Source organism: Ruditapes philippinarum, unplaced genomic scaffold (genome assembly GCF_026571515.1).
Source record: "Ruditapes philippinarum isolate M1 unplaced genomic scaffold, ASM2657151v2 ctg4143_1_1_1_1, whole genome shotgun sequence".
NCBI lineage: Eukaryota > Metazoa > Mollusca > Bivalvia > Venerida > Veneridae > Ruditapes > Ruditapes philippinarum.
Window position 1 is genome coordinate 549 of NW_026856164.1, and position 72,089 is coordinate 72,637.

At 31.0% G+C, this 72,089-nt stretch overlaps 1 protein-coding gene across 1 annotated transcript; it reads right to left on the reverse strand.

Annotated features, from left to right (window-relative positions):
- Positions 1-7,162: 7,162 nt before the first annotated feature.
- Positions 7,163-35,302, reverse strand: LOC132745639 (uncharacterized). The gene is made up of 6 exons (XM_060734587.1): positions 35,173-35,302; positions 23,594-24,168; positions 22,994-23,152; positions 22,315-22,530; positions 15,515-15,581; positions 7,163-13,821 (listed from the first exon to the last, which is right to left on the reverse strand). Exons 2-6 carry the CDS (start codon positions 24,158-24,160, stop codon positions 11,105-11,107), a joined length of 3,726 nt encoding a protein of 1,241 aa, XP_060590570.1. The 5' UTR covers positions 24,161-24,168; positions 35,173-35,302; the 3' UTR covers positions 7,163-11,104.
- Positions 35,303-72,089: the final 36,787 nt, after the last annotated feature.

Sequence of the window (72,089 nt, forward strand, 5' to 3'; positions counted from 1 at the left end):
TGATTCATAAATACACAAAAATACTGGTTTACGCTGAATGCATGTTTCATTCACATAATTTTAAAAGAATGTCGAATCACTCTGAAAGGAAGAAATATAGTTTATTTTACAATGAATATATAGTTGAGATATACATTTTAGGTTTTTATCAGAACCTAAGTTATGTTTTAATTTCACTTTCAAATTGAGTAAAAGGACGACCTGGTAGCGTTTGCGTGCTCTTCCGGCGCGGCCTTCTTCGTTATAATTTAACAAGAAACTGTTGTAGCAAAACAGTTTATCTTCTAACCTAAGAATGTTTTGTAAAATTCTTGATTTCTAGTTAGAAAACTCATCTAGGAAACATTTTTTCTTTCCTCACCACAATCCGCTTAAAACAATTCCATGAACTCGTTCCATAGAACTTATATGAACATGGCAGTTGTTATGTTGTTACAAATATGTAACCTTTACTAAATAAAGAGATATTGTATTGTATAGTAATATAAAAAATGAAATTAATGTTTTGATTGCTAAATCTACTTATAAGTTATCTTACCCCATGTATTTTGTTTATTCAGAATTTGAGTTTCAACCTCGTTTATTATTGAGTGGACGAACTTTTGGCTTAGAAATAATTTGAACATCGCTCATTCAATATTTTACTCGTCAATTGTTTCTCCGCCGTTCGCTTTACTGGAGTAAGGTAGTGTATTCAATTTGCTGATAAGGGATCGTATCCACATTTGATTATCTCTTTAGACTAGCTAACAATATTAGAAAATTTACAGACCAATAAAATCACGCTTTATTTTTTCACATCCTTTGATTATGTTTACTTTCAGAATAACTTAAGAGAATTACTTACTAGTAAGATAATTGAAATAATACTCTGGGCTTGCCTTAACTTGCATTTTCAGTCCTTTGATTATCTTTGCTAGTCATATTTTCATGTAACATCTGAAATTAAACATTTCATGCACATTAATCTAATTGTAAGCAGATATTTAGTGCGATACGCAACTTATCCCTCTAAAATATTCGTTTTCATTAATACCTTTGCATAAATAAAGGATGTTGAGGTTTTTTTTATATATAAAATTAAACAGATTTTATCCAGTGATAGATAATGGCTTATAGACAATTCTTTTTTTAAATGGTAAGAAACAAACCTTTAAGAATTCAATGTTATTGCTACTCCTAGCCGTTATCTTTATTAAGCACCCACATTCACCGTCCTTAGCAGTAATTAGTCTTTTTTAACCTATCTAACCCATTTAGCACAGTCTTAAGCAGTATTTAGACATTGTTAACATCTCTCACCCACCTAACATCGTCTTTAACAGTATTTAAAAACTATATTTGGATTTGATAAAATCTGTCACTTGAACAGTATAATCACTCTTTGTTAACATTTCTTACCAGCCTTACACCAACTTTAGCAACATTCAGTCTTTGTTGACATTGATCACCCAACAGCTACCGTCCTTATAATTATTATTAATTTATTAACATCTGTCACAGACCTAGCACATTTAAAAATTATATTCAGTCTTTCTTTTTCCCGTTATATTCATCGTTAACTGCATTTTCAGTCTTGCTGCCTTTCCTTGTTGGTCTTATTAACCTATTTTTTTTTTTTTTTTTTGCTTTTCGGTTTACACCTTTCACCTGCCTAGCACTGCCTTAAGCCCTTTGTTTAACATATTTTAGGTTAACATATTTTACTCACCTAGCACCGTATAAAAATATACATTCAGTTTTGTTTACATCTCTTATCCACACTAGTACCGAAATAAGTAGTATATCCGATCTCTTACCTATCTAGCACCGTCTGAAGCAATAAATCCAGTATTTGTTAACATTTCTCACCCACCTAGCACTGTCTTCAGCCATATATTCAGTCTTAGCTAACATTGCTCGAGTCTGCAATTGTCATGTAATTTTGTGGTAATAAATGTTTTCGAGGAATCAGCCTTTGTTAAGATTTTTAAGGGGGGTATGGTTCTAGTTTGACTTTTTATTTTCCTTTTCTACTTGTTTAGCATTTTTCAAATATTCACGAGGTTTAGAGCTATTCACATTATCGTGCAATGAAATTCTAAATAATCCTTTAATATCTCTTTACCATTTTTTTCATACTATTTACCCGATTTCTAGATTATTTTAACCAATCAGAAACTTTTTTTACTATATAATTCCTTTTGAAAGAGCCTTCATGTTGTCAATTTTTTTTACTGGTGTTTCATTTGGCCTTATTAGTGCGTCCTATGATATAGTGCATTGTTTCGCTAGACCGCAAATGAACTGCCCGCCTCATTAACATGGATCAATCTTTTCTTCTTATCAACGATTTAATTTAACAATATCAGCTTCTTTTATCTTTCATTTCTTTTTCTATTTAAAGGTTCATTTTTCATTTAATTCTACTGTTAAATTATGTTTCTAAAAGGCCATAGTTTTTAAACAAGAGCACCGCTAGGCGGAGCATTATATGCCCGAAAGTATTTTTTTTCTTAGTAAGGATGACCTTAACCGTTGACCTTTTGACCCCAAAATCAATAGGGGTCTTCTACCCAATATGGACAATCATCCTATGAAGTTTGAACATTGTGGGTCAAATGGAACTTAAGTTATGCGTGGAAACATATTTTTCAGTATCAATGTAATAGTGACCTTCACCTTTGACCTTGTGACCCCAAAATCAATAGGGGTCTTCTACCCAATATGGACAATCATCCTATGAAGTTTGAACATTGTGGGTCGAATGGAACTTAAGTTATGCTCTGGAAACTGTTTTCAGTTATAAGGTAATAGTGACCTTGACCTTTGACCTTTTGACCCCAAAATCAATAGGGGTCTTCTACCCAATATGGACAATCATCCTATGTAGTTTGAACATTGTGGGCCAATTGGAACTTAAGTTATGCTCCGGAAACTGTTTTCAGTATCAAGGTCATAGTGACTTTGACCTTTGACCTTGTGACCCCAAAATCAATAGGGGTCTTCTTCCCAATATGGACAATCATCCTATGAAGTTTGAACATTGTGGGTCGAATGGAACTTAAGTTATGCTTTGGAAACTGTTTTCAGTTATAAGGTAATAGTGACCTTGACCTTTGACCCTTTGACCCCAAAATCAATAGGGGTCTTCTACCCAATATGGACAATCATCCTATGAAGTTTGAACATTGTGGGCCAATTGGAACTTAAGTTATGCTCCGGAAACTGTTTTCAGTATCAAGGTCATAGTGACCTTGACCTTTGACCTTGTGACCCCAAAATCAATAGGGGTCTTCTTCCCAATATGGACAATCATCCTATGAAGTTTGAAACACTTTGGGTCGAATGCAACTTAAGTTATGCTCCGGAAACCGTTTTCAGTTTTAAAGTAATAGTGACCTTGACCTTTGACCTTTTGACCCCAAAATCAATAGGGGTCTTCTACCCAATATGGACAATTATCCTATGAAGTTTGAACATTGTGGGCCAATTGGAACTTAAGTTATGCTCCGGAAACTGTTTTCAGTATCAAGGTCATAGTGACCTTGACCTTTGACCTTGTGACCCCAAAATCAATAGGGGTCTTCTTCCCAATATGGACAATCATCCTATGAAGTTTGAACATTGTGGGTTGAATGGAACTTAAGTTATGCTCCGGAAACCGTTTTCAGTTTTAAGGTAATAGTGACCTTGACCTTTGACCTTTTGACCCCAAAATCAATAGGGGTCTTCTACCCAATATGGACAATCATCCTATGAAGTTTTAACATTGTGAGCCAAATGGAACTTAAGTTATGCTCCGGAAACCAAATTGCTAACGGACGGACGGACGTACAGACGGACGGACGGACGGACAGACGGACGGACGGACGGACGGACAGACAGACGGACGCCAGGGGGTATAACATAATATGCCCTTTCGGGCATATAAAAAACGAGTTAAAACATGAATATCATTTGTCATTGAGATTGGATCGGGCGGTGTTTGTGTATTTGCAGTTATTCGTGTAGGGAACTCAACAATGCATTAATTTGATCTGTCTTAACATCCCCTTCAATTATTAGACGCTGATTTTATTCTAGCGCTATTTCTAAACAACCATTTGATTTATCCATAAAAAATAAGATTTATCCATAATAAATTAGATAGATTTTTATCTTTATCCGATTGAATTGATCTAGTTGGAAATCGCACAAACAAAGTGGTAAATCATATATTCTCTCTTATATATAACGCATCTCTAGGACAGAAAAATCCGCCACAGTGTCTTTAAATGTTTGCATGTTGTCTTTAAATGCGCAACTATTTAAGTTATAAAAATACACATTTATGAAGTTTAACAATGATGCGCGAAGGTATCATTTTAATGAGTGTACCATTCTTAAATAAAGCATCAAGTTATGTAATCTAACGATAAATTTCAATTGTAAGAAAACAAAAAACTTGTTTTATAGTCGCCGAATGTTTAAAATATGACCCCTCTATCTATTGAATCCGTATAGTTATCTGATTTATGTTAATTATGTTTAAAGATAAATTACACTTGTAAAGAAGATCAAATAACTGTATGATCAGTCTCCCTCATTGATATAACAAGTTGGTTTCGAAGAGCCTGAATGTACAATTTATAATTTTGTCTATTTTTTAAACCCCCCCCCTTCATTCTATTTATGAAAACTGCATTGTAAATTATTACAAAAGGGAAATCACTCCTGACAAGTATATTGATATATAAAAACAGTATTAGTCTCCCTTGAATGGCATGTTTAGTACCGCTCAAGGCGTGAGGGATGTAGAACTTTTTTATTATTTCAAATGTGTTGTGATAAATGCTTCCAAAAGATCACACTTTAATACTTCACAACAGCAGGTGTCAAGTTCTATGCAGCAGCTGTAAAATGTTCCCCCTACTTTTTCAGTGTTGCTTATTTTTTTGTCCTTAGAGATCTTTGATTCCCACACTTTTAGGTGTTAAAAATTAAGTAACACTTAAACCGAAGCTTTGGGGCATGAGGGACATTTCACCTTTTCATTATCCCTTATATACAGACTAATCAAACCATGTCTGCAATTTCCATGTTATTTTTATGTTACTTTGTTGTGACTATTATTTCCGAGTTCAGATTATTTTACCAGTTTTTTTATCGAATCATAAATAGAAGAAAACGGGCACATTTACCTGGACTGGTGAGGCTTACTCTAGGAATTCTGTTTTCTCTATTTAGCATATAACGCACCCGGATCAAAGAACAAACTAGAACTGTCATTGTCATGGCGTGAATACCCCCGCATACCACTTTGTCAGATTCAACAGTGGCCATTTAGAACTCAAGGACAACCACCCTGCCAAATCTGAGGTTACTTAGCCAGTGCATTGATAAGATATGTATTATAAATGCTTCAAATTTGAAAATTTTAAAATCAAGTTTTTTTAAGTCAAGGCTCCTGTGACCTTGACCTTTGACCCCAAAATCAATAGGGATCATCTACTAATCATGACTAACCTCGATGCCAAATATGAAGACTGTGGGCCAAAGGAATGTCAAGTTATTGGGCGGACAAGGTTTTTTTCGTCAAGGCCCCTGTGACTGTGACCTTGACCTCTGACCCGGTGTCCCCAAAATAGATAGAGGTCATCTACTAATCATGACTAATCTCTATACCAAATATGAAGACTGTGGGTCAAAGGAATCTCAAGTTATTGGGCGGACAAGGTTTTTTTAGTCAAGGCCCCTGTGACCTTAACCTTTGATTCAGTGACTTCAAAATCAATACGGGTCATCTACTTATCATGACTAACCTCCATGCCAAATATGAAGACTGTTGGCCAAAGTAATATCAAGTTATTGGGTGGACAAGGTTTTTTTAGTCAAGGTCCCTGTGACCATGACTTTTGATCCAGTGACCTCAAAATCAATACGGATCTACTTATCATGACTAACCTTCATGCCAAATATGAAGATTTTAGGCCAAAGGAATCTCAAGTTATTGTGCGGACAAGGTTTTTTTAGTCAAGGCCCCTGTGACCTTGACCTTTGACCCAGTGACCTAAAAATCAATAGGGTTTATCTACTAATCATGACTAACCTCCATGCTAAATATGAAGACTGTGGGCCAAAGGAATCCCAAGTTATTTGGCGGACAACCTTTTTAAAGTCAAGGCCCCTGTGACCTTGACCTTTGACCCAGTTACCTAAAATCAATAGGGTTTATCTACTTATCATGACTAAACCCCATGCTAAATATGAAGACTGTGGGCCAAAGGAATCTCAAGTTATTGGGCGGACAACTTTTTTAAAGTCAAGGCCCCTGTGACCTTGACCTTTGGCCCAGTGACCCCAAAACCAATACGGGTCATCTACTATTCATGACTAACCTCCATGCCAAATATGGAGACTGTGGGCCAAAGAATTTTAAGTTAGTGGGTGGACAAGGAATAACCGACGGACGGACGGGGAGACGTCCCGACGGTCAAGTGATTCCAGTATACCCCCCTTACAACTTCGTTGTGCGGGGGTATAGATACAGCTTTATTTCATATACAATTAGGAGGATACTGGAATCATATCCCGTGCAGTAACAACTTATTTTCAATTTGAAAAAATATGTGTATCGTCATATATAACTTCAAATAGTATTTGTAACTCTAAACACTTTAAATATGTCATATTTGTTTGTTTGTTTCAATGTACGCCTTTTTCCAACAGTATTTCAGTCATATAGGCGGGTAGTTTCCTAACCATCGTTCCTGGAGAGTTACACCAAAACTAGACTACCTTCCTCCGTGCTAAACTACCAAAGCATCTCCCGGGGATCGAACCCACGCCAGAGAGAAAATTGGATTAGAAATCATCGACTCTAACCCCTCGACCACGGAGGCGGCGATATCTTTGCATTATGCAGACTGGTTGATGCTATGTAATGCGGAAATAGTTCCAATTGCAGTTCCATTCCTAATGATTGTGTTTTGTCCCACACGTTATTTTACGAGACAGGGCCTCATTCTTAGTACTGTAAATATATTGTACATAGAGTTATGCTTGGCGCTATAAATGTACTAAGAGATTTGTCTTGGTTAATGAGATGAGATTGGGAAGTAAATTTTCAACAGATTTTATGCCCTTATTTAGTTCTGTAAGACTGGGGAAAACAAATATATAATTAAAAGATCAATTCTGTACAATTTTTTTATTATGAACAGTCACACACTCATGCTTTCAAAACAAGCAAACAAATACATTTTACTAATTTAAAAGTACATTGTATTACAATTATAACATAATCAGTAGAAAAAAAAAACAAAAAAAACAAAACAAGTTTCTCTTTAAAGTTTCTATGAAAAGATCTAAAGGTTATATATTGTTAACATTTCTCTATACTGATATAATATTATATGCCACCATTTGAAGTATTTCGTTCCGATAGTTCTTAATCAATAACAATTTATATCCATAATATTGTAAAGCATATTAAACATTACGATGTTACGTTTTAGTTTGTTTCTAATTTTTTTCTAAATAAATTGAGAAAATTCAAACGTTTACAAGTTTAAAAAAATGCATAATGTTGGAAATGTTACAAAATCTAAGTCAATCAATGTCTGAATAGAGGTTTGCATGTGTATATTTAAATTCCTTTCATATGTTATATTTCCATATCTTTATCAATTAATACAATTGCTTATAAAATATAAAACAAAATCAAGAAACCACAAATCAACTTCCAATTCTTCTTTAAAATCATAAAATTTTAACAAAGTTTAAATTCATGTAATACTCGTAGTGAATAAAACTATATAAATTTCTAGTTACAATCAAATTGCTTATGGCAAAGTAATGAAACATATTTGATGTCATTTATTAACTTCCAATTCCAAAATCCACTAATTGTAATAAACAAAGTTCAATATTAAGTGAATATAATTGTTTTAAAATTTTTAAGACTGTTAATTGCTCTAAGTGTTTATATATGCTAACAAGTATTATAAACACCTTTAAATTTTAAACAGTAATGTTCAAAATAAATGTACATTTGACAAAATATATTCCAGACCAGAACTTATATCAATTTCATATAGAATTGTAAAAATATATATATGAACAGTATAGATTTGTCATCCTGTACATAGGTTTACAATTGTACTTGCTAATTTTAATCTATAATTCTAAGTCACAAACACACATGTTTGATGCATTTGTTCATAAGACATAACATATCTAAACATAAAATACACATAAACATTCATATATCTAGTAACCATTTATTCATAACATAATTTTCATGTTACCATACTTATGTCTACTTATATACTATATAGACATTTACAGTTACAAGGCACATTACGCCTCAGAAATGAATAGATATTTATTTTTCTAAAAAGGGCAAATAAGTGTTGTATAATGTTGAAATAATAGATTTACAACAAACGATATTCTTATTAACTGACAACTGACAAAAAAAGGAGTTTGAAAAGAAATACGATAAATATAGCAAAATATTAACAAAATGGTTATTTGATTTCCATATAAAATACTTATTCTTCATTACGGTATTACTTGCTAAAATGCAAAAGGAACTAAAGATGGTTCAGATATTATGGCCAATTAGAAACTTTTTGGACAAAAAAAAATAAAAGTGTTTAAAAAGATAAAAGTCACTGCATGTTTTAAGACTTAATGGGTCTTTATAACTGTTTTAAATGTATGTATGGTTACATGCCACATAACATTACTTGTTATTTAAGAATATAATTTTATTTTCATAAAAATATTGCAAAAGCTTGTTATTATACAATAAACAATTTTAACATGTAACTATATGTTTACATATGTACTAGATACATGCAGTCATAATTACATGTAACAAACAGATATGTGTAACATATGTTTACATGCAAGAAACATATCTAAATTGCTCAGCTGAGTAATAATAGACTTACAGATACTTATTAACACTTTAAAATTTAGTGTAAACATTACATAACCATGGTAATAAATAAATTTATAACATATAGCTGTTGTTGTGCAAGAGGAAATTGACATCAAGGGAAATGGTATATCCCCCAAAGGAAGTCATTTACTGGAACATATTTCAGCCGAGAACTGGTATATATCCCCGTAAGGTCACTGAGAACTGGCATATTTCCCAAAGGGGCAGCCGGGAACTTGTATATATACCTTAGGGGCAGCCGAGAACTGGTATATATACCTTACGGGCAGCCACAAACTTGTATAATTTCCTGAAGTGTAGCCGATAAATGATTTACATGTATATCTCTGAGGTGCAGCCAAGAGCTGGTACACATGTTTTTTCCCTAGAAACCCCTGATAACTGGAATATTTCCTAAAAGGGCAGCCCAATACTGGTATATTTCCCCCAAGGGGCAGACGCGAACTGGTATATTTCCCCAAGGGGAAGCCGAGAAGTTTTGTGAGGGACAGCCACAAAATGGTATATATTCCTGAGGTGTAACCGATAAATGATTAACTTTTTGTAATCTCTGAGGTACAGCCCAGAACTGCTATACATGTATATGTTTTTCAACTCGTTTCCTCCTTCAGTATTTTTTTGAGAAACCAACTTGCATGCAAAAGCAACAACATAACTTAAATGTCACGCCAATGCGTTAGTACTTAGCTCTCGATATTCGTTGAATAGTTGAGCTTAACCCATTACTTCATTAGCATATTTGGAAAAATGTCTGTTTTCATTGAAAAGTCTCCCCTTACTAGTTCAAATTGCTATAAAACTATAAAAACTGCTTCAATTCTAATCAAACTTGGCACATTTTCTTTAAAGGGGCATAACAAGTTATGGTACCTGTCTTAATGAAAACATATATATGCAAATTCATATGTACAAATAACTTGTTCTATATATCAAATAACTCTATAAATCATATTTCTGTTAATAATATATACATTTCCCATTGTTCTATATATCATATATTTGAAATTTTCATATATAGCATTCACTTGTCCTATATATCTTATAACTAGTATTCACATATAACATTCCCTTGTCCAATATATTATATAACTGGTATTTATTTCAAACATGCACTTGTCCTATATATCACATAACTTGTATTCATAAATATATATATACATTGTATATATATATCATTCACTTGTCCTATTAAACATATACCTGGTATTTATATAAAACATTCCCTTGTCCTATATATCATATAACTGGTATAAATATATACCATTCCCATGTCCTATATATCATATATTTGCTATTAATTTATACTATTCCTTTGTCCTATTCATCATATAACTGGTACTTATATATAACATTCACTTGTCCTATATTATCATATATTTATATAAAAAACTCCCCTGCCCTAGTCCCATTCATCATATAACTGGTATTCATCAATACTATTCCCTTGTACTATATATCATATAACTTATCATTATTCATATCATTCCATTGTCCTACATGTATATGTCATATTACAGGTATTTACTTAATATACCGTTTGCTTGTCCTATTAATCAAATAACTGGAAATCATATATATCATTTCCTCATACTATATATCATATAACTTGTATCTATTTATACCATTCCTTTGCCATATATATATTTTAAATAACTGGTATTTGCATGTTACATTTAATATTTTACTTCTTCTGACCTAGTACATTAAACATCTGTCTTATGATATTTTTTTTGAAATTTACCCCTTAATTTATTAACATTTTTATCTAGACAGTTTTCATGCAATATTATTAGAACATTACATTTTCATATCATTATTTTCTAACAAACTATCCATGATCTTTAACAAAAACCTTTACCTTAATTAAGATCAACATATCTATTATATTTCAATGCATGTTTTTCATTATTTGTAAACAAAATCTTAATATTACTTTCTTCAATTTTAATATTTAAATACTCAAAAAATGTTGAAATGACCAGAAATCATTATTAACACTTTGAATATTTCGGATGATTTATATCTATTTTTACAGTCATGAAATAATTATTCTCTAACTTCTTAATAATTTCTTGTCATAAGTATCACATTTTTGATGGAAATATAAAAACAATTAGTGTACCTTTTAACATAAAATAATTTAGATTAAATACTATGCTATAATACCTTTTTTCATTTTTTTGTTGAAAAGTAACAACAATGATCATCATCAAGTCTAACATGAAATAATTGATATTTATCCTTGACATATTGTTTAGCATAATTTCCCTTCCCTCCTCTAAATCCGTCATATGACAATGCATTAAACTCCTCACCATGTGCTGTAATAAAATACGGCTGTACACGCACATCTACAGTATGAGGAATACCAGGAAGACTATCAACAAACTTCTGCCATGTTGTCAAACTCATTGTGACAATAAAAAGCAAAATGTACTTTAAACTCTTCATCTCTAAAGGTAACTGTATTATATTGTCAGTTAAAGTACATTGATCTAATCTAAGCTTACTGAGATTGTGTAACAATGGTAATGCTCTGACTAGTCTCTTTGTTATGTTGGTATGATTTAAAGGAGATATATTGTTATAATTTCTAAACAATTCAAGTTCTTTTAATGTGTAAGCTTTTGTAATAATATTTAATATTTTCTCATAATTGCTATCTTTCAAATCCATAAATACAAATTTTTCAAGATTTGTAGTATCAGCATCTATCACACTAACAGCATCATACAAATAAAGGAGCTGAAGTTGTTGAAATTTTGATAAATTTACATCATGCTGCTTCTTACACTTACATTTAACATCAGTAAAATATATTTGTTTAAGATGGCTGGTTCTCTCAAGAAAATTACAAAATTTAGTAGTAGCATAATGACTCATTGTTATACTTCTCATTCTTATTGCTACAAGATTGATCATACTAGGTAAGTTACTAAAAACTGTTTTAAACACTGGGTAATACGGCTTTTTAGTGGGATGGAAATCAAGACTCAGAGATTTTAATGTTAACGTGTTTACTTTAATTGTCTCACAAACACATTGATTTATCTCACCAATCATCTGTTCATTACTCTTTGTACTACGACTTTGTGTACTAAAGCTTTGTGATTCATATCCATAATATATTGTAATTCTTTCAAGGTGATGAAACATTGGTAAATATTTTGTAAATCTAAAATTGTGTGAGTTCAAATCTTCTACCGTAATAGACAAAACAGAGTCGGGAACAATTTGTTTCTGATCAATACCTGAACAAACAATATCACAATACTGACGACTATCAATGACCAAATCTCCTATATAAAATACAGTATTACTTCCTATACTACATGATGCATTTAATTCTTCCATTGACTCAAACATAAACTTTTGATCAGAATCAATAAAACATGGTTCTTCACGCCATACTGTTTTTCTGGATTCCTGAACACCAGAGTCTTCTGACACAGTATCATATATGTACTTTGAAACATGTGTTGCTAATCTAGGCTCTAGACCACATAGCATAATGATGACATTTGACTGTTCTAATAGGTCATTTAGTGTTGAACATTTCTGAAAAACCTCATTCATAAACTTTTTAGCAAATTCAACATTTCCTGTACTATCTGACAAACCATTTGTTGCATTGAATGTGATACCAATATACGCTGCAGCCAGAAATTCTTGCATTGATTTGTGAATGAAAGAGATAGATGAGCATTTCGGTTTAGATACAGATAAAGAAGGACATTTATCTTCTGTTAAAATTCCCAGTTTCAGACATGTTTCTCGCACTTTTTGTGATATTTTCAAATCATCAAACACAGATTTGTCAAATGTTAAGGACTTATCCTTCGGATAATTGAACAATGTCTCATAAGCCAGGTGCGACACGCCATATATAAGATGGCCATTTAATCTGCAAATCTCTACATCTGTTAAATACTGAGGGAGTTCAATATTCTGAGAACTTTCCATACATTCTGTATTATTTCCTAAAGTTTTATTGATATTCCAGGTGAAATAAAGTTCTAACATACCAGTATAAGTAGCACACCTTGAGGTTTTATCTAGTTTACCATCACACCATAGACAAACCAATTGCTGCAGCATTATCGGTACCTGTTTCAGGCCAACAAGAGATTGTACCTTAAGCTTTTGTTCACACTCACTAGGATCTAATGATTCGTTCAATGCTGTTATTGTTTTTTTAATCATTTCTTGTTCATGTGTTTCATCAAACCCTTTTAATTTCAATAATTGATGAATCTCTCTATTACTTACTCTCAAACTGTGAATTTTCCATGGCCGTGATGTAGTAACAATGGTGTATTTCTTTGTAAAGTCACGTTCAGGAAGGCCTCCCTGGAACTCATTCCTAGTCTCACTGGCAAAAGACCACTCATCTAAACCATCAAGCAAAATAATTATCTTTTCAGAATCATTTTTCAGAAGATTGCTTAAAATTTTTATCTTATCATATCGCGTTTCAAGCATTTCTTGGATACTTCGATTCTTTACGTTATGTCTAAGAGAAATATAAAACATAAAATCGAATTTCTTCATTTCCTTGACTCCTTCAAATTCATCACCTTCATTAAGTCCATCACTGTGTGCCATACACCAACAATTGATCAAATATTTACAAAAACTACTCTTACCAGACCCTGCATCTCCAACAACATAAACAAATTTCTGTGGATCCCCGTTCTTTGAGAAAATCTCTGACATGAACTGTATTTCTTTTTGCAAAGACTGCCCTCTGCTCATTTCAATCATGCTTGTTATAGTGGGTCTTATATAAACGTCACTGAAATTACATATTTCCTCTTCAGGCTGTAAAGGTATTGCTGATACTTTAAGTACATCACTGCGATAATGTTCTATTAATTGAGTACGACAACCTGAAATTTATTGAACAGCCAATATTTGCAAATAATCTAAATAATCACAACAAGGAATTTGTCAAATACAGACAAGCTAGAGAGCTCTCTTGACATTGAAATGATGATGTTGTTGTAATAGTTGTTTTGTAAAAGGTATACATTAAATGCAACAGTACATGATAAAATTATCGCAATGAGGGCAAAATTCAATTTTTTTTTTGCAAGATACGGGCATTTTACAGTTGATCCAAATAATGATCCTGATCCTAAAATTGATCCTTATTTTGATCCGAATATTTTTGTGTTTGTTTTTTCATTTGTTGATTCTATCCCAAAAGAGTTTGTTTTTTATGCAAATCAGCAGCTTTTTACATTTTGAATATTTACAATTTAATTCAACAAAACACAATTAATTTTAGTAACATTAAACAATGAAAATAAAATCAGGATCACTTGATCACTTGATCGTGATCTTCTCTAAGTGATCCAGGGCCAGGTATTATCGAATTAATCAAAACATTTGTTTCATCATGGATATTCTTTAGTACACTTTTAAGTCAAATCTCAAATAAATAGCATAATTATTCAACACATGTTGAATTAGATAACTGTGTTAGTCTTTCCTTTTTCTTATTCTATATAATCCACATTTTTTAGCCTTTTGTTATTCTATGAAGCATACCTGTTTAAGCCTTTTTATGTTCTGTAGTACATGCCTGATTTGGACTTTTCAGTCTATTAAACATACCTGTTATACTCTTTTCATATATGTTATAACATACCTGATTAAGCCTCTTATATTCTGTATAATATACCTGATTTAACCTTTTTCATATTTTATATAACATATTTGATTTAGCCTTTGTCATATTATATATAACATACCTGATTTAACCATTAAATATACTATATAACATTCCTGGTTTAGCTTTTTTTATATTTTATATAACTCACCTGATATAGCCTTTACATATTCTATATAACATTCCTGGTTTAGCCTTCTTCAATTTTTATATTACATACCTGATTTAACCTTTACATATTATATATAAAATACCTGATTTAGCCTTCGTCATATTATATAATATACCTGATTTAAGCATTAAATATATTAAATAGCATACCTGCTTTAGCCATTTTCATATTTTATATAACAAACCTGATATAGCATTTATATATTCTATATAACATACCTGTTTAAGACTTCTACAAATTTTATATGCCATTCTTGATTTAACATTTGCAAATTATATATAACAAACCTGTTTTACCTTATTAAGCCTTTTTTCAAATTTTATATAATATATCTGATTTTACCATTACATATTATATATAACATACCTGAATTATCCATTTCATATTCTATATAACATATCTGATTCAACCTATACATATTCTAAATAATATACCTGGTTTAGCCTTTTTCAAATTTTATTTAACGATTACATATTCTATAATAGCAAACATGATTTATCCTTTTTATACCTGATTTAGCCTTTTCTTCAAATGTTATATAACATACCTGATTTAACCTTCAAATATTCTATATAACATACCTGTTTTAGCCTTTTCATATTATATATAACATATCTAATTTTTGTTTCATAGTTTATATATTATTAATATAATTATTAGATTTTGCCTTTCATATTCTATATAACATAGAAATCTACCTGATTTGGCCTTTTTCATATTCTATAAATTAACATACCTGATTTAGCCTTTTCATATTCTAACTTTTTTTGTTGAACACCTTCTTCTTTGACTCTTTTTGCCTCCTAAAAATGAAAAGAAATATAAAATAAAATAAATAATTGTGTTATTCAGTTATTTTCTGAAAATGTAAATTGTATAAATTAATATTGGTATTTTCAGTCAGTTTGTTTAACATGTCCAAATGTTTCTCAAAAACATCAGATCAAATTTCCGCCATCAAAAATCAAATCTTATTTTTGACATTTTTGGTGCGATCATACATAATTTTACTAAAGGTATTGAATGTTTCTACAAGATATTGAAATTGATGGACAATAAAAAAAAACAATATTCAAACAGTCTATAGTACATAATGATTTATGCTACCTTTTCCCCAGTGATACACCTCTTTTTTATTTTAAATATCTTATTTGCAATGGTCTTTAGTTGCTGCATTTCAAACGAGAAAGTGTTCAAAATTTGCATTGGAGCTTTATTAGCAATAATTTACACAAGGGAACTCTATGTTATTTGATCATTCACCTGGGATCAATAGCTAGAAAAGTCATCATTAAGGTAATTAGGTCACAGTATAAAAATAACCAATTAATCATATCTGTTAAGTTTGGTCAAAATATTCCTTTAGAAAAGTTGATTAACAGACCATAGATAAAAGCCACAAGACAGAATGTCATCACAAACGCTCACCTCTATGTAATTTATGCTCAGTTGAGTAAACCACAAGAATGCATGATTATTAGGTCCTCAGTCAAGTCACTTTTCTATTTAAGTCAAAGTCATAAACATGACCCTGGGACATGGTTCTATTTGACCCATGATTATAATTTTCATAACTCAGGCAATGCTTGTACTAAATATGTAACACTTAAGCCATGTAGCTGCAGATGTAATGTTACATATGTACCCTGGTGATTGATGATAAAACAGCCAAGTGCAACTTGAATATACAACACACATACCCTGTTGGTTTATTTTGTAACTGGCCGCTGCGCTGTTACAAGTCTATGTTGTTTTTTTATAAAGAAAGGTCCGTGACAGTATTGATTACAATTAATGAATTTACATATAATTATTATCAAATAATCTGTAGAATCTCTCTGAGTCAATTTTATATACCATAAATGTTTTGAAATTCAATGCGACATAAAGGTTAACCATATTCATTTTCAATTAAAATTGTGAAAATTTATGTACGAGGAAAAGTTATTTGACTTTAATAATATAAAAATTGATTTGTATTATTGTCTCTTGCGAATCTAAAGTTATGTTATGAAATTCAGGAACGTTAATATATAATATCAATCACAGGTTCTTTGTAAGATTGTTTTATGGCGTAACGAAAAAAGAATAAATTACTATATAGCACAGACTCGTCAGAGCTCAATCTGCTAAGAAATGACGCAAAACTTGAGAGAAAAATATCATTCAAAATACATGGGCAATTTTATTTTCATGTTTGTCACATAAACGCTGGTTTTTTTAAATAAAAGAAAATCACACAGAAAATTAGAAAAATGATCGTTTAGTCTTAAATCCAGTAACTTCAGTTTGTGTATTTATGTTTTATATAAAACAATAAAATTCTATTAAGTTCCTAGCTTTTTGACCAGGCAAAAGAGTAAATCATTCAATATTCACTTTGAATATTTCCGCTAATTTTCATATTTCTTTATTGGTAAATTCCTCTATCGCAAGAATAAATCTGAGACAGTTGTTTCTTATTGTCTTGAGCTTGCATAGGTAACTTTTTTATGTTATATTCATAATTTAACACATTTAACTTTCGATTAGCTAACTTTCGTACTGGTCTTTATAAAATAATCCCCCATTTACGTAACATCCGGTAAGGAGAGTTACCCTTCCTCGCTTAAATGAAAGGGTCTATATTCATGTGCTGAATACACACAGAGAAATTATGTAACATTTTCAACTGAACACACTACAGGTAATCACAGTGTATTACAGTGTCATAGAAACGGACAGTTTTAATGAGAATTAGACCAAATAATTTGACAAGTATTTGAGAATGCAGCTTCTTAAACATAGTTTATAATAAATTCACTTACTCAAATAATAGACATATTCAGGAAGAATTTCTTAGATTTTGATAATTTTTTTTTACCACAATATGAGCATTGTACATTGTTAACAGAAAAATCCATATTCTTATGTAAAAGTTTGTAAACAGTTGAACGATCACGTTCAAAATCGGATATGCGTTCTATTTACTTTTATATAATGACAATTCTGTTCTGAGTCGTATTATTTTAATAATTTCTTGTATGTTATAATAATACATTATTATTCAGCAAAATTATTGTCTAGGAATATTAAAATTCATCGCGTGTGCGATTTTTCAACAATTTAATCATACAGTACGCTCACCGCGGGTTTTGCTTTTTCCGCGATACCACCGCGGACGATTTTTTTTTATCGCGGACAAACGCGGGGGTTCGTCCGCGATGAAAGCCTAATTCCCCCCCCCGCGATCCCCGGTGTTCAGTTGTTTCCACCGCGGACAAAATTCTGACGATCGTTCTTCATTCGTCGATTAAATCAGTCACCCGTTTCCCGCGGGGGAACGCCATAGTCAGTTGGTCAGTATAAATTAACCTCCAAAAAATAATAGACGTTTTATTATTTTTTAACGTCATCTTTTTTACACAATGACTTGAAAATTGACCACAATCGTCTCCTTAAATGTTATTATACGTTAAATTTTTTGAACAGAATTTGAAACCCATTAAAACAATAATAATTAGGCTGCCTTTTACAAATTATAAAATTACATTATTATCCTCGGAATTAATTTCAATGAAAACGTAATATAATAAATACAAGAAAGCAAAGACAATTACGTTCAATTGTATGTACTTAAAACTACATGTTGTCTACAAATACTATTATTCCTATGAACAATAATATCTTAAGTTAACAATAAAATTAAATATTTTTAACTTGAAAATCGGTCGATGGAAGTTCTTAGAAAATAACTGCCATGTGCTTGTTTGCCTTATATACATGTATGTACATGCATACTGTTCATAATAAAATAACAAAAAGTATAACGTCAAGCTTAACAAAATTCTGCAAAAAGAAATCTATAAAAAAATAAAAAAGAACAAACAAACAAACTTCTAAAACAAAAATGAAAATAAACTTCAACAGTTGATACAAACTTCAAAACATATACATTACTCTCACACCTGTAATTAGATAAACCAAGAATATCATTTAATGTATATTTTGGTGAAATAAACGCTTTCTTTTAATGTTCCAAATAAAATAAAGACTTTATGATCAACATGCAATTAAACAGAAACAGTAAAACGCATCTGACAATTGAAAGAGACGTCCTGGAATATTGCCTGAATAAATTGTTGAGGGTTACGTTTTCAAAGTTTTTTAAATAAGAAACAAAAGCTGGCACATAAATTGTTGTAGTATCTCTTTCATAAATGTCATATGCCGATTTTTTCATTATTTGACTTCAAGTTTCTCACTACCATGAAGTTGCGACGACAATGATTTATCTTGATGTCGAATACATATTATACATTACCCAACACAATAACAAGAAGAAGAACAAGAAATACACTGCATTTGTACATGTACTTTTATTACAACAAAAAAGAATACAAACAAACAAATTTTACATATAGTTATATGTACAGTACATGTTACAGTACGTACCTTTACTGATGTTTAAATACAGTAATTAATTTTTAAAAATTTAAGGTTTCCACCACGTTGACCGGTATTTGACCGCCGCGTTCCTCCGCAATTTACCGCTGCTTTCCGCGGGGGAAACGGCTTCAGTCGCCGATTTATGTCCGCGGTGGTGAAAATTTTCTGTCACGCGGACAATATCTGAGCAATTTTCGTCCGCGGTAAACCTCATCCGCGGGGTCACGCGGGTTTTGCAAAAGCCGCGCTGAGCGTACTGTAGTTGAAAGGAGTAAGTTTTCATCATTACAGTCTTTATCGCCATCTAGTATATTATTAGACAGTATAATACTGCCCTAAAAATCCTGAGATTGAAATACTAAGCTGTCTCGAAAACAAGCCTGTCTCTAAACTAAGCCACCATTTTCTTACATTCAAAATTTACTTGAAAAATAGCAAGTCTAAAAACTAGGGATGTCATCCGGCGTCAGAATATCCGAATGTTCAAATCACGATTTGGTGTCCGAATTTAATTTTCAGATCCGTATATTCGTATAAAATATTTTAGTTGTTTTTAAAATGCTAGGACAATCAACTTAAAACATGTCATAATTATGTGTGTATTCTTGCGTTGAGATAACCATACTTTGTAGACAATAAAAAATCAATTAAAGTTGAAGAAAATATATCACAGGTGTACTGTCGTTGAAATATTATAATTGTTTCATTTGTTATTGCGGCAGACAATACGTCCTCAATATCTATATTTGTCCCGACAATAAATAAGCAATTATCATAGTATTACAAGCAATACATAAGTTCCCTACCGGTTAAAACCGCAGCAACATTCAGAAGGGCAATTAGCCATTGAATTATGTCATTGAATGACCGGCATGAATGAACTTAACTATGAAAAATTTGAGTTCTTAGTTTGTCTGTATTCTAGTTAATTAAACGTTTTAAGTTTTCCTGCCTAGTAATGAAATTGTGTTTTTTACAAGAGATAATAAGAAGATCCAATTTTCTCAGGATGAATATTTATAACTAATTTTTCGACTTTTCTCTAATTTGAGTAGATTTTTAGGAAAAACTCTTAAAATTTGATCTTGGGACACAGATTTTTAGGAACGGACAGACAGAAAACTGACATTATGATGTTGGAGTTTGAAGTACATGCTATAAGCAATGAAGAAGTTTGTGTAAAATATAACAGATTCCAGAAAAAGTTCAAGGGGGACATAATTCTGGATATAGTCAAACTAGAGTATTGAACCTTCTCGCAAATTTGAGTGATAATAAGACAAAAATATATGAGGTTTATCCATAAGGAAATACGGACGTTATAAAAAAGATCATTTTTAAAAGGAAATTCTAAGTTCAAGGGGGATAATTCTAATAATTTGTGTTATATAGTTGAAAACCTTGTCACATTTGAAGTGTAAACGATCAGAAACATAAAATTGAAGTTTGAAGTCAATATCTTAAGAAATAAATAACTTATTGTAAAAAAGCGTAAAAACTTGAATCAGTATCCTTGACGAGGTCACCGATGCTTGGTGAGAAGGACAGTTCAATATACTGCCTATAGTAAAGATAAAAATGATGTGTATAATCTCCATACAGCCATTTTTCCATATTTTAAGTTTCATAAAAATGTTTTCCCTGCATTTTGAGTAATAACAAATATTGTTATATTTGCCAAATTTCAAACTATATGTCGCCATAGCAAAAATATTTAAAAAAAGAACCATGTAGACAGAAAAGAAAAAGACGTGCATAATTTCCAGACTGCCATCTACCTATATTTTAAGTTTCATAAAAACATTTTCAGTACTTTTGTGTTATCACTGGATCCAATTTATGTGTATATTTGCCGTATTTTAAAGCTATTTGTTGCCAAAGCAACCAAATTGTTTAACCCAGGAGTAAAAAAAAATTACAATCTCCAGACTGCCATCTATCAATATATCAAGTTTTATAAAAATATATTCAGTATTTGTTGTGTTAAAACTGGATCTAGTTTATGTGATAAATAAGCCATATTTTCAGTCTATTTGTTGCCATAGCAACTAAAGTTGTCAGCATAAGAAGATTAGAAAACGAAATCAAATCAGACGAAGTCAACAGTAATAGATATACCGATATATCAACCGGAAAAAATAGTTATACATGTACTGGTTTATCAACCGAGAACAAACAGTATTGCATGTACTGGTATATAAACCAGAGACAAACAGTTTTACATGTACCTGAATTTCAACCAGAAACACACAGTAATACATGTACCTATATACCAGGCAGCAATCAACAATAATAAGTGTACCTGTATATCAACCAAAAACAAGAAATTTTACATTACCGTATATCAAACGGAAACACACAGTAATACATTAACCCGTATATCAATCGGAAACACACAGTAATACATATACCGGTATATCAGACATCAACAAACAGTTATACATATACCGGTATATCAACCAGAAACAAACAGTTATACATGTACTGGTTTATAAACTACAAACAGAACCGGTATATCAACCAGAAACAAACATTTATACATGTACCAGTTTATTAACCGGAAACACACAGTTACACATGTACAAGTATATCAAAGGGAACAAACAGTAATACATGTACCGGTTTATCAAACGTAACAAACAGCAAAACATGTACTGGTATCTCAACCGGATAAACATTAATACATGTACCTGTTAATCAACAGGAAACACACAGTAATACATGTACCGGTATATTAAACGAAACAACATGAATATAGGTACCGATATATCAAACGGAACAAACAGTTAAACATGCACAGGTATCTCAACAGGATAAACAGTAATACATGGATCAGGATATCAACCGGAACAAACAGTAAGTCATGTACTGATATCTCTACCGGATAAACAGTGATACATGTACCGGTATATCAACCGGAAACACACAGCAATATATGTACCTCTAAATCAAACGAAACAAACAGTATTACAGGTACCCGTATATCGAACAGAAAAAACATCTCAACCGGATGAACAGTAATACATGTACAGGTATATCAACCAGAAACAAATATTGATGCATGGACCGGTATATAAAACGGAAACAAACAATAGAAATACATTCTACCTCTTTTTGCTCTGTTTCAAGAACAGTAAATTTTCTTTTCAATTCTGTACGTTCTTTCTGAGCTTCCAACATCTGTGCTTTAAGTTCAGTTAATTTATTTTTGAGCTCCATATACTCCGCTTTAGTTGTAGCATTTTCTGTTCTCATTTCTTCTTTGATTTGTGTCAGGATTTCTTCAAAGTCTTCAGTAGTGATAATGAATTCCTTTTTCTTCAGCTAAACAATTTTCAAATATAGCTGCTATGTGATTAATAATATTTACAACATTTTATACATGCATATAAGGTCAAAGTTATTTTGTCAAAAACATCTCATTTTTTCTTTAATTTTTACTCTCATACTTTATGTTACGAGTTCTAAAATCCACTTGTAATGAAGGATTGACGGTCTTTTTTTTCTATTTTTATTTGTTTCTCCTCTTTAACCTAATACTTACAAACTAAGATATGCATTTTACATATTTACATTTTGTAGGTAGTTTTAATTGACTTCAGCAATAAAGAAAATAATTAATATAAGTTTATCAAAGGCAGTTTTTATTTATATTTGATTAATATATTAAAACCAATGTAAGCACTGGTTTCTATTATCATAACATTTACCTGAAGTTAGAAGTGAGCTTATTTTGAATAATTACAACTTAGATATTTCAAACTTATAATTTTTTATGTACACTTACATCTTGAAGTTTCCTAACAGCTTGTTGTGCATCTTGTCGATGAACAAGCTTTTTACCGTCTTTTAGAACAACTATCATGTCTTCGATGTATGAATTAGCCTTACTCTCCTCTAATTCCATACTGCTTGAGTGAAAAATTTCATTTCGATACTGACGTACCTAATATACAGAAAACAAATAATACAACATTCACAGAAATACAGTGTTAAACATTGAGAACAACACAATTCTTATGTTGAGAATTAATTTGTTAAAGGAGTTACTTTAAAATACTTAACATAATAATCCTTTAAGTTATTATTGTTGTGTTTAAACCGCAGATTATATAAACAAAGGGAATACAAATGGCTTTTGATAATTTTAATAATTATTTTACTAAAGTAATGGTATTTACGTGGTGCATTTGCTTTTAAAGCACAAATAACTTACTTCTGAACATTGGGTTAACTCCTTTAAAAATTCAATAAGAGTTGACCAATAATTTCATGCAGGTTACAATATTCTCTTTTACTTTTATACTCAATTAACAGACTAAATATTACAGTAAAGCTTAGTGTTCTACACAATTAAAAACAACATATAGAATACAGATGGAGTTACCTTTGAAAAAAGATTGCTTGGTCCTGTAACATTGCATGCAATATGACTATGAAAATATGTGTTATTTATGATAACATGAAGCAATCCTGTACAATCAGTGTCGACTGCTGATGTCTTGTCCTTGTACCCAGGAGCATTTATAAAACATTTGCATACGCTCCATGGGTCTGTTGACCACTGTTGTGCATCACTGTTTTTCCAAAACGGTGCTGGTGGTTGTGATGCATGACTCTGTATAATGCTGTCATAGATGGCACCACATACGTTGTTCGGACATTGGTTCTTATTATTTGGAAAGCAACAGTTACATTTATCTTGTCTGAGGGGACATATCCCTTTTGATACTCGGACATGGTCTGGCTGGAGAGTTGTTATCTGACAGACGCCACATGGTACATTTGGTTGAGGAGCCTTTGTTTGTTGTATTACGTTTATGATATCTTTGTGCTGCTGTCTTCCTATGTCATCACAAAATGGTGCAAGTCCCTCTTTAAGATAACCCAAACCTAGGCCTGCCTTAACCCACTGCCGGTATTTGTTGTTCTTTAAATGTAGCTCATGTGCCATCTTGTTTTCTAAAAAAAAAGAAATACTTTTAACTACAACTTCCTAAGAAAACCAACATTTACTTGTTTGCCCTGAAAGCTGTCCCCAGTTTAGGGACCATGAACTTTGTCTTAAAATAAAGACATCGCCACTATCAATAGAGGGCCATGTTGGCCCTAGACTGCTCATCTGAGATTTGTTGTTGGAAATGGTTCTCACATAATCATAGATATTCATGAAGTTTCAGACAAAATGAGTATTTGCATAATAACACTATCAAAATCTTCCCAAATATATTGAAATCTTAACAAACCCCAATTCAGTTGTTTGGATAAAAAATATCGGCATACAATAAGGTTTACAACGGAATAATCGCTTAATATTGTTCTATGCATTATTGTACCTGTTATCTCTAATTGTGATCGCGTGAACCATTAAAATATAAGTGTGACCTTGACCTTTCAAGAAGGACAAAGTGTTTGGACGCCACAAAATGTTGTCATGAGATAGACATTTGTGCCAAAGTTTTTTGAAAATCCATCAATACATGACAAAGATAAAGTCTGGATATGAGTGTTGTGCAAGTGAGGACACACAGACGGACAAGCGGATATGAGCCTACGCTGCAACACATCGTCTTGACATAGTAGAAATGTGTGCCAAGTTATTTAAAAATCATTCCATGCGTAACAAAGTTACAGTCCGGACATGAATGTGTATCTTCAAACGTTTCTCGACAGAATGAGTACCTTCAATCTATAAGTATCACATTAACCTTGAAGGTAGAAACAGACGTGTCGTCTTGTTGTGGTTGACATTTAAGCATAGTAATTTTAGAATTCTTCGATGCATGACAAAGTTACAGTCCGGACACCTATAAACTCTTATTGTGATAAAATGAACTTCATAATAGAAGAGTGATCTTGACTTTTGAGTTCAGGACGCAACATATCGTCTTTATGTGGAAAACATTGATGCCAAGTTATTTTAAAATCCTTTGATGCATGAAAAAGTTACTGTCCAGACACAAATGTGTGCACCTATAAACTCTTATTGTGTAAAAGTAAAACTTCCAAATGATAGTGTGACCTTAACCTTTTAGGTTGGGACGTGAATATTGGACGTTGCACATCACATTGTTTTGAGGTGGTAGACATTTATGCCAAGTTATTTTTAAATCCTTCAATGCATTCAATTTACAGACTGGACACCATTGTGTGTACCTATTAATTCTAATTGTGATAACGTGAAATGTTAGTGTGACCTTGACCTTTGAGATAGGGACGTAATTATTTGATGCGACACATTGTCTTGATGTGGTAAACATTTATGTCTAGTTATTTGAAAATCATTTTATGCATGACACAGTGACAGTCCGATTACGAATATGTGTACCTATTTACTATAATTGTAATAATCTGAAACTTTAAAACGTTAGTGTGACTTTGACCTTTGTGGTAGGGACATGGTTCTTAAAAGCGACATTTTGTCTTGATGTGGTAGACATTTATGCCAATTTATTTCAAAATATCTAAATGTATGACAAAGTTACAGTGCGGACACGAATGAAGTGGGGACGCACAGACGGACGGACACACAGACAGACAGACGTACAGACAGAAAGTCAGACGGTGCGTTTTCTAATATGCCTCTCTTTAGCGGGGCATAAAAAATGTAAGGTTTCTAAACCTCAGTGAAATTTTTAATGACATTTCTTAAAACGGGCCACTTTTGTTATGTAACGCAATGATAATAGACGACAATGGATTGATAAAGTGTTCGGGATATTAACAATTTCACATTCCCAAGTGCTTTTCTTTTTTTAGTTAATGAATATGGTTGATCCGGTGTCGCGTAATAATCAAACGGACGTAATATTACTACGGTTTATACATGTTTTTAACACTTGCCTGTAACTTTATTTGCAAAAAAAAAGCATTGAAATTTGGTATAAATCTACAGCATAGAACAATTATTTCGGTGCATTTATTTGAATATTTTGACAGTATTTATTTATGCACAAGCCATATATCGTAGCGTTTTGGAATATTAAAATGTTAACGTCATAAACCAGTATGTAAACTACATTTCTTCATGTTCTATACAAGCTATGTACGGTTCTTTTTTGCATTACCTTTTTGTAGAAGTTATTCAAAACCCAACACAACATTACACGATGGATTTTGTTCAAGTGTGCCTTATATGATTTATCGCTCGCATGGCGTGATTACTGTGAGCTGAATTCCATTATTCAGTGTTTATGTTAAATAAAGCTCGGTGTCTTATTTATTTGTTGATTATGTTTGATCATCTCACATTTTATATTAAACAATTTAAACAATGTCTGTTAACCCATTACTTCATATACACGCCTTTTAACGCCTTTTTACCCCCCCCCCTTTTTGTTGTCTCTAATGGTGAAAAAATGCCTTATTTAGGCCCCCAATACTTGTTTTTGTTTGAGAAATGTTGTTAAAAAAGTGACCATTTTTTCGGCGCGGCCCACCAACCAAAAGATACATCAAGGGGTTGCCAGAAGGGGGATGTGCCCCCTTTTGTTTTAGGGGTTTGAAGGGGGCGGAGTCCCCCTCATCGCCAAGGAAATTTTGGACATGTAAGAGGCTATAAATGACCCCAGATTGATCATAAGGTACCGTGTAACCAACGCTGAAAAGCATTTGACTCTATCTCAATCCATTGAGAAGTTGCAGCACTTTGAAATCAATTTTGATGGAAAAATTCAACGCAAAATAGTGATTTTTGGCAATTTTGAGATGTCCCCTCGTTGCCATGGTAACAGAAAATTTAAGCCTGAGCATGTTGTTTCAAGGTCAATGGTCCAGTAAACATTTGTGCCAAGTTTGATTAGTATTGAAGCAGTTTTTATAGTATTATAGCAATTTGAACTTGTAGCGGGAGACATTTCAATGAAAACAGAAAACAGCCATTTTTCACAAAATGCTCATGAAGTAATGGGTTAAGGGGCGAAAACTATATTATTGAGATCAACGGAATTTTTCCGCAGTTCGCCTCCCATCTGAATGTTCCATACAAAACCTATGGTTACCATACGACATTGAACTCCCTTCTCTTTTATGTATGTATCAATATGTTCCAAGTACTAAATATATAGACATTACTTAATGTTTACATTCTAAATAAAAAATACACTCGACAACATTTATTTACTGAGGTAGTTTTATAAAGATGACATAACGTTGTTAATAGTCATTTGTACATATATTTTTTCCATTGCACCTTAATCACAACTGTGTTGTCTTATACTTAACCTGTTCGATGCGAATGTGTGTATGCAATGTTCTCAAATGGAATTTACGTGTTGTTGAAAAAACAACAACTAAAAAGAAAGAAATGTTAAAATTTCCTTTTTCCAGTATTTACACCAACTGGGCACTACGCTATTGTGCTAATAAGATATTTATCAGGTGGTTAAAGATTTAGACGACAAATAATGTGCTTTTATACCAGAATACTCGACACCCCTATTTGTCAGTACATTGATATAAGAAAAAACCAACACTTCAAACGATTTGTGTTAAGTACATAATGTTTACTTTCACGCCGAGTGAATTTCAGAGAATTGACACCTCAGTGCATCAAATTGTATTATGTATACAACAAACCGGACATGGCACTGATAATTTCGATCTAGTTAAAATATCTCTTTATCAAATAATATTTTTCAACATGAACAAGTGTAATATATCTAAGAGAGAAATTAAACAAAATTATGAATAGACGCTTGTTTATTTTTCTTATTTTTTTGTCAATTCCCCGCAATTACTTTTTTCAAGATGCTCATGTGTGTTGGATAACAAACGTATGTGTACTCGTAAAAAAGAAAGACAATTATTTGACATAATTCATTTTGGGAAACAATATCATTATTTCTAGTATGTTTGGTTAAATATAAGACCATGCTCCGATTATTACGACTTTACTGTCGCTGGCGGTTTAAACATGTTTATTCGGATATCATGTTTGTTTAACATCAAAACATTATAAAAGTTTGCATAAACCTTCAGCTGAAGACACATTTACACACGCTGTGACACAAACTTGATCTCGGAGTAAATAGTATAATACTATACAAAATTCAAATATGTTTGATTAAATTTAATATAATTTCGTTCGCATGACCGTTGTAACTTCGGAGCGATATAATCGAACACGTGCACTATTCTTATTTCTAAAACAAATTATACATTTCGGTAATAAAAGTAGCTCTATCTGATTGCACTTTTATGCACTTTTATTAATAACCATTATTTAATGAAATAACTAACTTACGTTCAAACGCTTTGATTTGTTTAAATAATGTTATTCTAATTATAATAAGGAAAATGACATATCAATGATTTTCTATTTAAATCCCTGGCAAAATATAACAAACACGCATAGCTATTATCGATATTTGAAATCACAACTGTTTTGAACACTAAGTAAAACACATTTAATATAACACATTAAAAAAGTTGAACCAAAACTTAAAAAAAAAATATTTATTAGAACATCATTACAATTATTCATAACAAAGGTTATCATAATTATTTAAAGATTGCTGCAATACAAGCTATTTAAAACACTCCTGTGTGTAAGAAAATTAATTAATTCCCACAAAAATTATACCAAAAGAGGCTGAATAGATTGATGTTGAAATAAATGGTGTATGATTTAACTTTTTTGGAGTCAATTTAAGACCGTACGTGTGATTCTTATGGCACTGCCCTTAATCGTGTGACTACTACGCCGCCGTAATAATCATACGCTTGGTAATATTACGGTCTAATCCGGTCTCTAGATCGTCAAATAAGACACAATATATATGTATGTCTAATTTATCAAAAAACAATAACAATATTACAAACTTCTCCTTATGAAATACATTTTATACATGTGGTTGCTAAATTAATTGTATACATTAATATCAATGATTATTAAAATATGCTGACCCTTGAATATTTCGGTTTGATCCTTAATTTTGTGTTGCGGATCACTGACATTTGAGTTTCAGAGTTTACCGAACACCCTCACTTATATGTGCAGTGTTGCATCTTAAATTACAAAATAATGGGGGATTGATCCCAACTCAACTGAAAAATGTGGGGGATGTGAAAAAAAGTTGGGGACATGCAATTACCGAACAAAATTATGTACCCAAAATAATATATTTATTTACCCTGTATGCATTTTTGACATCAATCGACTGCTCAACAACGTATATAGGAAAAAAGTATTAACAAAAACTAGTTAAGTGCGCAGATCAAACTGTCAATACACATGCCAGATAACCCATCCGGCTGCTACATCACCGTAGGGAACGTCAGTATCGCGTTTTCCGGATACAGAATAGCATTTTCAAGATGGAGGATTATTATGGGATGAGAAGAAGGAGATTGTTACTCAGATCTATACTACAAGTAGCTTAGTTCCTCAAAGATGTTTTTGTGCTTTGTTTGTAAGGATCAAGATTCGGTATCTAGTCATATATTTCTTCAGACCCTGCACCGCAGATTTATCTCTATATTGTCTCATAAATGTGCAGATTTGACCGTTTAGAAATTTGAACAGAGAGAACAACGCATTTTTCTCCCTTTCCGACATTATTTAATAAGCATGCACAGATAAAGTAAATCTACGAAACGTAAGTCCTTTGTGTTTAGAAACGTTTATAAAAGTAAATGACCAGTCGAACCTATTTTCCTGTTCGTCAAATGCGTTTGGACAAATAAACAATTTTACAGTATAGAGCGATGTGATTTGTGCAGGGTTACAGCATAGACCTAGCGAAAATCAAAATACAAATATTTTGGTTATTTTTTATTTTCTTAGAATTGTTTCCCTTTTTCCCATTTTCTAGAAACACAATATATGAAGTTCATAAAAATATATTGTAATGTAAAAATTATGAAAATAGAAATGAGTCCAACAACTTCATTTTGCTCTTGATTTTTTAAAAGAATACCTTTATTCTATATATTTGAATTGCGGCGTCCGTGGCCAAGTGGTTAAAGCCGTTGACTTCAAACCACTTGACCTTCACCGCTGTGGGTTCGAATCCCGACAGGGACTTTGTTTGTTTTTTTCTTTTCATGTGAGGAAGCTATCCAGCTAGCTAACGGAATGGTTCTACTTGGGTGCCCGTTCGTGCCTGAAATATTGCACGGAACTGTATGATTTATGGCGAATAAGGGGTGAGGCATACTTCTTTACACATTCACTCAAGATTGCTTTGCTACTGTTAAAATCTTTCGTCATTTAGAAGTGACAAAATAAGTAAAATAGTGCACAATACTGCTTAAACGCATTACAATCTAATAAAATATGTAAATTTCCTTGGATAAACTTCGTCAAGATCACCTTTGATGACCTGGTCCTTTCTGAGTATTTTATAAATCAGAATATTAGTAATTTGTTACTTTTCAAAAATGTTGTTAATACCAAAAATTATGTTGTTTTTTTTAATGAGCCACAAAACATCATCTCCCTTTAGAAAAGGGCCGCCATCTTGGCATTGAATGAAAACTTAGAACCCCGCTTCATCGTAATAAACACGCAATTTGTGATGAATTTCATTATTTGCTTGACTGTGATAATTTAAAAGGAATCAAACACAAATGATGAAGAATTAGAGGATATGTGTGTGTTTAACATGTAAGATTGAAATATAATTTTACTGAGTGAACACCAGAAGCAATATTTAAATTTATATCTGCCTGTTATTCCATTTAGTTATGATTTTCTTTTCATCTGCATTCAGATATAGTCCGGCTTCAGTGAAAAATATATTTTATAAATTTCACTAGTGAGCCGGACTATAATATATTAAGAATAAAATCATCTAATATATTACAATAAAACACTGGAAAGCATGAAATAAATAATATTATTGTCACTCAAATGAATACAAAACTGGATAAACTTTATAAACTGTAAAGGTCATGCTTAATTAACAAAATAATCTTTGCGTGGTAAATTTTGTTTCCAAGTTGTTCAATAAGATTTTCGTCACTTGTCATTCTCTCATATTTTTTTCTTTATTACAATAGTATAATGACATTTGCATGAAGGGAAGGTGATTTCAATGAAAAAATCAATTGAATTTAATTGAGTAAATAAACACTTACAATTATAGACCAGTCAAATAAACAACTTCAGGTGTAACGGAAAAACTCTTAGCACACTATCAGTAGTGGCATTATTCGCTATTTATAAAAAGAGAAAAAAAAGAAGAAAAAATCAATCAGCAGACATACATTAATTTTCACATTTCAATTTAAATCGAATTATATATGTTTGAAGGTTGGGCATTGAACTTAATTGACAAAGGCATCTTACAGATTATACATAGTTTTCCCGCAACTACTTTCAACAAAGATTGCTGTATTTTAATGTTAAATTCTATGGATGATAACACGAATCTTGCTATTCATTTTTATTCTGTTTGTGAATATGTTAACATATGTTTGGGATATACAATATTCGCCAGATATACTAGTGACCGTCAGATAGTATCACACTTTTACCAGCTGGTGATCATACCACATTTTTTCCATAACAAATAGCAATAAGATATCATTTTTCAAAATAATTGATTAAAATTCATTCAAATTTGTCAGATTAAACAACGATAACTGTAATATATACTGTTTTGTTTTTATAGAGAAAAGATACATTCAATGGTCCTAATATAACATAATCAACTTTAAACTGTTTTTTATCTCAATCGCTATTGTGTTTAGCAACCATATCCCAGATACTGAACATTTGTTATAAGTTGCAAAATAAATAAATAAATAAATAAATAAATAAATAAATAAATGAATGAATGAATGAATGAATGAATGAATGAATGAATGAATGAATGGATGAATGAATGAATGAATGAATGAATGAATGAATGAATAAATGAATGAATGAATGAATGAATGAATGAATGATCATACAAGACATAACCTCAAGGATACATTTTTATTTGATTAAAGAATTATTATCGTGGAAAAATATAACAACTGTATTCTAAATATTAAGGTTACATTTAAAATATAAAATGTTGTAGTATCTGTATTCACATCCTCATTTGTCCATAAACATGATAAAATATACATTAAAAATATTTAAAGATAACTATGCGTTGTCATTTTATACAAATATTTACAGACACTCATTCAGCATGAAACATATTTATACAAGTAAAGAATGTTTATAGCCTGTAAGATTTTATCATACGCTTAAGCAATTCAAGATGACTTATCGCCTGAAGCAGTAACTTAAGTTTTGTTTACATCTCCATCTAGCACAACTTATATAGAGACTATCCAGTGATTGTAAACATCTCTCAGTCACTAAGCACCATCTTAAGCAGTATATTTTGTTACCATTTCTCACAAACCTATAGAACCATCTAAAGCAATTCATTAAGTATTTGCTATCAAGTACCATCCACCTAAGCACCACTTTAAGCAGTATACCTGGTCTAAGTTAAGATCTTACCAATCTAACCCACTCTTAAGCAGAATTTTCATCTTTTTTTAAACCCTTTCCCCCGCCTAAGCAGTTTTTTCCCCCCGTCTGTTCTATTCCTATTTCCCTCATCTTCTATAAATCACCCTACTCCCATTGTTAACATCTAACACACATGACTGTTTTAAGCATTTTATTTTTTGTTAACGTTCAAACAAATGGTACGTACTAAGCATTATTTTAAGTTATGCTAACATTCTCTTCCATCTCTCATCCAACCTTTTTATTAAATTTAACTAAAAAAACTCTACCCCAAATCCCCTTTGTTTAAAACCCTTTTTTTCCGAGTAAAAGATGGAAAAAACGCCGGGTATTTATTTTACATTTGTTTACCGGGTTTTTTATAAAAATAGAAAATTTATTAAAAATAGTCTTACGTTTTTTTTTTTTTAAAAATGAAAAATGCAAAATATTTATATCGTAATTTTCTTTTTGTTAAATGACTAAAGTTTGCAGACATACAAAACAACTATATCGAATTTCTACCAAAACTCGTTAAGATAACCTTGTATCATTCATTGTACGCCTGATTAAGGGTTTTTCATAGAGCTAGGACATATTTTACAGTTCATTATCAAATAATAAATAGAGCTTATTCACAAAGATATTTATCGCTGTAGTGTGATTGGAAACAGATAAAATTTGGCCACCAAACAGAAAACATATATACATTTTATGTAAGTTCCATGTCTGAAACTTCATTATCTAGATTAACGGCTCCAAGAGATTGTACCAGTCGAATGAATGTCGATAAAACAGGTTAAAATTAATAACAAAAAAATACATCAATTATTCAAAAATTAAAACCTAATTTATGGTATTAGATATAATCTTGAGATGTAATCAAAAAATATAGTTTATTACATGTATTAACTTATATCTATATTTGTTCGAACTAAAACAGTGACAAGTTAAACAGCTATAATAATTTGAAAATAAGTTCAATATATCATAGAAAATTAATGCATTTAAAGAAAATAAATAACTTTTCTTTATTGAATTCTTTTAAATGACATGAAAAAGATATATTTAAGATAGATGATAATTTTCATTTAGAATTGAGGTAACTGAGATTAATTTATAAAAGAATGATGTTATCTTGATATAACGTTCTTTGATAAGTCTTCTTGTGCGAATATACATGAATGAGTTTTATACAAAGGAAATATTTGATATGAAATCACTTTAAATGACGAATAGTTAATTTGATATAAAACCTTGACACAGAAAGGGTATGACGGTGTTCTTAATTTGTGGTAAGTATTCAATAATAAAATACATTTTGAAACAGTAAGTAAACATCAACATCCTAAGATAATAAACTCTATTGGCCGATATGTTGACAAGAAAGTTAAACTTTTAAGGGGAAATAAATAGGAAAAATCAGTAAATCTTTAATTTGATTAAGCAGTTAAACATATTAAGGCAGATATCTAAAATTATCAATGGTATGTATGCAAAAGTAGTCAAATATTCGTTGACAATTTAAAATACTTTATAACCTTTGCAAAATGGTCTACTGTAAAGAAAACACTTCTTCTAACCTTCCAAAAGTAAATTTTGTTTCAATTTTATTAACATCAGTAGAGCAAAATAAAGAAAAACAGAATCCCTAAAGAAAATCCAACACAACAAAATTGAAAATGATGCAGGCTCGGTTTGATTGAGCCTGTTCATGGATGGTACAGGAAAGTGCAAGTTACCGTCCACGCCCCCTAGCACCGGCTTAAGCCGAATTCAACATTTAACACGAAAGTGGTAAAATTTTGAATTAAGAAACATCCGCAGATGTGTTCATACGGTGGTTTTCATGGAACCTTCAATGTGACACAGGAGTGCCATTCTATGAAAAGCGGCGTATGGTCCCCAAGTAAAAGAATGTCAAGAACAACTTAATCGTTGTCTTCCAAAGGGTTTTGCTCCGAAGATGTTGATATGTAACGAACTGTCCTCTTCAATTATAATTAAGTAGAATATCTCTTAGCTAAATAATTTAGTTTAAATTCTTATTACTACTCAGAATACCATTTGAAAGAGCAGTGTTCGTTTTGTTTTTCGATTGTGAACAGAGGTAGACTTAATCTTCATGAAAAATATTTACATCAAATATCCTCCCGATAAATATTTAATAAAAGCAATAATCAATGTATGTGAATTTGTACGATAATTGAAAAATTACGTCTACTCATTCAAAGAAATCAACTGACTTATATCAATTAATAATATATACAATTCTAGCAATTAATATTTTTTAACATTAATACTTTTTATTTACTAAAAATCATTAACTAGTAAGCATTTGAATATGATGTGATATTTACTAGTATAATGTAATAAACAAATGTTTGTCAACCAAACCATCACACAACAAAACATATAGCCGGTATGAATAAAGACCGCCTTAGGCTTTAGTATGCACATTACATAGATCTACATTTTCCTAATCACAAAATGTGTATAATAATGAGACATAATTACTTAAAACTTACCGCAAGTTGTTCTTATGTGTTAAAATGTTTATCCCGGACTTTCTTCGGCCATCTTGACATATCTCCAATGTAATGGCTTATGAAAAATGTATTTGTAACTTTATATTTACATATTTTTGATACACTTTATTGATTATCCATATTGGATTTCAGAGCGAATTGAATGTAAAACTACCACGTGACTTTGCGGTACATCAAACGTCCAATCATTGGGTAGTAAGAAATTGAACAAGTAAAAACATGTGTTTCAGTAAAACATAAATGATAGGATTGCTCTACATATAAGATCAGTCGATAGATCTGAAAAGACACCAAGCTATTTCGTAAATACTTTAGGCCTTGAATGAAAATCATACCAGACCAAATTTTAAGTATTTAAGCGCGCTTAATTATAACATGTAAGTAGCGCGTCACATAACAGGTAGATCTATACGTAAATGGGGAAGGGTGTGGGTGAGAGATTTATCCGGAGTTGTAATATTCAAAACAAAAATGTCTTTACCTTATCTGATCCTGTTGTAAACAAAGAAAAACAATAAAAAAAACATTTAGTGTGTACGTTAAATACCACAATTTGATTGATGCGTGATTAATAACTTATAATAGATAGCAATATTAGATTAAATCAATATCTTATAAAAATGTTCAATAATGCTTAATAAAAACAGAATTCGACACATAATAATATGTGATCATAAAATGTAGCTAAATGCTTCAGTATAACAAAGCAGTCACACAGCGGCATATCATAAAGCTTTAAAAAAAAACTTCTAAAACAGAGAAGCAGAGAGAATAAACACACTTTGATTCATGTTTATTCTTATGTTTGTTTGTTTGATTGTTTGTTTGTTTGCTTGACTGTTTGTTTGTTCTTTTATTTATGTTAAGTCAGTAGACAAAATAGATTTTAACAAAAGCAGTTTACTAAATTTTCAGATTTGATATATATTGGAAGCTTTATCTGAACTTACAATTTAAGATTTACTGGTGTGACAAAACTTAGCTGACTTAAATTGATAATTTAAATAATGTCAATGTACCAACTTGTTAATCATTGTTGAAAGTATTTATTTATTTTGGTATCTACATTAAAATTAATGCTACATTTTGGATAAAACAATCAAAGTTAAAAAGAACAAAGATGGGTTTATCAATGTTTCGAAAATGGATTTAGAGCATTCCAGATATAACAAAGCTACACAAATAGCGCTGAACATGCAGTAACTGTTTTTGTGGTTAGTTCAAAAACTTAAAAAAAAATACATGTATACTTTTAGTTCCTTACGAACTTTTAGATCATTACAAAGTTTTTTCAAATTTCCAAGGAGCGAAATATCAAAGGATTTTACATTTTTTACGACCAATCCGTATCTAAGTGAAAACTTGTACTATATAACCAACATTAAACGTTTTTGAGAAATAAACATATTGAAATGTCGGGGAATAATGGGCCCTCGAGTTCAACTACATATTGCACGATATACAGGAATTATTTTATATGCAAAGTGTTTTTTCTATGTAAAGGTCAATTGCATATACATGTACACGTATTTAGATATTGATCGTTTTCTTTCTATTGTTTAAAAGAAGAATTTTTCAAGATTAAACATGTTTTAATTAATTCATATAGAACAAAATAGCCATTTAGTTAACTTAAAGTGAAACAATTCATTTTTTGTTAAAGTCTAAATAGGTATACATTCATGTTCTATTTTCTGTAGTCAGAGAAGTATTATACCTGATTATTCCTGTACCCACCTGTACTGTATTTCAAACTTCCTATCCGAACTTATTGTTAAATATAACTCTATCACCTTTACAGTATTGCACAGATTAGTTGTTTTTTATTGACATTTTTTTAGAATGAAAATGTGACGATTGTTCTTCTGACATGAATCATGTTTTCTATCAGAAAAGAGGCTCTACAGTATTTAAAATGTCACCATCAGCATTTTACTGTAGCACCACATAAATAATAGTCCAACGTAATAGTGGCAAGATGTCATCAGGGAACAAAGTTGTTGCTTTTCGTCACATTACTACGCGGGAGAAATAATCTCTTAAAATTCTTAAAAGAATGAACAATATCTAGAGATCTGACAAACATTTAAAGCTTTGAAACGCTAAACTTTAAATAAGACTTAACATTGAAATATTAAGAAATATTGATCATGATCTTCTCGTCATAGACTTAAGTTAATTATAATATCAACTGGTTCTATCCATAACGTATTCATAACTTGTGCCTTAACTTCGATTTTTTTAAGTAAACATGTATCAGTCGCTGTGTATTACGACAGGACATGTTAATTCACAGTTTGATAAATAGATATTAAAAAAACCTACAAAATCAATACTTTGTTCAATATATACGTTCTAAATTATTTACCATTATTGTAAAGATGGGTTTCGTAATTTTTTTTATATAATTGATAAACAAAATTGTTCCATGTGTGTTCTGTATTTTATATTTACTTCGTTAAAAACTCTGGTCCATTTTTAGAAAAAGTTAATCATTGACTGTTATTTGTTTGTGTGATAATCACTAATACTACAACACTATCTATGGTCGTATAATAAATAAACAATATCATATCTATCTAAAAACTTAACATGTTATTGAAAAATTGCCTTGGGATAAAAGAAGAAAATATGCTGGATAGTTTTTTTTGTAATTTAAACTTATGAATACAAATACGCAGTGATTAGAATATTTATCTCGTTATCAACAAAGACATTTTGTAAATAATTTTAAATGTCGGATACATACAAAGTAAGTTAATATACATAAGCATCTAACCGTCGACACAAAAGAAAATTCTTAATTGTGCAAATCAATGTCCTTACTTAATTGAACATGCTCTAAACATAAAGGACACACGCTTTCATTTTACCTTTTCTTTACTATAATGATCTATTTGCGTAAACAGAAAGTACTATTTTCCTTTTTCTTTCTTTATCAAACTTAATTCAAATATGCCGAACGCAGAAGAGGGGCGTCCGTGGCCGAGTGGTTAAGGTTATTGACTTTAAATCACTTGCCCCCACCACCGTTGTATGCAATAGAAATTCGCCTAAGTTTGCAAAGAATTTATGTAACCAGGACATAAGATTTTATATTTGCCATAGCTTTCGGCCTTGCGGCCTTCCTCAGCAGCATTTATTATACATACAGATATATCAAAACCAATTTAATCAAAAACAAAAATCAAATCTGTATGTATATATATGACGTACGACGCGAGAAAAACGTACTTAATGACACGCCAATAAATATGCACTACAGCGATTTAAATGACGTCACTCTTCTTTCGTAAACACAATGTATGTTAACACGGGAAAGCTTTTTATCGTGGGAACTTATTGAAGTTTCTAATGTTAACCTTCGTCGGAATTTTGAGGAACGTTTATAAGATAGAGGAGGAGTTTGAAGTAATTATCTATAAAGTACATTTTTATAGAATTAATTACAGCGATACCTAGACAAATGAATGGCAAAAATAGTAAATTGATGTTATTTTCTCAAATCATGCTAAAATGTCATTATTTAAAGTCATATAAATACTATATATTTTGAGTTTGAAGTGTAATTATTTTTTCATATATTAAACGAAATTAAGACGCCAACTGAGTCACGGTGTAGCTTTAAAACAAATCATATAACTGGAATACCCTCTGGAAATTATAATTTCAGATATTCTGGATATTGTTAGTCAGTCATTTGACAGATACATTACCGTTTTCATAGTTCTCTATGACAACTATTTTGTAGTCAAAATGTTTTGACCTGACCCACGTTGGTCAAATTGGGAAACCACCATTTTATTCTTTATAAAGAGAAAAGTTGTGTCCCTATGACTGCTAAGTGTTTTCATTTCGAGGACATTTATAGAATATTGAAAGAAAAAATCAAATCGTACAAATGAAAATTGTGCCTATGTCTCCATTCATTAAAAAATTGAAAATCATAAACTAGTATTATGTTACCTATTCAGGTGAAATCATATTTTTTATAACCGTTATTATAAAGATCGTTGCTTTAATAAGGTTCAAATACGCTGTTTTTACATTTATCTTCAAGGTACATTACGTTCAATCTGTCTGGTTGAGTTCATTTGATTATATGTTTAAAATGATTGACTATTATAAAGGCCATTGAACAATAGTTTATTATGAAAATTGCCAAAGGATAAAATATGATAAATTGCCTGCAATATAAAAGGCCTGCTCCAATCTTTTAATCAACGCAGCATTAACGACATATTCCGAAGGATATCTATAGAAATTTTTGTGATTCATGTGGGTTATTTATCATTCAGATAGACTATTATCTATAATTTAAAATTGAAACATATTATGAAAAAATCTCAAGTTGTTTTGACTTTGACCTTTTCACCCACCATTTATACTTGGATAGGCATAATGTCACTTTAATTGATGTTAAACTATGGATCTATTTATTTTGTTATTTTAAAGGTAATGAGGGTATACGGCGTAGCGTTGCCACACGTGACATTGAAGAAAAGTTTTTCTCTTCAGTCAGAATGTCAGTTTGCCTCTCTTATGTTCTCACAAGATTGGCCCAATATACTTTTTAAATCCGGACTGTATGACATCCTACAACAACTCAACTTCCTGAACGACGAAGGTCAAACGATAGGTCCAGATGGTAAAGGTACAAACGGACCTGACGCTGTGCTGTCGATGGTAGACTCATGTTAATCAGACTCCTGCCTTGTCGATACACTCGGTATTTTTATAGCAAACTATTTACAATGATATAATGGTCAAACGGTTTGTAATAGTACCTATTATGGCTAAACAACCATTTAACACAATCGGAAATACATTAGTACTATGAGTATGAATAAAATCTGTAAATTAATAACAAATATAAAAATAAGTTTATTTCAATTATTTAACTTTGACGGTCAATTCAAAGAAATGTCAAATTATATTTTAATTACTCAACAAATCAGGAATATGTTATTCGAGCTCTTTTGTCTGAGTATAAATCAAATCCTTACTTATCAATCGAAGTATTGGCAACGTGATGAAGACTTCATTTATTAGTTTCAATGTCAAATAAAGGTAACATTTAAAAACGTTCAACTATGTCTTCTCTTATGTTTTGTCCCGAGGATTGTTGTGAACCAGTTTGAATTGATTAAAGCATTACAACGATATCGCCAATTAAAGCAAAACAAAATAGCCAATTAAAGCAAAACAAAGTCTTATGAATAACAATAATTTTATCTACAATGTCTAGTTTAATATATTATGATCTTTGACAGTATTTATCTATGCACAAGCCATATATCGTAGCGTTTTGGAATATTAAAATGTTAACGTCATAAACCAGTATGTTAACTACATTTCTTCATGTTCTATACTAGCTATGTACGGTTCTTTTTTGCATTACCTTTTTGTAGACGTTATTCAAAAAAGACTATTGTTTATACCCAACATAACATTACACGATGGATTTTGTTCAAGTGTGCCTTATATGATTTATCGCTCGCATGGCGTGATTACTGTGAGCTGAATTCCATTATTCAGTGTTTATGTTAAATAAAGCTCGGTGTCTTATTTGTTGATTATATTTGATCATCTAACATTTTATATTAAACAATTTAAACAATGTCTGTTAAGGGGCGAGAACTCTATTATTGAGATTAACGGAATTTTTCCGCAGTTCGCCTCCCATCTGAATTTTCCGTACAAAACCTATGGTTACCATACAACATTGAACTCCCTTCTCTTTTATGTATGTATCAATATGTTCCAAGTACTAAATTTATAGACATTACTTAATGTTTACAGTCTGAATAAAAAATACACTCGTGAACATTTATTTACTGAGGTAGTTTTATAAAGATGACGTAACGTTGTTAATAGTCATTTGTACATATATTTTTTTCCATTGCACCTTAATCACAACTGTGTTGTCTTATACTTAACCTGTTCGATGCGAATGTGTGTATACAATGTTCTCAAAAGGAATTTACGTGTTGTTGAAAAAACAACAACTAAAAAGAAAGAAATGTTAAAATTTCCTTTTTCCAGTATCTACACCCACTGGGCACTACGCTATTGTGCTAATAAGATATTTATCAGGTGGTTAAAAGTTTAGGCGACAAATAATGTGCTTTACTTCCAGAATACTCGACACCCCTATTTGTCAATACATTGATATAAGAAAAAACCAACACTTCAAACGATTTGTGTTAAGTGCATAATGTTTACTTTCACGCCGAGTGAATTTCAGAGAATTGACACCTCCATGCATCAAACCGTATTATGTATACAACAAACCGGACATGGCACTGATAATTTCGATCTAGTTAAAATATCTCTTTATCAAATAATATTTTTTCAACATGAACAAGTGTAATATAACTAAGAGAGAAATTAAACAAAATTATGAATAGACGCTTGTTTATTTTTTTGTATTTTTTTTTCTCAATTCCCTGCAATTACTTTTTTCAAGATGCTCATGTGTGTTGGATAACAAACGTATGTGTACTCGTAAAAAAGAAAGACAATTATTTGACATAATTCATTTTGGGAAACAATATCATTATTTCTAGTATGTTTGGTTAAATATAAGACCATGCTCCGATTATCACGACTTTACTGTCGCTGGCGGTTTAAACATGTTTATTCGGATACCATGTTTGTTTAACATCAAAACATTATAAAAATTTGCATAAACCTTCAGCTGAAGACACATATACACAAGTAGAGACACAAACTTGATCTCGGAGAAAATAGTATAACATGATACAAAATTCAAATATGTTTGATTAAATTTAATATAATTTCGTTCGCATGACCGTTGTAACTTCGGAGCGATGTAATCGAACACGTGCACTATTCTTATTTCTAATACAAATTATACATTTCGGTAATAAAAGTATCCCTATCTGATTGCCCTTTTATGCACTTTTATTAATAACCATTATTTAATGAAATAACTAACTTACGTTCAAACGCTTTGATTTGTTTAAATAATGTTATTCTAATTATAATAAGGGAAATGACATATCAATGATTGTCTTTTTTAATCCCTGGCAAAATATAACAAACACGCATAGCTATTATCAATATTTGAAATCACAACTGTTTTGAACACTAAGTAGAACACATTTAATATAACACATTAAAAAAATTGAACCAAAACTTAAATAAAAAATATTTATTAGAACATAATTACAATTATTCATAACAAAGGTTATCATAATTATTTAAAAATTGCTGTATTACAAGCTATTTAAACCACTCCTGTGTGTAAGAAAATTAATTAATTCCCACAAAAATTATACCATAAGATGATGTTGAAATAAATGGTGTATGATTTAACTTTTTTGGAGTCAATTTAAGACCGTACGTGTGATTCTTAAGGCACTGTTCTTAATCGTGCGACTACTACGCCGCCGCGTAATAATCATACGCTTGGTAATATTACCGTCTAATCCGGTCTCTAGATTGTCAAATATTAGACATAATAAATAATATATATGTATGTCTAATTTGTCAAAAAACAATAACAATATTACATACTTCTCCTTATGAAATACATTTTATACATGTGGTTGCTAAATTAACTGTATACATTAATATCAATGATTATCAAAATATGCTGACCCTTGAATATTTCGGTTTGATCTTTAATTTTGTGTTGCGGATCACTGACATTTGAGTTTCAGAGTTTACCGAACACCCTCACTTATATGTGCAGTGTTGCATCTAAAATTACAAAATAATGGGGGATTGATCCCAACTCAACTGAAAAATGTGGGGGATGTGAAAAAAAGTTGGGGACATGCAATTACCGAACAAAATTATGTACCCAAAATAATATATTTATTTACCCTGTATGCATTTTTGACATCAAACGACTGCTCAACAACGTATATATGAAAAATGTATTAACACAAACTAGTTAAGTGCGCGGATCAAACCCTCAATACACATGCCAGATAACCCATCCGGCTGCTACATCACCGTAGGGAACGTCAGTATCGCGTTTTCCGGATACAGAATAGCAAGATGGAGGATTATTATGGGAAGAGAAGAAGGTGATTTTTTACTCAGATCTATACTAAAAGTAGCTTAGTTCCTCAAAGATGTTTTTGTGCTTTGTTTGTAAGGAACAAGATTCGGTATCTAGTCATATATTTCTTCAGACCCTGCACCGCAGATTTATCTCTATATTGTCTCATAAATGTGCAGATTTGACCGTTTAGAAATTTGAACAGAGAGAACAACGCATTTTTCTCCCTTTCCGACATTATTTAAGCATGCACAGATAAAGTAAATCTACGAAACGTAAGTCCTTTGTGTTTAGAAACGTTTATAAAAGTAAATGACCAGTCGAACCTATTTTCCTGTTCGTCAAATGCGTTTGGACAAATAAACAATGTTACAGTATAGAGCGAAGTGATTTGTGCAGGGTTACAGCATAGACCTAGCGAAAATTAAAATACAAATATTTTGGTTGTTTTTTTATTTTCTTAGAACTATTTCCCCTTTTCCCATTTTCTAGAAACACAATATATGAAGTTCATAAAAATATATCGTAATGTAAAAATTATGAAAATAGAAATGAGTCCAACAACTTCATTTTGCTCTTGATTGTTTAAAAATTACCTTTATTCTATATATTTGAATTGCGGCGGCCGTGGCCGAGTGGTTAAAGCCGTTGACTTCAAACCACTTGACTGTCACCGTTGTGGGTTCGAATCCCGACAGGGACTTTGTTATTTTTTCATGTGAGGAAGCTATCCAGCTAGCTAACGGAATGGTTCTACGTGGGTGCCCGTTTGTGCCTGAAATATTGCACGGAAGGGCACCTGAGGTATTCCTTAACCAGTACAGCTGGGAATTAGTTGTGCAAGCAAGGATTGCTATATATGTTTTCAATCATTCTAAAATCCCGAAAAATAGGATCATCCAAAACAGATGAACTGCATTTGTTTGATTCAATGATTTCTCCTATGTATTGTTGGGAAGCGTTTGGTATGAAACTATTCATGAAATGTTAAAATAGAGAATTTTCAATTAAAGTATTATAAATAAATTCTGGGTCTTAAAAAATCTACACCCAACTGTATGATTTCTTTACACATTCACTCAAGATTGCTTTTCTACTGTTTAAATCTTTCGTCATTTAGAAGTGACAAAATATGTAAAATAGTGCACAATACTGCTTAAACGCATTACAATCTAATAAAATATGTAAATTTCCTTGGATAAACTTCGTCAAGAACACTTTTGATGACCTGGTCCTTTCTGAGTATTTTATAAATCAGAATATTAGTAATTTGTTACTTTTCAAAAATGTTGTTAAAAACCAAAAATTATGTTGTTTTTTTGCATGAGCCACAAAACATCATCTCCCTTTAGAAAAGGGCCGCCATCTTGGCATTGAATGAAAACTTAGAACCCCACATCATTGTAATAAACACGCAATTTGTGATGAATTTCATTATTTTCTTGACTGTGATAATTTAAAAGAAATCAAACACAAATGTTAAAGAATTAGAGGATATGTGTGTGTTTTACATGTAAGATTGAAATATAATTTTACTGAGTGAACACCAGATGCAATATTTAAATTTATTTCTGCCTGTTATTCCATTTAGTTATGATTTTCTTTTCATCCGCATTCAGATATAGTCCGGCTTCATTGAAAATTATATCTTATAAATTTCACTAGTGAGCCGGACTATAATATATTAAGAATAAAATCGTCTAATATATTACAATAAAACACTGGAAAGCATGAAATAAATAATATTATTGTCACTCAAATGAATACAAATCTGGATAAACTTTATAAACTGTAAAGGTCATGCTAAATTAACAAAATAATCTTTGCGTGGTAAAATTTTTTTCCAAGTTGTTCAATTAGATTTTCGTCACTTGTCATTCTCTCATTTTTTTTTCTTTATTACAATAGTATAATGACATTTGCATGAAGGTTAGGTGATTTCAATGAAAAACATAATTAAATTTAATTGAGTAAATAAACACTTACAATTATAGACCAGTCAAATAAACAACTTCAGGTGTAACGGGAAAACTCTTAGCACACTATCAGTTGTGGCATTATTTGCTATTTATAAAAAAAGAAAGAAAAAATCAATCAGCAGACATACATTAATTTTCACATTTCAATTTAAATCGAATTATATATGTTTGAAGGTTGGGCATTGAACTTAATTGACAAAGGCATCTTACAGATTATACTTAGTTTTCCCGCAACTACTTTCAACAAAGATTGCTGTATTTTAATGTTAAGTTCTATGGATGATAATACGAATTTTGATATTCATTTTTATTCTGTTTGTGAATATTTTAACATATGTTTGGGATATACAATATTCGCCAGATATACTAGTGACCGTCAGATAGTATCACACTTTTACCAGCTGGTGACCATACCACATTTTTTCCATAACAAATAGCAATAAGATATCATTTCTCAAAATAATTTATTAAAATTCATTCAAATTTGTCAGATTAAACAACGATAACTCTAATATATACATGTTTTGTTTTTATAGAGAAAAGATACATTCAATAGTCCTAATATATAGAGGATATTTGTTTGTTTGTGTGTAAGATGAAATTTAATTTAATCGAGTGGGCTTTAAAAACAGTATTCTCACGAGTGGCGTAGCCACAAGTGAGAATACTGTTTTTTTTAAGTTCACGAGATGAAATAAAATTACACCTTACACAACAAACAAACAAATTTTCTTTTTATTTTATGCTAAAAAACAAGTTTAAACGAAATTTCCATAATATTAACATAAATGTTAAAATCTGTTTCCCCATTGAGAGCCCCATTTAGTGCGAATTTCTCATTCAAAAACAAGAAGTCTTGAGTTGAAAAATAAGTCCGACAAACAAAGTTAAATGACAGTGATATTATTTATTTTGTTTAAAAAATATGAATGATCGCTTGTTTTAATAATAAAAACAAACAATTCTTGTAGGAGAAAATTCCAACCATCCATCCATATTTCTGTTACTTACTGGGAATTTATATTAGACCTGGCTTTGTTTAATGTAAGCGGCAGCCATTTTTTAAAGTTGTGTATTTCACGGGAGGAAAATAATTGTGTTTGATTCAGAGGGATATCATTTAGATTTGTTAGGCATATACCTTTTTAAAAGAAAGAATATATTTGAGGATTGAAACAGATAAAAAATAAGTGTTGACAGATGTGAAAACATGAAAAAAATCAGCTATGAAAATGGAAGACTTGGAACTTGCTCGGAACGCTGGGTGGTTTACTTGTTCTACTAGCTATAGCTGTCATTGCTTTTCAATTTTTCATAAAGCATACGGCAGTTATTACTCGTAGGATACTTTAATATGCCCAAATGTCATCAAGAGCAGTTTGCATGTGGAAGGAATGTATTTTTCAGACTGTAAAAATGAAACAAAAAATTTAGAGACGAAATTTGGTGATTGGAATTTGAATGAATAGAAATAAGTTTTCTTCTTTTTATTAGTTTTGACATTTAAGTTATTTATCAATTTCAGCTTTGCGTTTTCTTTAAACAGCCTGACATTGTCAGAATCGTTAGCAAAAATAAAATTGAGGTACTACATGGGAAAAATCTTAAAAAAGTAGTTTCGTCATTGAAAAGTGTGAAATTATATTTTGATAATTTTCACTGTGAAATTATCAAATATAATTTTTACGGATAAATCAGTAATCCACTGAAAAGCATAAAATAAAACATAATAAACTTTAAACTGTTTTTTTTATCTCAATCGCTATCGTGTTTAGCAACCATATCCCAGAAACTGAACATTTGTTATAAGTTGCAAAATAAATAAATAAATAAATACATGAATGAATGAATGAATGAATGAATGAATGATCATACAAGACATAACCTCAAGGATACATTTTTATTTGATTAAAGAATTATTATCGTGGAAAAATATAACAACTGTATTCTAAATATTAATGTTACATTTAAAATATAAAATGTTGTAGTATCTGTATTCACATCCTCATTTGTCCATAAACATGATAAAATATACATTAAAAAAAAACATTTAAAGATAACTATGCGTTGTCATTTCATACAATATTTACAGACACTTATTCAGCATGAAACATATTGATACAAGTAAAGAATGTTTATAGCCTGTAAGATTTTACCATACGCTTGAGCAATTCAAGATGTCTTATCGCCTTAAGCCGTAACTTACGTCTTATTTACATCTCATATATACCCACCTAGCAAAACTTATATAGAGAATATCCAGTGTTTGTAAACATCTCTCATTCACTAAGCACCATCTTAAGCAGTATATTTTGTTACCATTTCCCACCAACCTATAGAACCATCTAAAGCAGTTTATTCAGTCGTTGCTATCAAGTACCACCTACCTAGGCCCAACTTTAAGCAGTATATACCTGGTCTTAGTTAAGATCCCACCAATCTTACCCACTCTTAAGCAGAATATTCAGTCATTTAATAAAATCTTTCAACCTCCTATCACCGTCATAAGCAGTTTATTCCGTCTGTTAACATCTCCTATCCATCTATCACAACTCTCAGATTATACTTAGTCTTTGTTAACATCTCTACCACACATGGTATCGTATTAAGCATTATATTAAGTTTTGTTAACATTTCTAACACACATGATATCGTATTAAGCAATATATTAAGTTATGTTAACATTTCTAACAACACATGACATCGTATTAAGCATTTTATTAAGTTTTGTTAACGTCTCTAACACACATGGTATCGTACTAAGCATTATATTAAGTTATGCTAACATCTCTCTTCCATCTCTCATCCATAGCCTCTTTTATTAAAATTTAACTATAAAACTTCTACCCAATCGCCTTTGTTTAAAAGCCTTCTTCTGAGTAGATAGAGTGTCGTAATACGCCCGGGTATTCTATTTATACATTTTGGTTACCGGTTTTTATACAATAGACAAAGTTATTATAGATCTACGTATATTTTTTTTTTAAATGTACAAATGCATAATAATGTATATCGGTAATTTCTTTTTGTTGAAATAGACTAAAGTTTGCAGACACACAAAAACAACTATATCGAATTTCTACCAAAACTCGTTAAGATAACCTTGTATCATTCATTGTCCGCCTGATTAAAGGTTTTTCATAGAGCTGGGACATATTTTACAGTTCATTATCCAATAATAAATAGAGCTTATTCACAAAGATATATATCGCTGTAGACTTATTGGAAACAGTTAAAAGTTGGCCACCAAACAGAAAACATATATACATTCTATGTAAGTTCCATGTCTGAAACTTCATTATCTAGATTAGCGGCTCCAAGAGATTGTACCAGTCGAATGTATGTCGATAAAAACAAGTTAAAATCAATAACAAAAAAATACATAAATTATTCAAAAATTAAAAACAAATTTGTGTATTAGATATAAGAGATGTAATAAAAAATATAGTTTATTACATGTATTGTACTTATATCTATATCTGTTCGAACTAAAACAGTGACAAGTTAAACAGCTATAATAACTTGAAAAAAAGTTCAATATGTCATTGAAAATTAATGCAATTAAAGAAAATAAATAACTTTTCTTTATTGACTTCTTTTAAATGACATGAAAACGGATGATAATTTTTATTTAGAATGAGATTAATTTATAATAGAATATTATTTTGATAAAACGTTCTTTGATAAGTCTTCTTGCGCGAATTTACATGAATGATTTTTATACAAAGGAAATAATTGATATGACATAACTTTAAATGATGAATAGTTAATTTGATATAAAACCTTGACACAGAAAGGGTATTACGGTGTTCTTAATTTGTGGTAAGTATTCAATAATAAAATACATTTTGATACAGTAAGTAAACATCACCATCTTAAGATAATAAAAAAGATATAAAACATCTTATTGGCCGATATGTTAACAAGAAAGTTAAACATTTTTAAGGGAAAATAAATAGGAAAAATCAGCCAAATTTTAATTTGAAAAAGAAGTTTAACATAATTAGGAATTCGAAGATACTTAAAATTAACAAAAGTATGTATGCAAAAGTAGTCAAATGTCCGAGGACAAATTAAAAATACTTTGTAACCTTTGCAGAATGGCCTACTGTAAAGAAAACACTTCTTCTAACCTTCCCAAAGTAAATTTTGTTTCAATTTTATTAACGTCAGTCTCAATAACAACTAAATCGTTGTATCACAAAGGGTTTTGCTCCGAAGATGTTGATATGTAACGAATGTCCTCGTCAATTATAAATAAGTAGAATCTCTTAGCATAGATTATTAAGTTTAAATTCTTATTACTTGTCAGAATACCCTTTGAAAGAGCAGTGTTCGTTCTTATTCAATTGTGAACAGAGGTAGACTTAATCTTCATGAAAAACATTTAAATCAAATATCCTCTCGATTAATATTTAATAAAAGCAATAATCAATGAATGTGAATTTGTATGATAATTAAAAAATAGGTATACTCATTCAAAGACATCAACTGACTTATATCGATTAATAATGTAATACTATACAATTCTAGCAATTAATATTTTCTAACATTAATACTTTTTATTTACTAAACAAACATTGACTAGTAAGCATTTGAATATGATGTCATATTTACTAGTATAATGTCATAAACGAATATTTGTCAACCAAACCATCACACAACAAAACATACAGCCGGTATGAATAAAGACCGCCTCAGGCAAACCAAGCCGTATGCCTACAAAGTCCACAAACCAAGTGTGAGCGGCTTTACGACAATAAAACATTTTGTCAAGTCTACCTTAAAATGGTAAAAATAGGTTAATTCAGTTCTCAACGTATCTACCTTAAAAGTATTAAATACATGTATTAAATATATTTCGTTTATAATACCATTCATCGGTTCATTTTTCACTGTTTTACCAAATAGATATTTAATAGAAAATATAGAACTTTTTTGTCACTTCCTTCTATGATCATAAACAATCAAACATTAAATATAATGAGCTCTCTAGTATGCACATGACATCTACATTCTCATAGTCATAAAATGTGTATATTAATGAGACATAATTACTTAAAACTTACCGCAAGTTGTTCTTATGTGTTAAAATATTTATCCTGGACTTTCTCCGGCCATCTTGACATATCTCCAATGTAATGGCTTATGAAAAATGTATTTGTAACTTTATATTAACATATTTTTGATACACCTTATTGATTATCCATATTGGATTTCAGAGCGAATTGAATGTAAAACTACCATGTGACTTTGCTGTACATCAAACGTCCAATCATTGGGTAGTAAGAAATTGAACAAGTAAAAACATGTGTTTCAGTAAAACATAAATGATAGGTTTGCTCTACATATAAGATCAGTCGATAGATCTGAAAAGACACCAAGCCATTTCGTAAATACTTTAGGCCTTGAATGAAAATCATACCAGACCAAATTTTAAGTATTTAAGCGCGCTTAATTATAACATGTAAGTAGCGCGTCACATAACAGGTAGATCTATACGTAAATGGGCAAGGGTGTGGGTAAAGGATTTATCCGGAGTTGTAATATTCAAAACAAAAATGTCTTTACCTTATCTGATCCTGTTGTAAAAAAAGAAAAAAAACATTTAGTGTGTTCGTTAAATACCACAATTTGATTTATGCGTGATTAATAACTTATAATAGATAGCAATATTAAATTAAATCAATATCTTATAAAAATGTTCAATAATGCTTAATAAAAACAAAATTCGACACATATTAATATGTGATCATAAAATGTAGCTAAATGCTTAAGTATAACAAAGCAGTCACAAAGCCGCATATCATAAAGCTTTTTATAAAAAAAAACTTTTAAAACAGAGAAGCAGAGAAAATAAACACACTTTGATTCATGTTTATTCTTATGTTTGTTTGTTTGTTTGTTTGTTTGCTTGCTTGATTGTTTGTTCGTTTGTTCTTCTATTTATGTTAGGTCAGTAGACAAAATAGATTTTAACGAAGGCAGTTTACTAAATTTTCAGACAGATTTGAAATGTATTGGAAACTTTATCTGAACTTATCATTTACGATTTACTGGTGTGACAAAACTTAGCTGAATTGATTATTTAAATAATGTCAATGTACCAACTTGTTAATCCTTGTTGAAAGTATTTATTTATTTTGGTATCTACATTAAAATTAATGCTACATTTTGGATTAAAACAATCAAAGTTAAAAAGAACAAAGATGGGTTTATCAATGTGTCGAAAATGGATTTAGAGCATTCCAGATATAACGAAGCTACACATATAGCGCTGAACATGCACTAACTGTTATATGTGGTATATGTATCAACATGTTAAAGGAAATACATGTAGTACTTTGAGTTCCTTACAAAACTTCTAGATCATTACAATGTTATTCAATTGCCTAGGAGCGAAAGATCAAAGGATTTTACATTTTTCTACGATCAATCCGTATCTAGGTGAAAACTATTACTACATATCAAACATTAAAAGTTTTTGAGAAATTAACATAGTGGTATGTCGGGAAAAAATGGGCCCTCGAGTTCAACTACATGCTGCACGATATACAGGGATTTCTTTATATGCAAAATGTCTTTTCTATGTAAAGGTCAATTGCATATACATGTATTTAAATATTGATCGTTTTCTTTCTATTGTTTAAAAGATGATTTTTTAAGATGAAACATGTTTGAATGAATGCATATAGAACAAAACAGCCATTTAGTTAACTTAAAGTGAAACAATTCATGTTTTTGTTTTCTGTAGTCAGAGAAGTATTATACCTGATTATTCCTGCACCGCCGGAACTGTTTTTTCAAACTTCCTGTCCGAAATGAGTGTTAAAAACAACTCTATCACCTTTACAGTATTTGAACAGATTATTAGTTTTTTTGTGAGATTTATTTAGAATGAAAATGTGACGATTGTTTTCCTGACATGAATCATGTTTTCTATCAGAAAATGGGCTCTACAGCCTTTAACATGTCACCATCAGCATTTTACTGTAGCACCACATAAATAATAATCCAACGTACTAGTGGCAAGATGTCATCAGGAAACAAAGTTGTTGCTTTTCCGTCACATTACTACGCGGGAGAAATAATCTCTTAAAATTCTTAAAAGCATTAACGATATCTAGAGATCTGACAAACATTTAAAGCTTTGAAACGCTAAACTTTAAAAAAGACTTAACATTGAAATATTAAGAATAAACATATTTCATATTGAAAAAAATGAAACGTTTAAAAAGAAATTGTTTACTTATGGAAAACTTGCAATGATTCTTTATTCAAATTGAAAAATGGGCTAAATGGGATAGGGACGTAGTACATTCCCTTTGGACAATTATAAAATAGATTTCAGTCTGTTTTTTTTTATTCAGACACTTCATCGTGCGTATTTGCTACTTAAATTACGTCAAAAGTTTTACAAGTTTCCACCCTGCTTAAATTTCAGCTTTATTTCAAATCTGTAACTTGCATTGAAACCTTTCTTATATTGAGTCGTCTTCTTCTGCGCCCACTGGATACGCAAACCGTTATATTGTCGGGTTATTTATATCTAGAATTTAAATAATAATCTTCATAATTATACAAAGTTTAAACTAAGGTTTGAGCTCCTACATGTTAACGTGTTTTGGATAATTTCCCTAAAATAATAATTTCCAACTCTTTTGTTCAGTAAGGAGTATATTTCTCGAAAAATGTATATTTGAATACAAGTCTGAACGTTTTTTGACATGTTAATACTTGTTTGTTTCTATCATTTATACTAGTGTGTTGATCATATCAATCGATGGAAATCATTTAATAATTTCTGAAACGTTAGCAAATATTTTTTAAAACTTTAAAATATTGATCATGATCTTCTCGTCATAGACTTAATGTAATAATAATATCAACTGGTTCTATCCATAACGTATTCATAACTTGTGCCTTAACTTCGATTTATTTAACTAAACATTTATCAGTCGCTGTATACGAGGTTTTATATTATGACAGGACATTTTAATTCACAGTTTGATAAATAGATATTAAAAAAACCCTACAAAATCAATATTTCGTTCAATTTTAACGTTCTCAATTATTGACCATTATTGTAAAGATGGGTTTCGTATGTTTTTTTATATAATTGATAAACAAAATTGTTCAGTGTGTGTTCTGTATTTTATATTTACTTCGTTAAAAACTCTGGTCCATTTCTAGAAAAAGTTAATCATTGACTGTTATTTGTTTGTGTGATAATCACTAAGACTACAACACTGTCTATGGTCGTATAATAAATAAACAATATCATATCTAAAAAATTAACATGTTATTGAAAAATTGCCTTGGGATAAAAGAAGGAAAAATGCTGGATAGTTTTTTTTGTAATTTAAACTTATGAATACAAATACGCAGTGATTAGAATATTTATCTCGTTATCAACATAGACCTTTTGTAAATAATTTTAAATGTCGGATACATAGAAAGGAAGTTAATATACATAAGCATTTAACCGTCGGCACAAAAGAATTCTTAATTGTGCAAATCAATGTCCTACTTAATTGAACATGCTCTAAACATAAAGGACACACGCTTTCAATTTTACCTTTTATTTACTATAATGATCTATTTGCGTAAACACAAAGTACTTATTTGCTTTTTCTTTCTTTGTCAAACTTACTTCAAATATGCCGAACACAGTAGAGGGGCGTACGTGGCCGAGTGGTTAAGGTCATTGACTTCAAACCACTTGCCCCTCACCACCGTTGTATACAGTAGAAGTTCGCCTAAGTTTGCAAAGAAGTTATGTAACCAGGACATAAGAGTTTATATTTGCCACAGCTTTCGGCCTTGCGGCCTTCCTCAGCAGCATTTATTATACATACAGATATATCAAAACCAATTTAATAAAAAACAATCAAATCTGTATGTATATATATGACGTACGACGCGAGAAAAACGTACGTATGACACACCAATAAATGTGCACTACATCGATTTAAATGACGTCACTCTTCTTTCGTAAACACAATGTAAGTTAACACGGGAATACTTTTAATCGTGGGTTATTGAATTTTTTAAAGTTTACCTACGTCGGAATTATGAGGAACGGTTATAAGATGGAGGAGGAGTTTGAAGTTAGTATCTATACAGTATATTTTTATAGAATTAATTACAGGGATACTTAGACAAATGAATGACATAAATAGTAAATTGATGTTATTTTCTCAAATCATGCTAAAATGTCATTATTTAAAGTCATAGCATGAATTTCTGTATAAATACTATATATTTTGAGTTTGAAGCGTAATTATATTTTCATATATTGAACAAAACTAAGACGCCGACTGAGTCATCGAGTAGTTTTAAAACAAATCATATAACTGGAAAACCCTCTGGAAATTATTATTTCAGACATTCTGGAAATTGTTAGTCAGTCATTTGACAGATACATTACCGTTTTCATAGTTCTCTATGACAACTATTTTGAAGTCAAAATGCTTTAACCTGACTCACGTTGGTCAAGTTGGGAAACCACCATTTTATTCTTTATAAAGAGAAAAGTTGTGTTCCTCTGACTGCTAAGTGTTTTCATTTCGAGGACATTTATAGAATATTGAAAGAAAAATTCAAATCGTACAAATGAAAATTTTGCCTATGTCTCCCTTCATTAAAGAATTGAAAGCCATAAACTAGTATTATGTTACCTATTCAGGTGATATCATGATTTTTGTACCGTTATTATAAAGATCGTTGCCTTTATAAGGTTCAAATACGTTGTTTTTACATTCATCTTCAAGGTACATTTCGTTCAATCTGTCTGGATGAGTTCATTTGATTATATTTTTAAAAAGATTGACTATTATAAAGGCCATTGAACAATTATGATAGTTTATTATGAAAATTGCCAAAAGATAAAATATGATAAATTGCCTGCAATATAAAAGGCCTGCTCCAATCTTTTTATCAACGCAGCATTAACGACATATTCCGAAGGATATCTATAGAAATTATTGTGATGCATGTAGGTTATTTATTTTTCAGATTGACTATTATCTATAATTTAAAATTGAAACCTATTATGAAAAAATCTCAAGTTGTTTTGACTTTGACCTTTTCACCCACCATTTATACTTGGATAGGCATAATGTCACTTTAATTGATGTTAAACTATGGATCTATTTATTTGTTATTTTAAAGGTAATGGTATACGGCGTAGTGTTGCCACACGTGACATTGAAGAAAAGTTTGTCTCTTCAGTCAGAATGTCAGTTTGCCTCTCTTATTTTCTCACAAGATTGGCCCAATATACTTTTTTATCATGCCATTACTATGACAACTGCCTGATAAAGCCTGTCTGAGAACAGCAACTTTTCTCAGTCAGTGACTTGAGAACACTTTTCCATGCTTAAACCTATGGAAAAGTCAGAGTACATCAGATTTTTCAAGCACCTCCCACTTTTTGCCGGACTACTTTCACAATGTAAACAGCTTAAAGCATTGCAAAAAATAACAAGATAAAACAGCCTAATAAAACATATTTATTCAAAAAAAATGTTACATAAAATAAAAAATGATTTTTAAATGATTTAATTTTAATTAAAGGTATATTTACACAATTTCTTATTAAGATGCTTACATCTTTAAAAAGCATCTTCTGCTCTTAGACATCTAAAACAACAACAACAACAATATTAATAATATTAAATAATTAAAAAAAGATGAATTCTTAGTGACAAAATCAGAGTAAGGACAGGAAAAAAACATTAATAATATTTACATCAGTCTCAAGTTTCACAAAGATAATTATAAATAATACAAATAAGCACTTTTTAATCTTAATTTGGCAATCCCTCATCTTTATGGCAACGTTCAATGTGCATTGGGATGATTTGTTGGAAGTTCAAATGATGAATATTGAAGAAATTTATGACAAGAATGAACTTGAAGTCAATACTGGTATTGATCCATCAATCTTTGATGAGAAATTTGATGAAGAAAAACAATACAATGTTACAAAGTTATTGACTGATTCACAGCTGTCCGAGCATTCGAAGACTCCTGTGTCAACAGAATGTCTTCAAATTCCTGAAAGTGCTGCTAAATGTTCTCAATCAGCATCTGCTCAATATCCTCAAGTTGATGAAAATCACAGTGCTGTGCCTGTCCTTACTGATGTTGCCTCTGAAAATATGAACAAAGGCTTTGTGATGGTTGATATGGACTCGGCATTTAACGAGTCGGAAAAAAAATCAGCAAATAAAACGTAAAACTAACCAACATATAAACAGGTTAAAATATTTTCTCAAACTGAAAAACAAAGCACGAGAGTTCCATACCATCCCAATGACGGAGCTGGATGAGCTTCTTGCCATGTTCCTTCTCTCCATTAAGAAAGAAGATGGAACAGACTACGAGCCGAGTAGTTTACACGAGGGTACATTTCTACAGTTGACAGAGTTCTCCAGGAAAATGGGTTCCAATTTACCATAGCCAAAAATTCAAGACAGGGATTTCCCCTAACAAATCAGACTAAATCGGTAATTACAATTTATGTTTTCTTTCAGTTCCTTCAGACAAACATAAATCATTTATAATTAAACAATATTATTACCTTGTTTTGAAAAAACAACAAACACTTATATAGGTGTGGTCAATACAGGCATTTTATTCATTGATAATTACAAAACACAAGCACACTGCGATGGTTTCTACGCCAAAAATGACCAGACATATGGTCTTTTGAGTCCATCTCTTAACACAGAAGATGAGAAGGGACAAAAATCACTTTCAATGTCCAAGAAACCATCTACACTCAAACACTTATTTAAATCCTTGACATATGGATGAATATTCTTGCACTCTGCTTCAATCTTACAGAAAATTTATTGGATCTGAAATAGATAAATTAACATGATAAACCATGAAACATTTGAAATATCTATATTTTGAACTTGAAGCACTGTACATTATTTCATGTATATAGCTCTAATGTCGTTAAAACATGTATGTAAATAAACTGTTGTTGTTGTTGTTAAATCAAAACTTTACTGTAACCAAATTCCAAAGAATCAAAATAGTAATCTTTAAAATGGGCGGGTGGGTGAGGAAATTAAACTAACCAGTTTATATTAACTGCCTGTATCTGACCTCAAAGTGACTATAACACGTTACAACCCGGTTTTTATATTAACCGCTACCCGTTATAATTACCATATTTGGTAATTTCTCATGCAAAACATGACTTCAGTTATAACATAGAACAATAATAAATATATTTATATCGTCTAATTTAATAATCTTTTGGAAATTAAATAAATCCAGCAAAAACCCGACGTTTCAAGATACATGTATTTCATCATTATAAACTATACGTTTAATCCCCCCCCCCCCGACTTATTTTGCTGAAAATAAAAAAAAAATCCTTTTATAAATGATCTTTTAATTTTCTATATATATCAGCTATTGTTCAAACAACAAAATGGTTAGCATGTAAATTTCAGGCAAAAACAAAAATCTGAAAAAATCAGGTATAGGCAACAAAGAAAATGCTGCCCAACCAATAACAGATGAAGAGATTGACAAGCTTTATGATACCGGCCAACTATGTCTTTCTTCACCACAGTCTATCATCAACACTTTGTGGTTAACATTTACCATACATTTCGGCATGAGAAGTGTAGAAGAACATTATCACTTATGGTAACTTTAAACTTCATCTCTATTAATTAAAAGATAGTTAATCAGTCAGATTATTAAACCTAAACATTTAAAACTTTTTTATTTAAAAATCACTTATCTCAAAATCTCTGATCTATCTTCTAGTAACGTTTTTCTGGAACGCAAACGTTAAAATATGTTGAGAATGCCATTCAAAATGAAATCCATGTGGCCGAGCTTCACCGTTTCACAACCTGAAATTTGAATAAAATTATAATTTTAGTTGAATACTTAAAACTAAAAAAAAAAAAAAAAAAAAAAAGCCCATAAATTAACATGCAAATGTTTACATGGTTTATATTTAAAATTGTATAAAAACATTGTTTTCAGTTTAGGCGATGTACAAGTAAAGATCTATGCGGAGGGCACTGAGATTCTGGAACTTACAGAGCGCCAGACTAATACACGCACTGGAGACAGTGGTGGTTCTAGGAAGGTTCCTCCACGTATGTGGTCTAGTAGAGATGAGCGGGATCCGGTATCTGCATACAGATACTATGCGGCCAAACGTCCACATGGATTCAGTCGGGACTCGGACCCATTTTATTTGGCACCAAGAACAACCCCACCTACAGAATTTGACCAGTGGTTTTTAAAACAGCGGGTTGGAATAAAAAAAATGGCACACTAATGAAAACAATGACTGTAAAATCAGGCATTACACGGCACCTTACCAACCATTCTGCCAGACAACACACTATACAAAAGCTCAGGGATTCGGACCAGGCACTTACTGATATCATGCATATCACCGGGCATGAATGTGTAAAAAGAATAATCAATTTCAGCAATATGTCTTTGAAAAAGCAAAAAACTTGCTCTAATATCTGCCACGTCAGTGAGATCTATGAATACAAATAAATCTGCAACATGTACAAATGCTTCTTACCTTGACAATTGGACTTCTGTCCCATTGCAGTCTCCGCTGCCTGTTTTGCCATCTACACAAATCGAACGTCCAGTCTCTGCTCCAAACACTCAGTCTCAGGTAGTCAATGTTCAAACTGTTAATTACCCCACCCATTTCACTTAGGCGGCTGGAAATGCTCCAGGTCATGTGCAGTCAATGTTTTATGGTGCTACTGTCCATATACAGAATTTTAACATGTACAGCATGCCTCCAAGGAACGATCAAGACAGTAGCAGTCATAATTGAACAGTTTTGAAATATTTCCGTTGAACAGCTGAGGTGAGCATGTGACCAAGACTCCTTCGTCCAAATCCGTTATGTTAACTGTTTAACTGTTAATATTTGGCTAACAGTTTGTAAAACATTGTTCTTTTTGTATTAATCTCCTTAATAGCTTTAAAAACCACACTTGTTATCCTGTTAAAGCACAATTAAATTTTCCAGTTGAAGTCTGTTTCAGCCGGCGGCCATTTGCTAAATTTGTTTGAAATGGTAATATGTTCCTACGCCAGATCAGCACTGATGATATTTAGTGTTGGTATTGTTAATTGACTTTGCTGAATATTTATAATACTCAGCAAATAAATTGTTAAAGCAAATTGTACCAAAAATTGTGTTGTGTTATAAAATTATCGGTAAAAACCCTTGGACTACTTTTTCGGCGTAAAACCCTCTTGTACAAAGTGGTTACCGTACTTTCAGAATTAGGGCCCCGATTTAAAATAATGAGATGCAATATCATAATAGGCATGATAAAAAGAATAACAGGTTACTGTCTTTTGAAAAAGGGATTTCTCAGACTCGGCTAGATATGGTCCGGAAGGGGCTCGGCAAGCCCTCCTCCTTCCAGGACCATATCTAACCTCGTCTGAGAAACCCTTTCTCAAAAGACAGTAACCTGTTATTCTCTATATAACATCCGTAAACTCCCTCCTCAAACATGAACAACCAGTTTTTTGTCCTGTTACCAAGCCAAATGTAAGCGTCTTTATAGATATCTGCTAAACCTGGTAAAATAAGAAATAATGGTTGTTATATTGAACAAACTATGATAACAGAACGGTAAATTATTGAGGTTAAACATCAATAAATTGAATATATTCAATTAATACTAAAATTCATTTGTAATTCCATGTAATACCATACCCTTTCACAAGCCTTGTTGAGAAGACTTTATAAATTGATAGGTTACAACAACATCAAAAAAGCCATTGGCTATTTAAATATTTCGTGAAATAATGTATCAGTCTAAGATCATAATATATGTATCTTAAATGTGTATAGTACGTGCCGACTAACCATTGCAGGTTTACAAGCAAAATATCAGAAAACAGTTTAGTACCATTTAACCTTAAGATTTCATAGCTGCATAGTTTTACAACGTATTGCGATAATATGAAAGAATACTAATTGTTATCTTGGTATAAATGTAGCTGTCTAAGATCAAAATATTTAAAAAAAAATATTTAAAAAAAAAAAATCAACGACATTATGCGAATCCATAGACATATAGTGATAGAAAAGTTGTAAGTCAAAATAAGTGTACATTTTGCCATAATTCTTTTTTCAATTTTATAAATAAAAGACTGAAACGTTTGGCAAGAAATAATCCTCACAAGGTTAGTTAGAAAATTATGAGTACCGTATAACTTAATTTCTTTATGATTTTTAAGTCATTATCTGACAAATTTGAAACTTGCAGAAAGACATAGGTTAATCCTTTATTTGGGATTATTTAGATTATCTCAGTAGGTTCCTAATAGCTAAGTGGAATAGATTTGATAACCCAGGACAGAAAAGGCTTAATCTACTGGTTACATTGACCTTGAAAAAGATAATATGCTCGAGAAGACACCTGAGATACAATGAAATGTAGACAGAGACTATTAGGATTTTTAGGTAAATTAGCAAGACAAAGGGTGTTCATGTACATGCGTTTTCAATTAGATTGGTCGCATTTGTTACTCTTATACTAAATATAGTACTACATAATGCTAACTGTCAAAATTTATCTAGCCGTAATGGCGCATTATAGGTGACAGACCTTAACTTGCTTAGCAATGAATCTGAAAAATTACCTAAGATACTTACTCAGATATTTTTTAAATCAAATGCATTAACCTAGACGTATAAAATACTAACATCCGTTGAAACAATATATTTATATTATTTCTCCTCTTTAATTTGAACCCTTTCATAAATCAGTTCACTGTGTTCTTAAATATTTACCAACACAATTAGTTGAATTAAGCGACTTTAGACAAATAAGAAATAACCAGTTGATTTTGGCATATACATGTAATGTAAGGCACTCAAACCAGTTGGTTTAACACAGCCGGAGCAAGCCACAGGTAGCCTCAGCTTATTGTTTAGTACCAGTTGGTTCTAGAAACAGATAAAAGGATTTTCCTAAAAAGGTTATAGATTTCTACACAGTCTTACTAGGATAAATTATGTATAAACTGAAGACCGAGCGATCATTAAGTCATCCAACAATACCGGCCATTACGGGAATCCACGTGCCACTAAGTAGCTTAAATAATTTAAACAGTCATAAATCACATTACAAACTGAAATCTGTTATTCATATCAAAGCTAATATATTTGTTCTAAAATACAAAACAAAAAAAAAAACAAAAAAAAACAATTTCCAAGTATTTTTCAATGGATAGGGGTCCCCCACTTCAATTCTGAGTACATCCGGAAATCAACAAAGTTTACCAGTAAGCTTCTTGCGTTTAAGATGCATAAATTGAAATTGATATACTTGTTAAAATTTCCTAAATTTTTCATTTTTATATAAAGTTTTAATCACAATGCGTTCGTTTTTATAATAGCATTATATCCAGTTTAGATACAATATCAGATTTTTTTATTATTTAATAAAAAGAACATAAGACGACATTCCAAAATAAACAGTCATTTATGTAAAATATTCATTCAGCTTCTGTTAAAAGAAGTTACGGTAACTTTAAAAGACTATCGTTTTCAGGTTCGCCAGATATTTATTGTACTAATGACCACCACCCTCACCCCCACCCAAAAAAAATCACTTTCTTTAAAGGCACTTATGCTTCAGAAAAATTAATTTGCTTTTAAGAAAGGGCACACATAGAGTTCTCGGTTTTTGACAAATGTTAGATTCTTGTTACCTTAAGATATAATATAACTGTGAAAAAAGATGTGATCAAAGCAGCAACATTTAACCAAAGTAGTTTTGTGACTTTCATATAAAATACTTATTCCCTTTATTTGTACATATTGTCAAAAAGCAACATATTAAAAAAAGGTTAATGAGTAACGTTTTTATACTATAAAAGTACACTTAAATTAAAAAGCATTTAAGGAATCAAAATAAGAACATTTCTAATATAAGCTGTGACCTGTTTTAACAAAATAGTCGTCTTAAAATATGTATGATTCCTAATGTGGGACTCGTGAAATAGCTCTACTTGTCATTTGTAAGCATAAATATCCTTGATGTATCCAGAATCAAAGCAAGAAGACTCAGTTGTGATTTTGTATTACTTACGAGAAATGAGAATCATTTTTCGGCGTCTAACACTTAATATGTTTTTCTTTTATATATTTTACTATTTTTTTCTAGTTTTGCCTTAAACCAAGAATTCAACAGTTTTCTATAATTCTGCTTATGTGCAAGAATAACTATTAATTACTTTTTTACATCCTTTCCGTGCATCTTAAGGTAAGACTAATACATGTATATTGATCATGTGTATTTGCAAGACTTAAAGGATCGAATGTGTAAAATAAATCATTAATACTGCCAGATTGGATTACTATTCAACAACAACAAAAGCTAATTGTTAGTTTCTGTAAGTTTCACAAATTTGAATTTCTTACGATGAAAAGATAACGCATTAAATTGTGAATTAGAAAAGCTCAAACATATAACAAATTTGGTATTGATACGTCATGAGAACAATATTTCAATGTCAATTTCAACAGTAGCAAAAAAAAAAGAAGCAAATCAGTTAAAACCACCACACCATCTGACTGTCGTACAAACATCAGAAATGGTTGCTAACGCGCTCTTTTGTATGACATCGACCCACAATAATCTTTGTAATTAATTTATATTTCTAATCTGTGCCTCGGTTATTGGTTCATCTGTTGAAAAAAGATAGAGGATATTGAAAGCATGTTGTATCTTTCTCGTTACCCTGTGATAAACCTAAATAGGTAAGAACTACTGTCGGTTATGCGTTAACATGAATATGATATTTCTTGAACGACCGCGCATTTTATGTGGATAGTATAGTTTCATTTCATTTCATATGTCCCTGTTAGAGAGGACCACCACAGAACGTTATTTCAATGCTGATGACTTTGAAGGTAATACCCGACGAAATGAAACTTGCCAGAGAAGTAAGAGAAATCCCGAATTAGGTGGATTCAAATTTTCATAGTAGATGTAGATTGTTTGTAGCCCATCTATCAAATCCGATACGCAAGAAGCTAAGGGCTAAATTTACTAATAAAGGTCAATATATACTTTTACGTGGAAAGTGTATTTACTTATTATTTACTCGGTTTGGGAAAGATTTGTCTACTATATCGAAAATGTTGTATTTGTTTTGAAACAATAATGGATTTCCACGTCATAGGTAGCACATAATTCCATATCTATTGGGATTGCAACGTACAGTGATACCATTGTTCTTATGTGAATCCTCCCCGATTGCTTAAGTCTCTATCTGTTATAAAGTATGAAAAATACATAAAACTGAAATCACAATATCTATGGTATTACTATTTTGAGTTCGGTTCTTCAGGTTTTGTACAAAATCAAAGGCTATTTTTAAGCTGACAATTGTAGAGTTGCCTTATCCATACTATTATGTCGACGTCAGAAGTTGTTTTATGCATAAATAATAATTAAAGAAAGCACATGCTTTATATATTATATTACTGATGCCATGCGTACATTACATTGTATGATACTTTTTTTTGGTTGTCGTGGTTTACGCCAATTTAAACATATGATTTGGTTAACTTTTGGAGGTCAGTCGCATATACAGACTTTACTGAATAATTTACCAGTTATCAGGTGACCGACTTCTTATCCAAATTGATTTTTTAATAATCAGTGACAGACAAAAACGGAAAGACTGAATGTCAGAAATCATTTGTCACGTATAAATATCGCAACTTAAGATACAGTTTTAATATCCTAAAACAAATATCTGCCATCCCTGCATACGTTCAGGACGCCAGTCGAGATAAGTTCACTCCTGACTGACCTCACACATACTTTATCACTTTTAATGTTCCCTTTCTCTCATATGCAGTCCCCTTAGATGTAAATCGCATCCTAAAATGCGGAAAATATCTGACAAAATATACCCTCAGGGGAAATCATACCTTCAAAGGTATAATTTGTTAACCCGAACCGCTTCATCTAGAATTGAAAGGGAGATAGATGATGTCTTTAAAATTCCGTGTGTCATCTTTTTTTTATCTTCTTTGGCAAACTGAAAAAATAGATTATATTGTTTTAAAGATTATATTTTTGGGATAGGGCGGAAATCGCTAATTTAAAGGAAAATCAATAAGGCTCTGTTTTGCAAAAATTGATGTTTTTAAAAAAGTTTATGTCACGAAGTTGTTAAATAATTAATCTTTAAAATCGAAAAACGTTTGATCTTGATTGTTTTTAAAGTAACATTTGAAAAGGCAATTAGGGATAAAAGAAAAAGGCGGGTCACCTTATTACGAGGGTTGTCCGTAAATTTCTTGGAACACCATATCTGTTATTATTTATTGTATAAAATGTTAGAATTTACTATTTGGAGAACATACGAATTGACATTTAATGTTTTAAATTCGAATATAAAATAAGTCTTTATTTACACAATAGATAGCTGTCTCCAGAGTAACAATATCATGGAGATAACTATTGGTCTCATGCATAAAGTTAAAAGGACTATACATTTTGACTTTTCATTCAAAATATATTAAAATTATTTTTTAATAGCACACACGTGCGTTCGTTAGATGTCATTTTCGTTTAGTTTTAAGTCAGTACAAATAGTGATTTATTGGTGTGATTATCTTTAATGCCCGAAAAATGTAGAATACTAAAATTATAGTTCATATAGTTCATATATGGGATGAAAAGATGTAATTCTTGATTTTTCTTTTGTAAGTTAAAGCCTACAGAAAACAATTATTCGTGTACAACGATCTTATACGTAATATTGCAAATTAATGTAATTATGTTTTCAAAGTAAATAAATAATAAACTTAGATTAATTTTCTTTTTATAATCCGCATTTAGTGCCTCTAAAACAATTTTTTTATTTATCACTACGTAATATTTTCGGACATTACGAAACAAGTTGCATAAAAAGGGATTTTATTTCAGTGAGATCGAATTTTCAATAACTAGATCCCCCAACACCAATTGACACAAAAACAAAAGTTATCATCCGGGAAGGAATAACAAAACTTCCGGTATAGCCCTCGCATAAAAATAAAACATCACAATTAGTCTACCTGGCTTAGTCTCAGTCCGCAGATCACCTCTAGCTACATAGACAATTAAACGACAGGCATCATGGTTTTCACATTGAAAAAAGCAATATATTTCATTCTCGGTTTGAGCATGATATTTATTGCAGTTTATGGTTTTGAAATAACTACAGGATATTTTACTGTCAAGAACTATAGAAAGGACTTAAAGTCGTGTGCAGTACAGCTTTTGAGCAAGGTAATATTTGTCAATTTAAATTATTGTTCTTTATATATGATTTAAGTTCATTTTCTTGTATGTTGGGAGCACGTGATTTGATTGCAGTGTTTCAGTTATTGTATCAGTTACTTTTAGGGGCATATACTATAGCAAAAGGCACATTATAGGTTGTATGTATTTACACAACTTCGTATGATCTTATTAATATATGACGTAAACGTAACACTAAAGACCAAATACAAATGGTTGTTAACGCGCGTGTTTTATATAATATTTTTTGTTTAAATACGTGTATGTAACTTAATTCCATTCAAGGGTTAGTAACTTTAACATAATTGTAAGATAATTTTTTTTACACTTTTTTTATTATTATTGTTTAATTACTTCTTTTTCCCAAATAATATTCATGAAAATCAAATAAAGGATTTTAATCCTTCTTTTTCAGTTTAAATAAAGATGTTTAAAACTTTATAAAATGGCAATTTTTTTTTTAAAGAAAAGTCGTATTTATGTTCGTAAAGACGAAAAGATAATCTGAACGACTAATAAATCCCTATTACCAATTTTTGAAATTGTGCATTATCACTATAAAGGAAGTTATAGCTACTTTTAAAGCAAAATAGCTGTGCTTGCTGTATTTTGAAAAGGCTACACATAAACTTAGCAAACTTTTCATTGTCTAAAGGAGTTTTCTCAAAAACGAGCTAAATTATCCTTCTTTTCTTCGCTTGAAACGTTTTTGTTATCAAATCAGTTATTTTTTGAATCGATCAATGTTGTATTTAAGGTATGAGCCCCCTAATGGGCACTATAAGGAATTATAAACTTGACAACATAGGTCAATTATACACCTTAAAGGACACAAAAATGCAACATTTAAACATAGTTTAATGTATGGTTTACGAGTTATCGATTTTTTTCTTACGTAAATCTTGGCTATTAGCAGGGCTCTTTTTCAGAAATGAGAAACTCTTAATCTTCTATTTAATAATCATTATGAGCACATGTTTTCCAAAAGAACATTTAAAAAAAAAGCATTCTGCTAACAAATAACCCAGAAAAATTATTGTTTCTACTCAAAATGTTTGAAGTATGTATATGAATGTTACCCTACCCCATCACTTTTAAGTAGTCGTTTGATCAGTTTTCTACTTGGAGGGCCCTATTCAAAATATCCCTAAAATTTACTTAAATCAGGGGCTGTTTACAAAGTCTGCATACATTTTCTTTTAAAGCATTTTGGTTGCGTTTGTCAAATATAAAATACTTTTATGGTCTAGGTTTGATTTTATTAAAATTTAAAAAAAAGTTTGGGCCTCGTTAATGGAACGAATAGAACAAAACATTAATTAACAGTTTTATTTATTCGTTATTAAAAACAAGGAGTTAGCTTGAGCAAGAATGTTTACACACGTTGTTTAGAACCAGTTGTTTCTAGGAACGGATAGCGGGAGTGTCTATAAGCTTTTAGCTTTCTACACAGTCTAACTAGACTGAATCATGTATAAGTTAAAAACCGGGTTATAATTGGGTCATTTTGTATTATAAGCTTCCTTCTAAAAAGATTGAACTTTCTTTATATAATAAATAGAAGCATTTATGAACGTATGTCTTATTAAAGCAATTAGCGAGTAGCGAGTTTATTATCTCTCTTTATAATTAGTTACAAGAGGCGACGCGTGTGCATGTGTGTGAATAAGTATATACTTCGTCTTCGATCCCTGACTTCTGCCTACATAATTGGATTTTTTATATATATCTGAAAGTCATAGTTAGACAGTATGTCACTTACATAATCACGTGTCTATTGATCTAAGGTCTCAACAAATGATTCAACTCAATATTGTCATAGTACGTTGTGAAGAGCAGTTCAGCGATCGTGTCTGTTCCTTTTGACTACAAGTTCTTCGCTTAAGGGCAATGTAGCATTACCGGATTATCTTATAGACTTCTGTTCTTCTTGAGTTTGTATATGCTTTATGATTTTATGTAAATACTTACTCAAGTCGATTCTGCGAATGTCATGCATTTTTGTTGCGATTAATGCTTCAAAGTGAGGGATTATACTTAATCCAAATTTGTTCCAGAAGTATGATATGATATAAAAGGAATTGGTACACAGGGTCACCATCAAAAAGTATCAGTAACTTTGTATTTGGAGCTATTTTGCCATATGACATGGATTTCCACGTCGTGTAGTGACATTTCTAGTTCTTGTTTTCAGAATGTTATTTATGTAGATGCTTTAAACATGTTTCTCCTTTTTGTTAAGAGCAAAGGGTTTAAAACTTAATAGTTATACTTAAAATAAGTCATGTTTACTTTATTTTAAATAGCTAGAATATGGGGTTCATATGTCCGAGCTGACAGGTAAATGTGAGAAAATTACATCGTATGAGACGCAAAAAGCTGGAAATTCCTATGCAAAAACAGATGTCATGGAAAAGAAATTTACCAACCCCGTAGATGTAAGTATGTCACAAATTCAGTTTTTTAATAAAATAACTAATTCATTTATTCATTCTAACGGACTTTAATACCTTATATAAGAAGTAAGCAATAAGCTCTTTCTAAACCCGTTTTATAGTTTATTTGATAATAGCAAATAGCAAATTCATAATTGCACATTAAAACTCTTTTTTTTTCTTATATTTTCAAGTATTTTTCATTTTATTTTATCAACCAAATATTTAAATGCTTTAAGTTGGTTATACTCTTAGTTTCAAGTATTTTTGGCTATACACATACTTTAGTCTTTTTTATTATTTCTTATTAACCAAAGTGATTATTTAAACGCCTTTTTGTTGGTTATACTCTTTGAAACAGCTCATTACAGCCATTTAAATAGTTCGATGAAAATTATTGAAAAAAGCTTCGAAACACGTGGCTATTTCCTTTGTATTCTAGGCAAATCAAACACTTTCATGTCGTCACAATTTGAGCCCCAAGAAAAAATGTAACCAATGTACAAGCATCTGAATATTACTGTTCAATCATTCTCTATTTCCCTGTCGTCATAATAATAGAACAATACGCTAATCAAAGAGCGTGCTCTATTTTCATCCCTCACATACAGTGCGTTGCTCGTAAAAAGTGCAGGTAACTTCTCTCTGCATCATCAAATGTAACGCACTGTCCCTTTTTTGTAAACCATTAACTTTTTGATTAAAACATTTTCAATAGATAGGTATCGACACTTGGATACAAGTATTCATTTTTCAGTCAATGTCACGATCAAATCCCTAAATACACTGCGTAAAATGTGATTAAGGCATTTGTCATGCTAAGATAATTATTTTTAGACATTATAAGTAGGGTATATATATCAATGTCTGATTATGATATATAAAACTCTAAGTAATTTTTTTAGTTACTTGCACTACAGATGTATATAAGGTAAATTAGGACTATGAAACACGGAAAAGGAGTAAAAATATAGAGTGAAAAAAAAAGAAATCCCCTAAAAACGCACAAAACTAGAAAATACTAAATGCGGCAGACTCTTTAACAGAAGCTTGTTCCTAGAGGATTCTGGTTATTTCAATAGCAATTTAAGCAATGTTTATGGTGGCGTCCGTGGCGCTGTTCTTAAGATCGTTGACTTCAAATAATTTGCTCCTTACCGGTGTAGGTTGTACTCCTAACAGGAACTTTGGACTTTTATGTGAGGACGCTATCCATCTCGCTTTCAAAAAGTCAATGGTTCTACTCAAGTGACCCTTTGTGTCTGAAATAATGCACGGAAGGTACGTGAGGTCTTCCAACACCAGTAAGGTTGGAACGTATAGCCATTTTACCTATATTGTGTCCGTGAGACATGGAATCTAAATGGACAAACAGAAAACAATTTTATATATAGCACAATTGCTGTCTTTATTTTTATTTCTATACTTACGAAATTTATTACATAAAATGATCTCTATTTTAGACCTTTGAACCCATATTTTGGGAAGAGGTTAAGGGTATCAGACCTGGCTTTAGATTTGACTTGTTTTTTTCGAATCCAAGCGGTGTACCTTACGAAGTGTAAGTGTTAATTTACTTGTATCATTGTATTTAATTGTCTTACTTTCACAATTCGTCATTCCTTTTAAGAATCTTATTTACTTAACTTTGTAGATATCTGAATAAGTGTCCAAATGTTTATTGAAATTGTGCATAATTTGTCGTTCAGACATTTATTGCGTAATTACCGAGAATCAGCAATGTACGTCTATTAGCCACTTAATTTATTCATGCAATGTAATATTTTGCAATATAAATGTGTCAAACACAGAAGAATATGTAATTTCAACCAAAACGAAATAGAATTCGGGTATTATATTTTTAGTTTCGTTTCTTTCAACGTTTTCGTCCGAAGTCTATAATACATGCAGCGTTGTAAATTAACAATACGGCTTTATTGAGTGATAAAATGACCTGCTTGATTTACCCAGAATGCATTTTTGACTTAAAGTTACCTAATGTTGTACAACTAGGTGTCTAATAGTTTTAAAAGGGGCATTATTGAGATTTGTCTGAAAATATTTTTTTTTTTTTTTTTTTGAAAATAATGTTCCATTTAATGTAGGTCTAACCCAATAAAGGGTTGAATAAAATTCAGGTTAATCACTCATTCCGTTTTTTCCTGACAACTTAATCTTATTATGTGAAATGACCTGAAATTGCGTCTCAACTATTTTCACTCAAAACGGTCTCTAAATAACCAAAATTATGGTTTTCAGTTTTTTTTTCTAAGTATATTTCTGAAAATAATTTGTGTTCATCTAGAAAAATTCGAATGTTATGCTTAAGGCTTTTGGAGTTCCTTTAAATATTTAGTCTTGATTAATCTTCAATAACGATCAGCATAACACAGTAAAATACTGAAACAGTTATAAATCCATTTTAATCTATGGTTTGTGTTATGAGGATGACTTTAAATAACGTTATTTGATATATATAATTCAGGCTTCAGTCGTCATTTTTTTTGCAGCATCAACATTATTTGTATCAGCTTTACAAATGCGTCACACGAACTCAAACTTTAGTAAGTTTTTTCTATCTTTAGTAAGTTTTTCTATCTTTATTGATATTATCTTTTTAAAAATATTTGATAGGATGGTTGATGTTTAGAGAATGGGTTATTACGTGTTTTCTGATATACAAATAAGATAGTCAATACCGTCTATTTTTAACATGGCATTGTCTGTATACTAATTAAATAATGTGGGTACAAATATGCTTTGCTATCAAAGAAGTCTCGATGTCAAATAAGCTCCACCCCGTCGTAGGTTAAACTGGTGGATCGTGTATTTCATTAAAGTAAGATACTTTGCAAGGGTTTTTAAGGTTCGATCGTGTGATGCTTTTGAATGTCAAAAAAAATCACAGAGCATGTTTGATTTACAGTTGTAACATAGTCAACTAGGAGACCACACTTTTATGTTAATTAATTATTTCTTTAATCAGTAAGTTGACACGTTTAATCATATGTCCTACATTTTTAAACTTCTATAAATACTTACATGCTACATATTCATTCAAAGTTGTTATTCATGTCAATGCATATATTGTACATGTTGTTTATGTTTGAACTGCTGTCAATTTTGCCATTTAACTTCTCTATATATAATCATAACAGAACTGTCATTGGCGGAGCGAAGGCTTAGAACTTTTTATTTTCTTGTTAATTATGACCATATATTTCGCATTATGTTATCCATAAATTTCTTTTCAATCGCCATATATTTTTTCACATTTCCAATAATGGGCGTCCGTGGCCTAGTGGTTAAGGTCGTTGACTTCAAACCACTTGCTCCCTACCGCTGTGGGCTCGAATCCCGACAGTGACTTTGGATTATTTCATATGAGAAAGCTATCCAGCTGACGTTCGGAACGTCGGCGGTTCTACTCAGGTGCCCGTTCGTGCCTGAAATAATATACGGTAGGGCACCCGGTTTTCCTTTACCAGTCAAGCTGGAACATCGCCATATGATCTATACTCGTACTGTGTCGGTGTGACATAAACCAAATCAAACAAACAAGCAATTTTCATTAAACGGTAAGCCTTAAACTTACATATAACTAAGTGACTACATGTTGAACGTTGTTGAAAATCTTTTCTTCTTGCCTCTCAACCAGTTTCTTCTCTGGGAAGGATTTTGAGAATGCTAATCAACGTCCTGAAGAGAATCTGTATATACTTGAACTTGCTAATGGTATTACCAACACGTTGTTTAAGAAAATGCCGATTGAGAAATCAGGAAGTAACATGATTGTAAAGTTGTCAATCCTTGCACAAAGTAAATCTGTGAAGGTAAGGCCGTTCATTTGTTAATAAGACGACGTATTTCTATGCAATAAATGTAATAGCTTGTTGTGAAATGAATATAGTTTGTATTCTTTGGTCCATGTTTGATTTAATCATTGATATTAAAAAAACATGTTGTTAACATGACTAAATTAAATGATTCCTTTTTTCTTGACAGAACGATTAGAAATATTTTTTTGAGATGTTTTGTATTATTCTACGGTGGTCCGGACCAATTTTTGTGCACAACTCTGTTGTTTTAAGAAACATAA

What these genes read in the sequence shown, in the direction of transcription:
- LOC132745639 (XM_060734587.1), bottom strand. Translation starts at nt 24,160, where the DNA reads ATGGCACATGAGCTACATTTAAAGAACAACAAATACCGGCAGTGGGTT. An exon ending in TTGAAACAGAGCAAAAAGAG is followed by an intron (nt 15,582 to 22,314) that starts GTAGAATGTATT and finishes TTTCATTTTTAG; the next exon opens with GAGGCAAAAAGAGTCAAAGA. An exon ending in ATATGAAAAGGCTAAATCAG is followed by an intron (nt 13,822 to 15,514) that starts GTATGTTAATTT and finishes AATAAATTTCAG; the next exon opens with GTTGTCGTACTCAATTAATA.